The 70,974-nt window shown below is 48.9% G+C and overlaps 1 protein-coding gene and 1 pseudogene across 3 annotated transcripts; one reads left to right on the top strand and one right to left on the bottom strand.

The window, feature by feature from the left end:
- Nucleotides 1-2,671: 2,671 nt before the first annotated feature.
- On the top strand, nt 2,672-6,017 carry LOC117701813 (40S small subunit processome assembly factor 1-like; annotated as a pseudogene). The gene is made up of 5 exons (XR_013070262.1): nt 2,672-2,734; nt 3,271-3,366; nt 3,482-3,569; nt 4,364-4,422; nt 4,668-6,017. The product of XR_013070262.1 is annotated as a 40S small subunit processome assembly factor 1-like (transcript).
- A 4,508-nt stretch (nt 6,018-10,525) lies between these two features.
- LOC117701812 (tripartite motif-containing protein 67) lies at nt 10,526-56,812 on the bottom strand. 2 transcript variants are annotated; one of them, XM_034493238.2, is made up of 10 exons: nt 55,053-56,812; nt 30,556-30,651; nt 28,588-28,710; nt 27,151-27,261; nt 25,683-25,842; nt 22,805-22,950; nt 21,630-21,768; nt 20,401-20,704; nt 17,944-18,106; nt 10,526-17,144 (listed from the first exon to the last, which is right to left on the bottom strand). In XM_034493238.2, the coding sequence occupies exons 1-10, from the start codon at nt 56,067-56,069 to the stop codon at nt 17,079-17,081; spliced, it is 2,325 nt and encodes a 774-aa protein (XP_034349129.1). In that variant the 5' UTR covers nt 56,070-56,812; the 3' UTR covers nt 10,526-17,078. The 2 variants fall into 2 exon arrangements, with proteins under 2 accessions (XP_034349129.1, XP_034349130.1); XM_034493239.2 differs by having other exon boundaries at nt 25,689-25,842; nt 55,053-56,811.
- Nucleotides 56,813-70,974: the final 14,162 nt, after the last annotated feature.

Here is a 70,974-nt window from a genome sequence, read left to right on the forward strand (position 1 = left end):
GTGAGATCGGGAGGGTTTGGATGGAAGTACAGGAAAATGTGTGTGGGTGAATAGTTGTTAATGATGGGAAGGCCAACATTAAAGTTGCAAGTGAGTGACATTGAATAGAAAGTCTGGTGGATATGAACTATATTTATATTATCATTTCACAAAAACCTTCAAGGTTCGGGAAAGCGGTGCTCACATTACAGCAGGAAGAGAAGCATCGCTGTTGGGTTCTCTCAACAGACATCTGTGAACCCTGGAAGGAATGGAAAAGCAAGACTGACAACAGTAGCATGGCTACAGGGACACCCAGGGCAGCTTCAAGGACGCAGACTTAGAAGCCACAGCAAATGGGGAGTGTGGGGGATTTACCTGGTGTGCCTGGGCTTTCAAAGGATCCCCAGTTGCTAGCAACTGGCCCTTTAAGAATTCTTAGCTCTTGGAACTGCTTGACCCTATGACCTACAGTGTTGGCTGCCTCTTGGATTTCTGGCAGCTGGATGGGAAATTTAAAAATCAAAGCCGAGGTTTTGAAAGGGGACTGGGTTAGCCGTGTGAGAGGAGCCAGGTGGTACAGAACATTGTTGTAGGAGAAGCTGAGCTGAACAGATAGGCTACAACATTTGTTATAGTTTGGAGCTGTTAGTATTGGGAAAGCCGGGAGAAGGGTCTGTTAGGGAAGTGAGAGGGGTAATTGGGAGACATTTTTGAAGGGGCTGGGCTGGAAACTGGGAGAAACAGCTGGGAAATAAATTCAACTCAGAGCTCGCTCGCTCTCCCTCCCTCCTTTATACTTCTCTCTCTCCTATCTCTTAGAGGAGTTAGCGAGTAGAACCAGGCTATTAAGGGTGGGAAAAAGAAGAAGCCACAAAGTAGCAAAGACCAGGCAGAGTTGGTCTGATTCATGTTTTAGGATGCTGACCCTGGGTGGCAAATGAATTATAACCAACGAAGTGAGTGATGGGTTCCACTCAGCCGTCTGGGTTTGAGATGGGGCCTGGACTGGAGCTTAAGGAGCAAGTGAGAGAACCTGCCCTTCATCGGGAGTGCAGCTTCTTGAGAGGAAGGACATCTTGGGCTCTTAAACAGGGAGTGTGTCCATTCAGGTGGCACGTGGTTCCTAGGGCAGAGTCAGTGAGGTTGTCCCCATGCCCCTCGCCAGCTGCTTGATTTCCACTGTCACTACTCTAGGAATCAGAGTCCTCTTGATGACAGGGGCATGGCTGTGTGGGCCCTCAGGTGGATCTCTGAGTTCAGGGACAGCCTGGGCTACATAGAGAGATGAAAGATGGAGGAGCATCATCCTAAGCTCTGGTTTTGTTTCCAAGGCAGGGTCTCACTGTGTACCACTGATTATCTTGGAACTCATTATATAGGCCAACTAATCTGGAACTCCCAGAGATCCTCCTGCCTCTGCCTGCCACATGCTGGGATTAAAGGCGTGCAGTTACGCTGGCAATTTTGTCTCTTAAGTACAAGCCATACAGAAGAACATGATGTGGGGCAAGTCAGTGGGCCACAGGCAGGTTCACTGAGCCAGGAGCTCAGCTCCCATGTGGAGAAGCATTGTGACTGGATATCCTGCCTGTGCAGGGCAGGGATTGTGCCCTGAGAAAGCAGGAGAGCCACTTTGGCTGGCCCCATCATCCAGCAGGGAGCCCAGCATCTTTCCTAGAGGCTGCATGCAGTTTACAGCTCTTTTGTTGCTGTGACAGACCAAGGCCTGGGATTGGATGGTGGTGACTATTGTTGGCCAAATGCTTTTGTCTTTAACAGTAGTCTCCATAGGTCTCAAGCATCTGGTAAGTCTTCTGTTTTCTCTCTTAAATGCCAAATTCCCTTATGGGTGGGACCACTACTTGCCTCTGTGACTGGTCTGTTTCACAGTACGCTCACGTTCTTTGTGACATGATGGTATGTATGTGTGTCATGCTCTGCTCTTTTCTTTATTTTGTGTTAGCACTAAAGTGCTATGTGTATGAGGTGAGGCTAGCACTCTGCCACTGAGCTACACCCCAACCCAGGGTTTCCCCTTTAGAATATAAACCACATTTTAGGCTGGGCGGTGGTGGCACATGCCTTTAATCCCAGCACTTGGGAGGCAGAGGCAGGTGGATTTCTGAGTTCGAGGCCAGCCTGGTCTACAGAGTGAGTTCCAGGACAGCCAGGACTACACAGAGAAACCCTGTCTCGAAAAACCAAAAAAAAAAAAAAAAGAAAAAGAAAAAAGAAAAGAATATAAACCACATTTTAACCTGTTCATCTGTCAGCATACATCTGGGTTGCTCTTGTGCTCTTGTAGCTGTTGTGAGCATTGGTGTACAGATACCTTTGCAAGCCCCTGGCAGGGTGGAGCAACATAGTTGTATGCATACTTGGTCTCTCTGTTCTGAGGAGGTGACTCACTTTGTCCATTGCAGCTGCCCCATTTAGTATTTCTCAGCATCTTCGACAATACTTGATATTTTCTGTTTTGTTCTTTGAGGGAATGGGTGTTTTGTTTTTGATCTTTACTTTATACACATAGATAATAATTGTTGGGTTGTTTGTTTTGAGACAAGGTTTCATGGTGTAGCCCAGACTGGCCTCAAAGGAGTAGCCACTTCCCTGCCTCTTTTCCCCTGGGATTACAGGTGTGTGCTGCTGTACCTAGCTAATTGGTAGTTTCTAATGTGAATTTGTTTCTTTGCAGAATAAAACAAAGGTCCTTGAGAAAGATGTGGGTATTCAAGAGTTTAACCTAGAAAAGGTAAGCATTTGCGGTAGCTTTTAGTTCCTCCTTAAGGCTTCATAGAGTTGATTGTGAACTGACAGCTTTAATGCAGCTCTGCTTTCTGCAAAGTCCTGCCTCCAGGCCAGGGGAATGGCAGACCTAGTGTTGCAGTGGCCATGTGACTGAGTGCTAGTCATTTCCCAGCACCAGGGTGTCCACGGGACCCCAGGTTTCTAAGATGTCTGAGAAAAGGGCAGGAGGGAGTCAGCCCCTGAGACTGGGCACTGCTAACCGCCACTTCCGAAAACAGTTGCATCTGACCTGCTGTGGGCAGCATGGACCGGTAGAGAGCATCCAGTCAGAGTACAGGGTGCCACCTGAATCCCAGCTATGAGGGTGAACAAGGAGGCCGCACTGAGAGAGAGACAGAGAGAGAGAGAGAGACAGACAGACAGACACAGCAGTTCAAGAGCCTGGTGGTTTCCTCAGACACAGCAGCTCTGTGGGGCCAGTGTGGCTGAGTGGCTGTGTGGGAACAGCTGACACACTGCGTCTGACCTGTGCACCCACAGGCTCGGCTGGAAGTGCACCGCTTTGGGATCACAGGCTATGGCAAAGGAAAGGAAAGAGTCCTGGAACGGGAGCGGGCTGTCATGCTGGGCGCTAAGGTGAGAGGCTGCCGCTGTGGCCAGGCCTAGGGAAAGGGACAGCCCAGGGGCCCTGGGACTGCTCTTTTATTACTGCTGAATAGAAGCTGATGATGTCTTTATTCCTTCTTTTCAGCCTCCCAAAAATACTTACGTGAACTACAAGGTTTTTGCAGAAACAAATCAAAGAGAAGAAGACCGCAGCAGAAGAAGAAGAGAGAACGGTAGGTGTGGTCCGACTGCCTCAGGTCTGGCTGCCTGCTGGTGCTCCCTCACAGCTCGCCCAGCAGTCAGGACACCAGCATTGCCCCATAGGTGACCTCCCCACTCAGGTTATCTCAGCCAAGCTTCATCCGGCCAGCAGAGGCATCTGGCCTGGTCATGGGTAAGGCAAGGCTGACCTTGAGGCAGTGGCATTGGCATTGCCACAGTGTCTGTCAGTTGGTGCCGAGCTGTTGCCCCAAGGAAGCCCTGTCCTCCACAGGTCATGGCAGTGAGGGAAGCTACAACCAAGTCCTTGGGTTTTTGTGAAAGAGTCTCACTATGTAGCCCAGACTGGCTTAGAATTATCAGTCTCATGCCTCTGCCTTCTGAGTAGAGTCACCTGTATTCTCCACCAGACCCTGTCACGGGGTTGAAGGTGAAACTTTGTGGTTGATGCTTTTTTTTTTTAATGTATGTATTTTATGTATGTGAGTGCTATATTTGTATATAAATCTGCACGACAAAAGAGGGTATCAGACAAAAAAAAAAAAAGCATCACATCCCATGGGAATACAGTTATAGATGTTGTGAGCCACCATTTTGGTTGCTGGGAGTTGAACTCAGGACCTCTAGAAGAGCAGCCAGTGCTCTTAACTGGTAAGCCATCTCTCCAGCCCCTGGTTTATGTTTAATATACCAACTTGAAGATGTTTTAAATACATGGCATTCATATGGCTTTTTGTCACAAGCCCATTGCTATATTTTTGAGTATTCACTATCCATTACTGACATACTATCTTAAATTATAATGCAGGCACGGGAGACAGACATTTTCAGGAGAAAGAAGAGGAAAGGGAGAGCACAGGAGGACAGGTGAGTGGTGGCAGCACTGGGTCCCTCAGTGACAGAAGGACAGGTGAGTCCTGTAGAGAGGCCACAGAGGAGCTTGAGAACACTGCGGGGGTGAGCCAGGGGTCATTTCAGTGTGGTGACGTCTGTCAGGAATGGAGTGGAGAGAAAAGGTCACCCTGGATACAGTGTTCCACACCTTCCTGAAGTGGCTGTAGCCCTGCTTTTTGCTCTAACTGCTTGGCATCTTTCTCTCCCTTTCAACACAGGAGATCCAAGAAGTCGGCTCCCAGCATTTTGTCAAGTGGACGGGCTGGACAAGTTGGAAAATTCAGAAATGGGACACTGATTCTAAGCCCCACTGATATCAAGAAAATCAACTCTTCCAGGGTAGCTAAATGAAGTCTCTGTCAGCTCCAGAGAGAAGCAGGAACAGTGGCAGCGTGGGACACAGGACCCCTAACCCTGTGGCTACCCTTTCTTATTCCACAGGGTCTTTCTCATTTGAGCAGTGAGTCTGTGGGCAGGCAGCAACCCTGCTGAGGGCTGGGCTCCCCTCCCTCATGCTACACAGGTGAATGCATACACATACCTGTGCATACAGCCGGCAGCAACCCTGCTGAGGGCTGGGCTGTTCCCCGGACTTCCCTCCTATTGCAGGTTGCTGGTTGCTGGTGTCGGCACACTGGTCACACTCCACTTTTTTATAATTTTACTGACTCTTAGTGTCTGTGAATTATGCTGAAGTGTCTTTTGGCTCATGAAGACACGAAGCACACTTGTTATCCATTGGTTCTGTGGCAAAGCAATCTGTTGTCAGCCTGCCACATTGTAAATCCACTTTGTAAGAATTTCTAAAAATGCACCTCTGTAGTGTGAATGACTGGCTGTTAAGTAACACACAGGCAGTTCTAACTGGTTCTTCACACCTACTTGGAGCTGTAATCTAACAAGGCCATTTTATAGTGACGTTACCACTGCCTGGATGTCAGCATCTTCTCAGATGCATCTCCTGAGGTGCATTAAAGGAAAGTGTCCAGTGACAGGGACAATTCTGGCATTCCTCACCCTGGGAGTTCCTTGTCTGGCAAGCAATGCAGCACAGGCCTGAAAACTGTCAAGCTGTGATGGCTGTTAGGACATTGTCAGGACACTGAGAGCATCAAATACCTCACCAGATGGAATCCAATGTGCTGGGTAATTTTAAATGATTTTTTTCTTTCTTTCTTTTTTTTTTTTTTTTTTTTAAAGATTTATTTATTTTTTATTTCTATGAGTGCACTGCAGTGTAAGCCGCCGATCTGACGGCTGACTAAAACAGCGCCAGAGATCTGACGGTGACTGAACACTGAACACTTTGGAATTTGGCTCCAGCCCCTCCCAAACGGGGCATGCAAGTGAGGTACCACTAGGGTACCACGAACCTGACCAATCACCCCCTCCTGGGCGGGGTATGCTGATGTGTATGCTAATGAAGCACTGCAAATGGACCAATTGTGCACCTCCATGTGCTTATCTCCCCCCAGGGCTGGGGGTATATAAGCAGCCCGTTCTGGGCATTCGAGGTCTCTCCCAGAAATCTAAAAGAGTGCTTCTACAATAAAGGCTGTTGAGAAGGATCCTGTTTGTCGAGTCTTCCTTGCTGATCTAGCAGGGGGGGTGCAGGGGGAGGTGCGACACTGCAGCTGTCTTCAGTCTTCAGACACACCAGAAGAGGGCATCAGATCAGATTACCGATGGTTGTGAGCCACCATGTGGTTGCTGGGAATTGAACTCAGGACCTCTGCAAGAGCAGTCAGTGCTCTTAACTGCTGAGCCATCTCTCCAGCCTATGATTTTTTTTTTTTTTTAAGCTTATTTATTTGTAAGTAAGGGCACATGGGCCACAGTGTTTGTGTAGAAGTCACAGGGTCTGGTTCTCCCAGCCTTCCAGTCTCAGGAATTGAATTTGGGTGTCAGACTTGGCAGCAAGTACCTTCACCTGCTCACCCCCACCCCCACCAGCCCAACTTAGAAGATCTTAACAGGACAGCACTGGGGAGAGATCTCAGGGCACGAGAAGAGCTATGGAAGGTCTGCACCAGCAGACTCCATCTTCTCAAGGAGAGCCTGGTGGACAACGAGTACCACCACCATGAGACGGCCACCGCCAGGAGACATCCAGGCTTAGACAGCTGAGGACTGACAGCTTGGCCAGTGTCCCAGTATAAATAACTAGCTTTGGTTTTTTTAATATATTGTGTAAGTATTTGTGCTCAACCCTTAAGAAAGGCAGAGAAGCCTACTGTGTAAATACTTAAGGCTCAGTGTACTGACCACCAAGTATTCGAAAAACATTTCATAGGACAAAATGATCCACAAACAAACAGCTCTGTGTTCTGAGTAGAGGGTTAAGCGTGAGTCAGTGCCCTGGATGAAGATCCTGATGAGGCCCCCAGCAAAGTCAGCTGCAGCAGCGGCCCACAGCCCGAGGTAGCGCTTATCAGATATTCACAGTGCAGTTTATAACAGTGGGAAAATTACAGTTAGGAAATAGCAATGCAATAATTTTGTGGTTGGGGGTCATCACACCATGAGGATCTGTATTAAAGGGTCACAGCGTTAGGAACGTGGAGAAGTGCTGCTCTGTGGGAAAGCTGTCCTAACGGAAACAGGGTCCGGCCTGAGTTCTTGCTCTAGCCACACTACAGGCCCTGGCTTCAGTCACCTCCGGGTTTGGCCCATGCAGCTATGCAGGACACATGACACAGGCAGGGCTTGCTGAGAGGGAAGTGGCCTGCACAGGAAACTCCCTGTGACCAGGAAAGGACTACAGCCTGAGTCCTGACTGAGCCCCCAGAAAGTGGCCAGGCGCCCTTAGATAACGCTGTCTCAGCCATCACTGACTTGGATTGGCAAAGAAGCACTGATACTGAATTCTCAGACTGATGGGAAGCTGACATTACCCTGACTCCACCTGTCACACTCCCACAGCTAGAGCAGCACATGGCCCCAGTGCTTGCTGCAAGTCATGTGACTACCTCTAACTGCTATGACTTCTCCCTTCTGCTCTGCATAATCCACCTATCTCCTCAGCTTAGGTATTTTTTGGAATCCACACCACTCTTGTATCCTATTATACTACCCCATAATACTGGTCATACTCCACAGTTATGATTTGTATACGCTTGGCCCAGGGAGTGGCACTTGTAGAAGGTGTGGCCTTGTTGGAATAGGTGTGTCACTGTGGGTGTGGGCTATAAGACCCTCAGCCTAGCTGCCTGGAAGCCAGTATTCTGACAGCAGCCTTCAGATGAAGATGTAGAACTCTCAGCTGCCTGCCTGGATGTTGCCATGCTTCCATCTTGATGATAATGGGCTGAACCTGTAAGCCAGCCCCAATTAAATGCTGTCCTTTTATAAGAGTTGCCTTGGTCATGGTGTCTGTTCACAGCAGTAAAACCCTAACTAAGACAGAAAGCTTTTGTGCCCACCATAACCTTGAATAACAAACCCCTCCACAGTGCTCTTGTATCCTACACCATACCAACTCATGGCCATCTTTGCATGTTCGTGTATGTGCATACGTATGTTCACATTTGTGCACACGTGCACGTGTGGAGACTTGGAGGATAGCCACAGCTGCCATTCCCTAGGTGCTATCTACCTTGCTGTTTGGTTTTAAGTTTGTGTATAGGTGTTTCTACCTGCCACGGATGTCTGTGTACTACTTGCATGCTTGGTGTCCAGGGAGGGCAGAGGAGGGTGATGAAGCCCATGAAACTGGAAGCACAGATGGTTGTGAGCCACCATGTGGGTGCTGGGACTCCAAGTGACCAGTGCTCTTTCACTGCTGAGCTCTCTCCAGTTCCCCACCTTGCATTTTGAGATTGCCTCACAGTGGCCTGGAGCTGAGGAAGTAGGGTAGGCTGGCGAGCTAGTGAGCCCCGGGGCCCTACCTGTGTCTCTCCATCGTGAGCATTCAAGCTCTGGCCAGTTGCTTCTATTCCTTCTTCAGCTTGAAGATCAGTTTATTAAAAGGAAAACCAGTAGGACAGGCAAACTGAAAGTCTTGGCGGCTGCTGGAAGCAGGGCAGTGGATGAGGAGAGGGAGCCATGCCTTTTGAGTTAGGGTCCCAGAAAGCAGGCAGATTCAATAATAGAGGTCAGCAAACAGCCCCATGGGGCAGGGTAGCCGGTCCTTCAGAGGTAAGAAAGCCCAGAGGGTTTTAGCATGCTTAGGATTTTGACTGGTATCACACTTCTTGAGTTAGAACTCAGAAAAGCGGGCAGGTTAAACAAGCTCTCCAAGTGGCTGCCCCATCACGTTTTTAAATGTGAGTCTTAAGGACTAGAAGTATGGTTCTCATGCTTGCACAGTATGCACACTGCCTGAGCTATCACCACAGCCCCTTCCTGGTCACCTCTTATTAGTCAGAAGGCATGTAGCCATGACCAGTGTCCCCATGTGCAGGGCTAGTAGTCACTGTGACTATGTGGACACATGTAAGTAAGACATAGGCAGTCCTGACAGACACTGAGTTTGTTGGCCATTGCTCAGACAGTTCCAGCTTCAGTCAGAAAGTCAAGATTTATGTAGGGTTGGCCGTTGTGATTATCTTGGGGTGGTCTTTTTAATCCCCACCCCAAAGAGATTTTCCCTAAAACTAAACAGGTTTTACAGAAGCTACAATTTGCAAGTTTCTGGTTAAGATAGTTTGACTGTTGGCAAACAACTTGCTATCTATGTGGGCATTGGTGGTGGCCAGTTCTCAAAAGACTATGTGTGACCCTTTCCAGAAACAAGGAGGAGTGAGCAGGTTCACAGAGTAGAAACCAGTGGTTCCCATTTGCTGAGCTGTCTCAGCTCAGACAGTTTCCCTCCTCCTCCTCCTCCTCCTCCTCCTCCTCCTCCTCCTCCTCCTCCTCCTCCTCCTTCTTCTTCTTCTTCTTTTTTTTTTGTTTTTTTTTTGTTTGTTTGTTTGTTTTTTTGTTTTGTTTTTCGGGACAGGGTTTCTCTGTGTAGCCCTGGCTGTCCTGGAACTCACTCTGTAGACCAGGCTGGTCTCAAACTCAGAAATCTGCCTGCCTCTGCCTCCCAAGTGCTGGGATTAAAGGCCTGCGCCACTACTGCCCTGCCTGATTTCTTTTTTTAAATCTATTTTATAATAAGTCACATTTCATTTGAAAATGCATTGCTGTTTTGCCTGCATGCATATCTGTGTGAGGGTGTCAGAACCCCTGGAGCTGGAGTTAGAGACATCTGTGAGCTGCCATGTTTGGCTGGGATTTGAACCTGGGTCCTCTGGAAGAGCAGCCAGCATTCTTAACTGCTGAGCCATCTCTCCAGCCCCTCATTCTGTCTTCCTACTCTCACATAACCTAATATTTCCCAAGTAAGCTCAGTAATCATAATGTCAAAGCTTGCTATGTGTCTCTTCTCCATCATGCTCAGCTGCAAGTGTCTGAGCAGGTTTCACAGGGGCGGCAACTCTGGCCCGGTCTTCACAGACTCACTCAGTTATTAATTTGTGCTTCACCCTCGGGGTTCATGCTGGGCACTGAAGTCTCATGGTGAACATGAGGACCACAGAGACCGACATGTCAGCGGGCAGCTGGAATAACATGGGGAGTCAGGACAGAGCTGGACTGTCCAAACCTTGGAGAGCCGGGAAGAGCCACAGGGACCCGCAGTCTTCAGAGAGCCAGGGGTGGATGAGAAAGGCAGGGCTCTGTTATGCCTTTCTGTTTTGCTTTGGGTTTGGGTTTTTGTTTGTTTGTTTGTTTTGTTTTGTTTTGTTTTGTTTTGTTTTGTTTTGTTTTTGAGACCGAGTTTCTCACTCTGTAGCTAAAGATGGCCTGGGTTTTACTAGATAGCTCAGGCTGGCCTCAAACTCACAGTGAACCTCTTCCTCAGCCTCCTGAGTGATAAAATTACAGGAATAAGCCACTGTGCTCAGCTTTTTATTGGGTCTTAATAACTCCCTTGTTGGGTCCTGCTTCCTTCCAAGACCACTCCTGGGAAATAAGCTCCAACCTTCCCTCCCTTGAGAGCTTGCCTCCCCCAAAACACAACCTACAGCCACCCCACCCCACCTACTAAGCCTCATTCACTAGTCTTAGGAACAATTGGACAGAAGAGAGCTACTTAAAGGTGGTACAGGCCTTTAATCCCAGCACTCACGAGGCCAAGGCAGACAGATCTCCATTGAGTTCAAAGTCAGTCTAGTGTACATAGGGGATTCCAGACCATCAAGGGTTACACAGTGAGTCCCTGTCTCAAAAAAGTAAAAATTTAAAATATCACAGCACAAGGAAGGACATCCCGGGCAGATGTGATGCTCCAGGCCACACCGCTGAAGGACATGTGTTATCCCTGATGCTCATCTTGGAATGCTTTCTCAGAGCTGTTCTGGAGCCCAGGTCAGGTCTTCATGGATTTATCTCTTGTTTCCAAGACTGGGTGTCACCATCTAGAACAGGCTGGTCTTGAGCCTGCTCAAGTAATGATATTACAAGTGTACCACTGTACCTGGCATAACCCTATCAGGACTCTTAGATATCCCCAGTCTTCTTGATTTCTGTAAAAATGAGTCTGTGATGAGAGAGCTGCCTCAGGTGGTAGCGCTTGCCATGGAAGCATAAGGACCTCCGTGTGAGCCATGGAGCCTACACGGAGAACAGGGTGCACTGAGGATTCCAACAGTGTGTAGACAGAGACAGGTAGAGTCCTGGGGCTTGTGGCCCAGCCAGTCTAGCTGGATTTTCAAGAGCAAGACCCATTCAAACAAACAAACAAACAAACAAACCTGTCTCTTGGCCAGTGGTGGTGCATATCTTTGATCCCAGCTCTTGGGAGGCAGAGGCAGGCAGATCTCTGTGGGTTCCGGGCCAGCCTAGTCTACAGAGCAAGTTCCGAGACAGCCAATGCTATACAGAGAGACCCTGTCTTGGAAAAAAAATTTTTTAAAGGGACCCATCTCAAAAAAGAAAAGTGGACAGCATCAGAAGAACACTTGAGGTGACCTACAACTTCTACATATATGCACGTGCATGTGTACACACGCACACACAAACACACAAATATGCATTTTTAAATGGAACTATCATTTCACTGTGGAAAATGGTGCTTTGTAATTTGAAACTATATCTTTACTGTGAGTTTTTTTTGAGCTGACCAAGTAGTCTGCCAGGGCCAGCCTGTGGAAATTCAGAAGTGGCCCCTCACCAGAGACCACAGAGCACATCTGTCTTCCAGTTGTTGGCAGTGTCAAAAGAATTTATTTCAAATCTGTTTAAGAATGTGGTAAAACTCAAGTTTTCCAAAAAGTAATACAGGAAGTTCAACCAACCCCCAAGGACCAGAAAACACGGTGTTTGCAATTCAAAAAATACAAACGCTTGTGGATAGCTCTACAAAAATTAGAAAAAAATTACTTTCCTAATTACCACTGCCCACCCGCCCCTCCGCGTTTTCAGCGAGACATAAACAGCCACAGGACCAAGAGCTGCCATCAAATACCAACCACTGGGGAACAGAATCGATTCGGTAGGGAGAGTGGGGAGAGAAGGCAAGGAGAGGTCGGGAAAACGGGCCAAACAACAGTACACAGCTTTCTGTTTCTGTTAAATTCCTTCGCCAACATTGTACACACACCGTTCATGCTCAGTGCCGTGCAGTGCAAAGGCAGCGATTCTATATCATGCATTCACGTTTTCTGTTGCGTCTGCACCCCACTCTCCGCTGGCGCTGAGAAAGTGGGGTGCTTAGGAAGTCCAGTCTCCTGGGGCTTTGAGTTGGAAGGGCCACCACAGGCCACTCCTGTAGCTCCTGCAGCTTTCTCAGGGCCTGTGTAGCCTCTGCTCACAGCTGTGCCCAATGGTGCCCAGGGCCCCCCTCTAGCCCTCCGACTTTGGGACCTTTCACAGAGTTGAGCTGACGACTGAGCTCCCAGTGAGCATCACCACTCCAGGAAAACATGTCACCTAGATCTGGGTCCCAGCTCCTCCCACTGAGTTCAGCCCTGTTCATGGAGAAGGTAAGGCTCCCACCCTTCTTAACTTATGCCAGGAGATCCTGGCAGCAGTTGTCTAAAATTGACTTGTGACCAGCCATCCCCTCGAGGGCCTAGTTCAGCTGCGTGTGGTAACACTCTCAGGTGACTTCCAAAGCCATCCCCACTGTTGGAAAACAAAAGTCAAACGCCATAGCTAGGGGGATTCCTAGAGACCAGAGCTGAAGGAACAGGAGGCAAAGGGCTGGCTAACATGTGTTCTTGGCTCAGGGGAAACCACATGCAGATGACTTTAGCATTCAGGAGCAGGCTGCTGACAGGTTTGGACCATCCAAGGCCCTGGAACATTATTCTAACTAACCCAGGCTCTCCACTAATGAAGTGTACTTGCTGTGGTCACGAGGACTGTCTGAAATGCCAGGCAGAAATGTGAAAAATACTGCCCTGGTCACAGGAAGCTTGGGTGAAGATATCGTGCTGAGAGGACACTAACAATCACCCAGGCTAGACCTTATTGTTGAGACTGTTCTGTGATCCACGCAATACAGAAAGGAGGTAGGTTGGTATGACCAGTCCTCTTGCAGGTAGGGATACTGAGGCACAGAACAGTTAGGAGATTCATCCCACGCAGGCCATGAGCCAACACCAAAGCCAGCTTAAGAGGTAAGTGGTGAGAGATACTCTACACTCTGGTCTCTGGTCATACCTCAAGCCGCTTTCCCTCAGCTGTCAGGACCCCCTTCAGCCAGGAGCCCATACCAGACTGGCAGTTACAACCTGCTTTTCCTGGGGTACCAGAGTTCCCAGGAATAGTGTGGACTTTGAAAGTCTTTTAATGGTATATGTAAGAATTCTTTAACTCCTTGAGGGCCCCAAATCCATTAAAGATGTCCTTGTTCCTGACAGTAAACTTTGGCCAAGAAAAGGGAAGTTCTCCTTTGCAAGGATGGAGGTGGGGGTTGGCAGACATGTGAGCCCTGTGAAGACCTGTGAAGAATTCTTAGGTTGGGTTAACACTAGGCCAATGGCTTTGGGACAGACCTATGTGACGCAGGAAAGGGTACCCACCAACACTATGAATGTCAACATCCAATGAATCGGCACGATCCAGATCCAGGTCAGTCCCAAGGGGGTATCTGGATGCCTTGAGGTATTTGGGGTTGTCACACTAACTGGAGGTGCTCTTGGCATCTGGAAAGTGGAGACCAGGGGTGCTTAATGCTCTCCAGCACTCGGGCCCCAGAGAAAGCCCTGGGTTCATTCTCACAGTCCTGTGATGGTGTCCTTCTTTGAGATCCCCAAATGATTTATCCACCCCCTTCATCTCTGCAACAGGCCATAGGGACCGGTAACAGCCTAGTGAAAGGCAAACCCAGACCACCTGCATAGAGTGAATCATGTCTCAGTCAAGGAGCAAGCCTTTCACTCACAGAATGAAGGCTGACATGCTGCCTCTGGGGAAGGTACGGGCACGTGGTCACCGCACTCGGGTCCTGACCTGAGAGGGGTTAGGGCACCTTTAACAAAAGAAAGGGCTCGGTGAAGTGGGCAACCCCCCCACTCCCATCTCTCACAGGGCTTCCCATGTTTCAGGGCTCACTCTGCTATCAGCGTATTGCTTCCTGGCTCTGGATTCCTTTGGGCTACAGGGCAGCTAAGGACATTTTGGAACCACAGAGCACATAAAGATCTGAAGGTAACAGCCTGGATCACATAGAGTGTGAGACTGCCAAGGTTGGTACTATGTTCTCAGTCAGGACAGAGGAGGAAAAGCCTGCACTGAGGACGCGGCTGTCCTGGTGTGAGTTAAGAGGTGCTCTGTGGAGGGTGGGTACTTGTCAAGGACATTCATTCAGGAGGGATTGGCATTCACTGACCCACCCAGAGAATAGGCTCCAGAGCTGAGTTTCTTTCTTGCAGACATTTGACAGACTTACCCCGAGTTCCTCCACAGTGGCTCACCAAGGAAGGCCTTATACCGATATCATTTATATACAGCAGTGACACCTCAGTGCCAGCTGCTAAGGGCTCCATGTGATAGAACCCTATGATCCCTCCGCCACTCCACTCGGAATTCCAGGGCCTTGCCATTTGTCCTGATTGCCTCAAACCCCAAGCGTGAGGCACTACCCCACCCTGCTCTCCTCTTTGCATTCTTGTCCCTGAAAGGAGCCCTGTGCAGAAGGAAGGGGAGAGGCGGCAGGGGAGAGCTGTGCAGGGCTGGCACCAGCATATTGCTTCTGGGCTCTAGTGAGCAAAGGGAGACAGTTAGCCCTGCCCACTTACTCTGCTGGGGGGGGGGGGGGGAAGCTGGTCCTCTCTTGCTCAACTTCAGGGAACCTCTTTAAAAAGGTCACCTGAATTGGGTGTGGTGCTCACCTCTGTAATTCCAGTACTCAGGAGGCTGAGGCAGGAGGACGGCTGTGAGTTCAAGGCTAGCCTGAGCTGTATAGTGAATTCCAGGCCAGCCTGGGCTACAGTGTGAGACTTATGTCTCAAACAAAACAAGAAGAAAAAGGAGGAAGAGGGGATGGAGGAGGAAGAGGAGGAGGAGGAGGAAGAGGAGAGAAGGAGGGAGAAGGAAGAAAAGGAAGAGGAGGAGGACGGGGGAGGAGAGGGAAGAAAAGTGGTCTCCTGAAGAGCTGGTGGCTCAGTGGTAGAGCACTTTCCTGACATGTGCAAGGCCAAGGTTGGGTTCTCCAGCACCAAAAAAAAATAAAACAAAAGTCACCTGGGATTATGGCCACCTTCTTATCTCCCCAAAGCCACCCACAGGTGCAGGTCTGCTCAAGCGACTCCTGCTCCCCAGGAAGGTGACTGGCCCAGACTCTGAGAGATCCCCAGTGGCCAGCCATTCTGACCTGTTCTTACTCCAGGGTTTCGGGTTTCTCTCTTCCACAAGACAACCAAATACCTGGACCACCACCACCACCCCTGACTATGGCTACCCTTGGCTTCCTGGGTCCAGGAAGGCAGAGGCTCCTCCATGTTCTTCCCTTTGAAGTACCTGTCTCTCCCTTCCAGAGCTGTGGCTGTGAACAGCGCTGTAGGAAGGGGACAACCGAAGCTGCTGGGCAATGGAAGATACGGTGGCCGGGTCCTGTAGCTGCTCTGAGGACTCTAGATGGAGCAGTGAGCCGGAGACCATTTAGCAGGAAGAGAGTCTAGAGAGGCCCTGCGCCATGAAGATGGCTCCAGGGGCCAGTGTGGAGGCTGCGCAGTGCTGAACGGCTCCTGTTGACATCGGAGTATTTGAGGAAACAAGGGAGGGGCCACGAGAAAGAATTTTGAGGTAGGACTGGCGGGTCTGTGCAGCCCAGTAGTGGGTACTTGGGAACCGGTGCAGGGCCTGAGCACAGAGTCTGAGGAGGAAGCACAGTTGGGGTCGGCGTGCAGGTACATCAGATAAAAACAGCCCAGATGGCAGGCAAGTCATTTTTTCTGTGTAAAACGAAACGCCCGACGAAATGAATTTTTTCCAAGGGATTGAACAAGGTTGCTACCAGGCAGAGCTGGAGACTGCAGGAGACAGGAAGTGAGCACACAGGGCCTGAAGGCAGGATGACTCTGTGTGGGGCTCCCAGGCAAGGGCAGTGCTGTTGGGGAGAAGGAAGACTCAGCTGCTTCCCAGGGGACCCTGGCTCATGTGGAAAGAGAAGTTGTAGGGTGTCGCCATCTAGTTTCAGCCTTTCTCTGGGGCCTCATCTGTCTCATCGTGACAGAGCAGCCCCTGTTACCACCAGGGGGCGCTTCTCAGGTTCTTGATGCTTCAAAGAGGGCATTGGGTGAAGCCATAAGGGCTCACTGCGATGCAAGGTCTTCCTGTGCTCAAGGCCTAGCCTAGGAAGGCAGTGCAGATATATGTCCGTCAATTTCTGTGGAAGCAGATTCTAGAAAAAATAACCACTGTGCAAAGATGTGTCACTGTCTTGGATTCCAGTGTTTCCGTTCATAACTAAGAACTGGATGAATAAAATGTAATTGTGTGTGTGTGTGTGTGTGTGTGTGTGTGTGTGTGTGTGTGTGTGAGAGAGAGAGAGAGAGAGAGAGAGAGCAAGCGACAGCACATGGGTAATAATACAGACCCTAAGGAAGCTTTTCTGAAGGGTCCTAGCAGATTATTAATGATTAATGTCCCTTCCGAATTAGTTCGCAGTATATTGAAAACTGTACATCCCAGAAGCTCGAGGTCAGTTTCTCCCTGCAGAGGTAACAAGCTGCCAGTCTGGGACTCCAGAAGGAGCAGAGTCCTAGCAATTGGTTGGTTACACGCAGGCATGGAGTAACATCACAGCGCCTATCCATCCTGGGATACCAGTCTCGAAGTCTGCCTTCTTCTCTTCCTCCAGGGAAAAAAACAAAAAACAAACAAACAACAACAATAATAAAAAAACCTTAAGAGGAAAACAAAGTTTTCAAACATAAGCCGGAAACAAAAGATGTCCATCTGGAGCACGGTCTTGAGTGCACCCTAGGGGCCATAGCCCTGTAGCATGGAGGTGAAAGGCCACTCCTGACATAGGTGGCCACAGTATGGTCATGTGGCTCGCATCTCGTTCATTCTCAATTCCCCCTAGAAAGTATCTTCAGATGTCTGCTGGCTGCTGGCACCCAGGACTTTCTGTTATGCCCTGGTCCTCCGTGAGGTCCTCCATCGCGGCCAGCTAGGCAGCGGGAGCCACCAGGCTAGTTGCCTGATAGCTTTGGCCGTCCTAGGTTTGTTGGCACCTCCAGTCCTGTGTGCAGGGTGACCTGGAAAAGATGAAACCAGCAGGGGTTGGCTCGGTGGCAGAGAGCTTGCGCAGTATGCACGCCCCGCCCCCAACACAGGAGGAAGAGGCTTGAGACGGAGGAGATAGAGGCGCAGGAACAAAGGGCTGGAGAGCACGGAGGCAGCACCGCGAATAAGTGCGGGAGAACTCGAATAAGTGCGGGAGAACTCGTGCTGCAGATTTTCTTACTCATCTGTTCTCCCCACATTGCTAGGGCCCATGGCACCTTGTGCTTTCCTGCCTCATAACGGGAGCTACGGTGATGAGCAGCTGGGTTCCCTGCTTGGCTAGAGCCGCGGAGCCCAGCAGCAGAGAGGTTCTGCTTCTCGCAGTCTCTGCAGTCTCTGCCTGCTGCTGTCTCTTCCAACTCACACTGTGACCCTCAAATCTTCCTTTCAAGTAACCAACACTGGACTGTTGTGGGACCAGTTGCAGGGCAGTAGACGCATGACAGGTCCCTTGATAGCTCCAGGGACAGAAGGAATCTGTTAGAAGCAAAATCTGGCCCGTGTCAGGAGCGCCTGTGCCATCCATTCCCCTGGGACACTGAGATCTTGCTCTTTCTAGGAGCCCCGCGGAGCCCGTTTGCTCCAAGTGACCACGGGGGAAGTAAGTACGGTACTTAGGACCCCCAACCACAAACACACACGATGCCCAGAGGCTAGCAGGCAGACTGCCTATCTGATGAACGAGGTGGCCAGTTCTCATTACAGTACTCGTTGTTCAGGAAGCAGAGAAGTGGCCGGGTCTGGGCAGGGCAGCTGTGACTCTGTGGGTACCTGCACGTTTCGGTTGAGGCTGAGGGCAGGCATGAAGACCCCGTCCACGTGGCTGAAGGCCGTGGGACCCTGCTGTTGCCCGTTGATGAAGAAGGTCAGAGTGTGCTTGTTCAGGTCTAGCAGCACGCCCACAGTGGCCCCTTTGCATACACCGCCTTCGGTCCTGGGAAGATAAGCCAGGAAAACCTGTCACCACACCCAGATCATGGCGTGACAGTAACTCAGGACACCCCAGAGGATGTTGAGAACACCTTCATTCAAAACTAGCCTCCAAGTGTGTGTGCACATGTGTGCGTGTGTGTGTGTGTGTGTGTGCCACGAGAGTAGGCAGTCCTAAAGGGCCAAGGCTACTCATCCCCTTCTTATCACAGCATCTGAGACTTACACACCAGGGAATGGGATTATGGCTAAGTGGATGCCCCCTGAAACCACAGGGTACCGAGCAAGGGCACAGAAGAGACGTGGTCATCTTTCCATTTGTAGTCCTGTGATGATCCTGAGCCTGATGGAGCTGCAGATACCAAGGCCCAGAGACATTTGAAAGGACATGTCCCTTTAGTTCCCTTGCCCAGAACCATCCCAGGGAACTGACAGCGTGTGCTGGAGAGGCATGCAGAACTGGGAATCAGGTTCTCTGTCTCAGATAGCACTCCACGGGTGACCGCTCTAGTTTTTGGAATGCTTGACCAATGTCGGGACTGTGGCATTTCTGGGATGGTAAAAATCTGTCTTTGAGTGGGGAGGAGCCTTAAGTGAAGGACCTGGAAGACTGCCTTACACCTTCTGTGCCCTTCAGAGACTTTCCCTTCATTAACTAAGGGCTCCCTTGACATTACCTTGCTCAGCCTGGGAGGAAACTGAGTCCCTGCTTGGAATTTAGCCAGGGGCAGAGGTGAGAAGTGATCCTGACATAAATTTTTTAGTAGGACCTGGTGGGCGGACCAGAAGCATGCTGTTCCTGCCTTAGGGCCAGGTGAAAAAGCGTCCAACACACTGGGCAGTTGGTGCAATTCTAATGCCGGCCACCAGGTGGCAGTAGTAATAAGTCTGACCTGCCGGCTTTCTTATGAACCCGCCCCCTAGGATCAAGGTCAGTCTGGGAGCAGGGTCTGGCTTCTGAGGAAGCTTTTACACGCCCACCTCCTCCGAATTAGAGACACTGGAGGAGTGCAAACAGATGTAGCTCCTCCCTCTGCTGCCTTTTAGCCGTTGTGTTTCTTATGGTCCTTTATTGGGAAGCCAATGGGCTGGCTAGCAAGGGCTCCAGAGTATTTGGGGACTATGGCAGCTTCTGCCCTGGGTATTGAGGGGTTTCCACCATGGTGTCCTCCATTTGGGTCCCCTCTGAATCCCACAGTGCCTTTCATTCTCCCCATGTCTGAGTGAAGTCCTGCCTGTCTAACCCTGCCTCATAGCCTGCAACAGAAACAGGGCTTTTGTAAAACTTGAGAGCGCTCGGTATCCGCACATCCTACTGTAACAAGCACCCAGTGCATGCTTGAGGTTATTACTGCCGCCATCAGACTGTCTACGTACTGGGCTTGCTCAAACACACAGGCATGGAACTGGTAGGCCAGGGTGGTCTTGGACCCTTTGTGGGTAGAGGTGGAGAGAGGTCACCTGGTAGAAGTAAATCCATATCGCCTGGTCGGCCTGCATCATCTGGCTGACCTTATCACTTAGTCTGCAGTACCTGGCCAGATTATTTTACTTGGTTAACCTGCAGTGCCTGGTAAGTTCTATGGACCAGCTTGAGAGTCTAGCTGCTGCCCCTCCCATAATCCTTTGGAGCAGAGGACATTACCAGTGAGAAGACAGTGGTCAGGTAGGTCCTCAGGCAAGTTCCTGGCCAAACTAGACCTGGCTTTCCTGGGAGAGAAGCTGGGTTACTCATTGTAAAGAAAGCAGTCAGAGCTGCTTGGAAGAGCAACAAGAACAGAGGAGCTCTGGGGGCAGAACGAGCCTGCTGGGGAGCCCAGTGAGGTCAGCTCCTTGAGACTGGGGTTCTTTACTCTCTCCCTGGGGGCAGTGCCAGGGTCATTCCAGGCAAACCAGCAGCTGTGCCAATGACTTCTGCTCCCTCTGTGGGAAACAAGCATCCTATTAGCTCTGTGCAGTGACTCGGGCTTAGCTCGATGGTTGCAGGGAAAACTGGACCGAAACCAGTAAGAAAACCACAAATTAAGCTCTCAGCAGAAAGCCTCTGAGAGGCCAGTTGGGGCCCGGGGGGAGGGGAGTGGAGAGCTACCGCTCCGGAACTGCACCCCACCCCATCAAAGTACTTTCGGTTATGCCACAGGCAAATGGTTGACTTCTCCCAGTCTTTCTCTAACCTCCCTAGGCACTACAGAACAAAGTGCCTAGAAACCGCTCCTTTCCCAACATCTGGGGACAAGCAAAGGGTCTACAAGATGCTTGTCCCCACCCCTGAATCCGTGGAGGGCAGGGAGCACGCACCTGTTGGTGTGGGAGTTACAGTGCATGAACCAGCTGCGGTTGTTGTCCACGTACATGGCCCAGGCCTTGTCATCCTTGCCCAGCATCATGTCCTTGACCACACTGGCCCTGGCCACCCCGAAGGCTGGGTCCGGGTGGTTGTCATACCGGTCCACGTGCAGCTCCCAGTAGTGTACACCTTTGGAGAATGCAGCTGTGCCTAGCACCACCCGGTCATCGTAGCTGCTGCAGGTGGCTGTCTGGTTGTCATTAGATAAGATGATGTCCCGGTGGCCAGAGTTGGGGTCAAAAGTGAACCAGGCCACTGGAAAGGAAGAAGGTCAAAAGAGCAGGCTCAAGAATCTCTCCATTTCCTCCCCGCTTCTCCCCCCAACTTTCTCCCAACACAACCTAAATTTTTCTGTATAGCCAAGGAGACTGACAGACTTACTTCTATCAGAGTCGACTCATTGAGGCTGGTGGTCTATGTGGGATACACACGCACTCACACACTCACATGTACACAGTCACACTTTGTGCTGATTGGTGTTTGTCAACTTGACAGACATCTGGGAGGGGATCTAGATTCAGAAAATGCCTCTATAAGATTTGCCCATAGGCAAGTCTAGGAGGGAATTGTCCTGACTCATGATTGATTGGGGGGGGAGCAGTCCACTGTGGGCAGTGCCTCTCCTAGGCAGGTGGTGCTGAGTTCTATCAGAAAGCAGGCTGAGCAAGCAGTGAGGAGCAAGCCAGTGAGCAGCCCTCCATGGCCTCTGTTTCAGTTCCTGCCCTGACTTCTGTCGGTGATGTTGTGTGAGATAAGAGTTGTAAGATGAAATAAATCCTTTCCTCCCCAGGTTGATTTTGGTCATAGTCTTTGTCACAGCAATAGAAGCATTTCCCCACCCCCCCACCCACCCCCACCCCCGTTCTACAGTTTCCCTTCCATAGATCCAGGCTTGCTAAGGAGCACAGACAGACAGGCCGATTGGCCCCAGAGCCAGGTTCATTCCCTGGAGCTCTGACTCCTACTATCTCCTCCCCAAAAAAACAATCCTGGCACTGTTAGAAGTGACAGAGGAAGTGGCTATTCACACACCTAGTAAGCAGGAGATTGAAACACAAAGAGGAGACAAGAGGTGGCCAAGGACACAAATCTTAAGCACCATTGAATGGTGGTGCTAGCTTCTTCTCCCCCCCCCCCCCCCGCCCCTATCCCCAGGATGGCACTGCTGAGGAGTGCTCACCATCAGAGGTCTGCAGGACCACAGTCTTGCTGTAGGGCCCAACACCTGAGGAGTTGAAGGCTTTGACTCTGGCATTGTAGGTGCTGTTAAAGTGAAGCCCGTCAATGGTGCACAGCGTCTCCTTGCCAACGTACACTTCCTGAAAGAGCAAGGACAGTCACTCAGCCCCAGAGATTCCAGAAGTTCCCCTGAGGTACACATCAAGAGCAGAAGTGCCTTCACACCAACTGGAGGACCCGATGAGAGAAGTTCCAACCTGTGCTGCTTACCCTCCTGGGTCCTGGGCTTTGCACAGTCCTCTCGAATTGCTGGCCCCTCTGTCTCAGGGGTACCAGGAGGATGGGGCTGCAGGGGTGAAGCTATCCTAGGATGTTCCCTGAAAGTGCTCTGCCTCCACCATCAGATGGCCAGAAGCCAAGGGAACGCCTGCCATGCCTCCTGCCCCTGAGATCAGCACCTTCTGCTCTGTGACCCTGCCTCTGCTGGCTTCTGGTTCTCTAAGATAGTGAGCTTCCCTGCACTGGATCTTCATTTTCACTTTCTAGGGTTTTACTTCATTCCCCACTCACTTCCAGGCTCCCTCTGTCCTACTAAGTCCCAGTATGTATTGGCTTGTTCTAACAAGATGTTACTCTATAGCCCAGGCTGGCCTCAGACGCTTAGCCTCTCAGTGCTGGAATTCCAGGCAGGAGCCACCACACCTGTCTAGCGTCCCTTTTCGTGTGTCTTCTGGAACCAGCAGCTTGCCATGTTTTGGGAGAACCCAGAGACCACCTTCTACTGCAGAACCATGTGCTGCCAAGACAGGAAACCGGCCCAGCCACCCTGGTGTCAGAGCCAGAAAGCCAGATTTAAAAAAGAAACCCCAGCAAAGGATTGTGTGGGTTAAAGGTGACGTGAGAAAGCCCAGGAAAGAATTGTGTGGTAGGAAGGTGTGGTGTGGGCTAGCCTGTACAAAGAGTACACATGTAGGTGGTGCTCTCTCTGAGTTGCCAGCTCACACAGACTCTTCTCCCTCAGGCTGTGGCCACAACCACCGTTATCTCCCAAGGAAGTGCTATCTCCCAAGAGCCTAGGCTGGCAGACTCTTTTTGTCTTTGTAGTCAAGGTGCTCTCTTAGGACAGCAGCTCAGGCCTCTGTGGAAAGCAACCCTGACCGGCAACAGCTAGCTCACCCGGAACTGCCCTCCATCACCGTCATCTAGCTCCAGGATGTAGCCGTCAGCAGGGCTGTGGGTGAAGGGTGGAGTCCTCCAGGCCAGGGTGACGCTGTTGTTCCGGGTGCAGCACTTCTCCAGCTGCAGCAGGGGTACAGGTGGCACTGTGACAGGGATCACTCTGGTCAGCACACAGAAGCCCTCCTGCAGGCCCCAGGCCACCCCAAGCCATGCAAACCCTTGGGACCTGTGCCCCGAGGAAGTCCTCCTTTCCATCTTCCCACCAAGAGCCCTGAGGTTGGCCCCTGGGCCTTGTGGCACACCAAGTGACTTCAGCATGGTCCATACTGCCTGTGTACAGCCACTTGTGTGGGCTCAGATGGCAGATGGCAGGAAACCAAGTGAGAGTCAGCCTGTAACTCACACTTGATCTGGGAATGGAGGTGCTTGGCTCAGATTTATTGCCCCTCAAAGGCCAGTGTATATATAGTATTACTATAATGTTGTGGGTTCCTTCCCACCTTAGACCACTTATGTTCCTAGATGAAAGACACACACACACACACACACACACACACACACCCTTTATATTTTGATATGCCTTAAACAGCACAACAGCCGGGCAACTGCCTAAGCTCCATGCTGTTAGAATCTACCTCCTGCTGGTGATAACTCGGAGTTACTACTTACTAATTTCTATGTTTCGTCTTGGCTGCTCCTTACCCAGTTGAGCAGCCCTCTGGGCCCTGTTCTCTTGGCCGCCTTACATGGCGGCTCTGCTTCTCCCTTCTGTACGTTCTTATGCTTCCGTGGCCACTATCTTCTCTCCTCTGGCACAGGCTACTAAGGCATGGTGTCAACCTCTGCCATGAACACTCCTAAGGCATGGAGTCTCCTCTCTCCTCTTCCTCTGGGTCCCAAGACTGGGAACCCTAAATCATGCCTCTGTCTCTCCCCCACAGCTACTGGCTGCTGGCATCTTTATTTACCAATCAGAATTAACTGGGGGCAGGTTCCCAGAAGCTGCATGCAGACCCTCTCCCGCAAACAGTTTTGGGGGATCCTATTAGCATTAGAATATAAGCAGCTACATTTGCATGTTAAAGGCTTGTTCCTGCTACCTCACTACAGGGAGATGGTAAAGCCTTTAAGAGGTGGGGACTAATGGTCACATAGGTGGTGTGCACATGAAGGAGACGGTGAGACCCTGGCTGTTTCCTCTTTCTCCTTCCGTGAGGGGATGGGCTCTGCCATAACATCCTCACCAAAGCGGCAGGTCAATCACAGACTAACACCTCCAAAAATCTTTCATCTTGTATAAGTTGATCATCTCAGGTGTGACAGAAAGGTCACAGGAAGGGTGGAACAAAGTACACAGGGAGTTGGAACCTTGATGGTAGCTTTGCAAGGTCAGGGGACTAGACCATGGCACCAGGCATGACCTCAGAGGGCTGGGTAGCTAACCCATAGACTGAGGAATTGAATCCGGCATGCTCTGAGCTCACTAAAGCCAAACAGGAGAACCTATATACATCCCAGTTCTACGTAGGCTCAAGAGGGTCTAAACAGAGACATGAGCCACTCTGATCTGATTTAGAAGGAAAACCAACCAAACCTTGGTCTATAAACCTGCAAGTCTCATCTTCACTCAGAATGAACATATTGTCTCTTCAGGGCTAGCTGATGCCCAGGAAGGTGAGTCTGTGTCAAGAGCATATAACTGCTTCAGCCTATCCCTCCCTCTACTTGGCTGAAGGAGACCCTTGCCACTGCTTATTCCTCCCACACCCTAAAATTCAGACCTATACCCCCAAGATTCTTGCCTCAGAGCCCCCAATTTCCAGGACTACCTTCCTCAGCCAAAGCCCCTCCCCCCCACCCCCCAACCCCCAACCCCCCACCCCCGCCAGGCACCTGCTCCATAGGATTGTGTTTCATTTACACCTGGGCAGGTAGAATTTTCAAACCTTGCCCAGGTGCAACTTGAATGGGAGTGAGTCTCAGGATGGCCCTGAATTCAGCGACATGGTCATCCCCTCCCCCACTGCACTACCTGCCTTCCCTTCTGAATGAGCCCTGGGCATCTTGGGGAAGAGGGTGCCTAGGACAGGAGCTCAGGTCTGTCGGTTTGTCCATCCGTCCGTCCGTCCTAAGCTCTGGGATCAGCTAAGCTGTTGTTCGGGTATCACTGACCTTGGCTGTGGGTCCCTGTCAGCTCCCCGAACCCAGCTCCCACCGACCTCCACTTGTCCACCCTGCTTTTCCTGTTCTTGGAACAGAAGCTTGTTCCTGCCTTGGGGCCCTGGCAGCCCTGCCTTCTGCCACCTGCAAAGTTCTTCCCTGTAGCTTCTCTTGCCCTCTTCCCTTCATCATTTGCTTCCTTCCTCCTCCCTTCTGACCTCCCTCCTCCTCTTCCCTCTTCCCCTCTCCTCCTTCCTCTCCTCCCTGCCCTCCTCTTCTTCTCTCCTCCACCCCTCCTCCTCTCTCTCCCTCCTCTCCTCCCACCTTCTCTTCCCTCCTCCCATCCCCTCCTCTTTCTTTCTCTCCTTCCCCCTCCCCTCCCTCCTCCCCTACCTTTTCTTTTCTCCCTCCTCTTCCTCTCCATTACTTTTCTCCTTTCCCCTCTCTCCTTTTCTTCCTCCTCTTCCTCTTCTCCTCTTGCTCAGATTACAGGAGGATGCTACCCCTGTCCATTCTGCTTTCTTCCGTTGACCCTTGGTCTACAAAAGGCAGCTCGAGTTTAGCTGTCACTCACCTGTCCTGGTTAGGACGTAGGATCCTCATCCCTGCTTCTGCCATCCTGCGTGACTGGCCTCTGTCACCACCACCCAGTTGCCCTTAGCCTGTGTGGCCCTTGGGGAGGTAGCCCCACTAAATAGGTCCGATCATGGCTCACCCTTACATTTCATCTGGACAAAATCTAGCTGGTGGATGGCTTGCAGCAGTGGCTCGCTGTCCAGAGTCAGGTCAAATTCTGCAGATACTTTGGGCTCCAGGGCACCTTTGACCCACTGCTCCTGTGAGGTCTGCACGCGCTTGATCAGGGCATCTGAGATCTTAAAGGGAGCACAGACAGAAGGGTTGAGTCCACAGATGAAGAGCTGCCAGCCTTTGTGGGGAAGGGCTCAGCTTTGTCTATAGCTCAGTGAAGGGAAGAGGAGGTGGACTGAGCCTGGACCATCATCAAGCCATGACCAAGCTTAAGTGACCCCTGACCACTTAGACATGCTGTGTTGTCTCAGCCAGAGTTCACCCACACAGGCATGTTAGTGTGTGTGTGTGTGTGTGTGTGTGTGTGTGTGTGTGTGTGTTAGGGTTGGAAAGCTCTGTTATGAAGTCATGGTGTTTTTTCAGGTATACAAACATATCTGTCATACATCTGTCTGGCCGAGCTTCTCACTTTGCAAAGTGAGACACACTAGCAATTTGTTCTGGCATGTGAAGGAAGAACTTCCCATGTCCCCAAGTTCTGAGGCCCATGTCTTCCTGCTGTGTCTCCTCCCAGCTATTCTGCAGCTTCCTCTGCGAGTCCCTGCCTTGCCTATGGCTCTGCCTTCCCTTGCTGCAAAATCCTGCTTCCAAGACCTTCACAGATGTCCCCAAAGAGCCAGGATGCTATGCATCTTCTGCTTCTTTTTCTCTTTCTCCTCTTCTTTTTCTTCTTAGACTTACCTTTTCTCTTATGTGTATGGATGCTTTGCCTGCACACATGTCTGTGTGCCAAGTATGTGCCTAGTGCCCAAGGAGATTAGACAAGAGCATGGATCCTTAACTCAGACTGGAGTTAAGGATCACTGGGTATCACCATGTGGATGCTAGGACCCAAACCCGGACCTTCTGCAAGGGCAACAAGTATTCTTAAATGCTAAGCCATCTCTTCAGCCCTCATGTGCTTTTCTGGAGACTAAGTGATGGGGCCCATCACTTCTCCCACAGGTAGATAGACATATGTCATGTTTCTAGGAATGCATGTCCTCGAGTTAGCCTAAATGCTGGAGCAATGTCCCCAACAAGGCTGCACCCTCTCTGTGGGAGAGTGGATTCTGCCCCTCTCCTCTCTGTGCAGTCTTTCCAGCTCACTGACATGGACCGTTTTCCCACCACTGGGAAGAATACTGAAGCATGGCACTTAGTCCCCAGAGACTCTAAAAATGCCTGCCCACTTCTCCTTTATGTCTGATGCAGAATTAGGGTTTCTTCTAGGGAAGGTCAGAGCCATGATGACAGCCTAGGCATTCTGTCCTCACAGAGCAAAGGAGAAGCTAAAGGGGTTCAAGTCCTAACCAGGGAGGAACACAGCCTAGAGCACGAGCTGGTTCAGGGAGAGCAGACATGGTCTGTGATTGTCCCACAGGGATGCTCACCTGCAGGAACCCAGAGGGGTCATCCTCCTTGATCACCTCCAGGCAGTATTCCATCAGGCCCGTGGACTGGCGTAGCTTGAGAGTGCAGTGATTGATCTGGTCCCAAACCATCTGCAGTGGAGAGAGAGAGAGAGAGAGAGAGAGAGAGAGAGAGAGAGAGAGAGAGAAAGAGCCCACTTGTGAAAAAAAGCAGTCGGGTTATAGCTACAGGTTATAGCTACAGCTCTTGAGTGGGTGCCTGAGCTTGAAAGGGCAGTGTTGAGCCACCCCACCCTCAGCTGCCACTCTACTCTGCTCCTGCGTTTAATAGTCATCCCCTGGGGAATTACCAGGCCCACTTCCAGTACAGCAAAGCTTCCTGAGCTCTCTCAAGAATTTCTTCCCCTTCCCTTCCCCTCTCCCTCCGGCATAGCTGTCTTTAGACACCCCATAAGGGGGCATCATATCTCATTACAGATGGTTTTGAGCCACCATGTGGTTGCTGGGATTTGAACTCAGGACCTCTGCAAGAGCAGTCAGCGCTCTTAACTGCTGAGCCATCTCTCCAGCCCACAACCTTTTCTCTTTAAAGTGCTGCTTTATGAGCCAGGTGTGGTACTCAGGAAGGCTGGGATAAATATTGAGTTTCATAGTTTGCAGCCACCAAAGACTACATAGCAAGACCCTACCTCAGAAAAACAGATACATTAAAATAGTGTTTTCTGACATGGGGATGTAGCTCAGTTGGTAAAGTGCTTCTTCTAGCATGCCCGAAGCACCAAATAAACTGAAGCACAAACAGTAGGTATGTGCCTAGAATCCCAGCACTCAGGAGGTGGAAGCAGGAGTTTCAAGTTTCAGCTACATATCAAGTTTGAGCCAGCCTAGGCTACCTGTCTGAGGCCAGCCTGGGCTACCTGTTTGAAGCCAGCAAGGGCAACCCGAGACCGTCTCCAAAAGAAAAAAAAAAATAGTGTCTGCTAATTGAGTTAGATGCCTTTAGCACAGAGCTCCTTGGAACCACTTCAGAGCATTCTGAGCCTTTGCCCAAGCCAAGAACTTAATGCCAGATAAAAAACAGGACTCAATGTTCCTTGGCAGAAATGTGAAAATGTCCCTGTGGCAGTTCCTGGCCACACAGATTGCTGATTATGGGTGCATGAGATATCAGAGTCTGAAGACCTGAGCCAGGCCAGACTGTTTCTGTCACTGTCCCATGCATTAGGCAAGATGAGCAAAGATCCCCCAACCTCCCATCCTGCCAACAGACCCAGGAGTCCAGAGCAAATGGGAGAGGACAGGCTGATTTGTAGGCAGCAAAGGCAGCTGCAGGCTTTGGAGACTCCCCTGCCTCCTGAGTGTAACTGGACGGGCCAACTCACAGCTTAAGGCAGTGCAGTCCTCTGTTGGGTGCCAACAATATAATAGGGGTGGAGAAAGAGGTCGCCCGGTTCTCACCTTCAGCTTGTGCTCCCTCTCTTTGGTCACCTTGGTGAGCAGCTTGGCTTTCTGCCGAGTCAGGGCATCCACCAGGGCGTCACACTGAGCCACCAGGCAAGCTTCATAGTCCAGCCCGTTTTCCTAGGGAAGCAGAGGCTATGATGAGCAGGCGTCGGCCTCTGTGGTCCAGAGGAAACAGCGTGAATCATGACTGTGCAATAAAGAGGGCTTCATGAATCGTGGCACGTCTACATGGCGAGACATTCTGCAGTCTGTTCGTAAAACGCTTAACGCCATGGGAAAGAGATCATGAAAGATGAATAAAGAAGAAAAAACCTGGGTGAGGCCAGGCATGCCTGTCATCACAGCACCTGAGAACCTGAGGCAGGAGGATTGTGAGCTGAAGGCTAGCCCAGAGACCATGTCTCGAAAAAGGAGGGGGAGGAGAAAGAGGGAGAGAAAGAAAAACAACAGGACATAAGTTGTTCACAGAATGATCCCATATACAATGAGTGTGTGTATATGTGTGTGTACGTGCGTGTACGTGTGTGTGTGTGTGTGTGTGTGTGTGTGAGAGAGAGAGAGAGAGAGAGAGAGAGAGAGAGAGAGAGAGAGAGAGAAGCGTGGTCACCTCAGATGGAGGATGTTGGTGTGCTTCTCAGTTCTATCTTTCAGACTCTAAAATCTCTGTAACACACACTTTTGCATTTTGTAATTAGAAAAGGTAAATCAAACAAAGTAGTGTGAGTCTGTCTGTCCGTCACCTGCCTCTGTTTCTCTGTAACACACACTTTTGCATTTTGTAATCAGAAAAGGTAAATCAAACAAAGTAGTGTGAGTCTGTCTGTCTGTCTGTCTGTCTACCTGCCTCTGTTTCCAGGCCTCTAGAATCTGGGTAGATAATGGCTTCTGGCTATGAGCTAAATTGTGCCCTAGGATTGATTCTGAATCATAAGCCCCAGGACCACACAGTGTGGCTGTGTCTGAATCCGGAAGTTAAAATGAGGCCATCAGGGTGGCCCCAGTCCAACCTGACTGGTGTCCTTATAAGAAGAAAAAATCAGGACACAGACATGCACAGAGGGACAACCACACGAGGACACAGAGAACTGCCATCTGCCAGCCAAGCAGAGGCGCCTCGGGAGGAGCCAGCCAGCGACCTTGTGCCTGCAGCCTCTGAACTGAGTTCATTTCTGTTGCTGCCTCTGCTCCATCTCTGATCTCTTCGGGTGGCACTCAGAGAAAATGGATACATCTGTGTGCATGAAACTTAAGTGGTGTTTAAGCCTGTGACTTAAGACTGCCTGTGGGGATAGAGCAGGTGGGTATTACATGTCTATCATCTTAGCCCTTGAGAGGCTGAGGCAGGGGCATTGAGAATCTGAGGCCAGCTTGGGTTTCATAATGAGACCATATATACAATTTATATATATGTATATGTATGTATATGTATACACACACACACATACACACATCTATATGATGAGGAAAGGTACGAGAGGAATAGAATAAAGAAGAAAGGAATCAGGGCCCTCAGTCCTGTTCTCCAGCAAGGCCTAAATGCTCAGGGCCTCCCTCTGTGCAGGTGGATCCTCTATTTGTGCTCATGCTTGAACTCTCTCTCCCCCTTGCATACAGCTCACTGAAGCAAGACTCACTGATTTCTGTATGTTTGTCAGGCTCAGCATGGGGCATAGTATAGACATACAGAATACACATTTATTTAGGAAACGAGGTGTTTATATTTTTATTTGAATACACATCTATATTTTGATTTGAGTGCACAGGCGTGCCTAAGTACCAACAGCGTTACCTGAATGTAAACAGGCTGAGAGTGGCACCTTTAGCACCACAATTGTACCAACCAGACAGGTCAACCCTCTTAAAAAACTCATTGTGGATAATTGCTTGTCCTGAGACTTGCCCTCCTTCTCTCTGTGTTAGACAAACAGCCGCACTGTCTGTCTAGCATCAGACTTCACTGACCTGGATCTGCTGCAGTATGTTCTTGAGCTGAACCAGAAACTCCTTTGCCTCTTTGGCCTTATCTGAAACCCCATTTAAGGCCTGAGACAGCTGGGCCTGGAAAAGACACAAAGGAGACGTCAGTTAGTATGGAAGGCATGCCCCTGCATTAGTCAAGATAGCAAGACAGATCTGAGTTGTCCTCACTTAAAAAGTGGCCATGACTGACTCACAGGATAGACAATACGTGTTGCTTTCCTTTTGCTGTTGCTGTTGTTTACTTGAGGGACTGGGAGGAAAGCTGGGGACCTCATACATGCTAGGTAGATACTCTGTATCACTGAGCTGCGTGCCCTGACCAACAAGTATCTATTTCCCAGAAGACCTTGGTGAGTTACTCTAGTTTATTTCTATTGCCGTGGTAAAGTAACCCAACAATAAGCAGTTTATGGGAGAAAGCTTGCATTTGGCAATTTCATATTAACAGGTTACAGCTCAGAGAATAATAAATGCATGGATCCGTGCTCACTGGCTTCTGGCTAGCTTCTTCCTCTTTTATACAGTTCAGGACTACTTGTCTAGAAAATGATGCCGCCCCACAGTGGACTAGCTCTTCCCACATTACTTAGTTTGACAAAGCTACCACCACACACAGAGAGAGACACGCCCAGAAGCCAACACAAGGTAAGCAATCCCTCCTTGAAAGACTGTCTTCCAGGGTGATACTAGGTGTGACAAGTTGATTCTTAAAACTAACCAGCACGTGAGTGTTGCTCTGTCAGCTGATCCCAAAGAGACATTAAAGACTACTTGAACTAATTATTTGAAACTAACAACCGGCCCCTGCCGGTTGCTGCACTCTGAACAAAAAGGCAAACAGGCCCTTGTCTGGCCAATCTGCTCTCTTCCTGTCACAGATCCATCTCCTATCAGTAGTACTGTAAATTTTTCAGACTCCAGTCAGACTCCAGCCACTACCTACATCCCACACAGCCGCCTTTTCTGTCACTGAGGACAGGACAATCTCCCAAACCAGGCCCACATGTTTGATTTAACTCAAGCCATATTTTTTCAAAGTAAAAATGTTGAACGTGGAACAAAACTGAACCAGAAAGGCTAGGACCTCTCCCTCTTCACACCCCCTCCCTTCCTATGTCAAGCTGGGGAATCAAATCTATCCCTTCCCTTCCTCTGTTTCTTTGTAACTGCTCAACCTAGAAGGCTCACCATCCCTGCTTCCCTCTGAGGGTGCCTGGGATGCCCAGCTGAGTTTCTATACACAACTGTGATACATTAGTATCCACTCAGGAATGAGCCAATGAGTGTATTGTTAGGCAGTCCAGATCTGCACAGAGGATCAGTCTCCAGAAACTTCCTTAGAAATACAATTGTCCTCTGTTCCACCCTAGAGAGACCCAAGGGAAGCCCAAGATTCTGGACCTAACCCTTCAGCAGCTTCTGCTGCTGTCTCAGACTTAACAGTCCCTGCAGCCGTGGCCTCAAGAAACCTCTTATAAAGCAACTTTGGAAGCAAATCTAGAGACACAGGGTAATGCACAGAAAGCAGAAGCACCTAGGGACAAGAGCTCAAACCAAGGGAAGGTGTGGGCTGTGACCTTCTCAGAGAATTCTGGAAGCTGCCTTCAAGATATAAACCAAGCTGGGCATGGTGACCCATGCCTGTAATTCTAGTATTCAGTAGGATGAGACTGGAGGATCACAAGTTCAAGGCCAGCCTGGTCTTTATTGTGACACTCTGTCTCAGTAATAAATTCATTGAAACAAAACAAAGAAAAAAACAAACAAAACACCTGACCAGGGCTCTAGGCAGAACAACTTTGTTAAACATCCTAAACTAACCATCAATGAGATAAACGACTCTTTAGTTATTTAACTGAAACCAGCTACATCTGGCCTGGAAACTGCCACATTCTTCCTCACACTGTGTCCTTGTGAGCAGCCTTTCCAATGCCCAGTGTTCCTAAGACTAGTTACCCGTTGGGTCACTGCAAGGGTTTAGTGGTTAGGCAGCTGCAGGGAAGACTTTGAGGGAGACCAATTTTGAGTTTTGAGTGCGGATATTTTGGAGGGCCACCATAGGAACCAAGACCCAAGAAAGAGCTTTACACCTGTAAGCCTACCACTCAGGAAGCTGAGACAGGAGAATAGCTGTGAGTTCAATGCTAGCCTGGGTTACATAATGAGTTCCAGGCAGCCTGGGTTACAGAATAAAACACACTCTCAATCAACCAATCAACCAAATAAACAAATAGAGACAACCAGCTTTGCCCTCTGTCTGATTTGCCCATGTGTATATCAAAGGATCTGTTGCTACCTGACATGGCTTCTTTTCTCCCTGTTCTGGGTTCTGGGTCTGGTTCTCCCTCCAGCCTGGTTGAGGGGACTCAGATCTCGGCAGTCCTTACTGTCAAGCTATCCTCCCGTATTGGCTTTTCCTGTGACTAAATTGTTTGGTCTGGAGAGATGGAGACCCTGCTTGTCTCATCTAATAAATATTTGGTGAACAGATGGTTTAGTTTTGCTTGGACAGCAGGTCAGGGAAGCTTCCAAATTGTACAGAGACCCAGCAGCGAGGAGCTGACCTCTGTAGCAGCTTTCTGGCCAGCATTAGTACTAAGATGGCCCTGAGTTCCACTTTTGACAGTGTGAAGGCGCTTACCCAAGGGCCCTCACTTGCCCTCAGACTGCTGAAAACATTACCAAGCACATATGCCCTGACAGGTGCTGATACCTTTAAGCAGTGGTCCTCAGCCTTCCTGAACACTGCAACCTTCTAATACAGTCCTCATGTGGTGGTGACCCCCCCACCATAATTCTTCATTGCTGCTTCATAGCTGTAAGTATGCTATTGCTATGATTATAGTGTAAATATCAGATATGCCTGATATCTGATATGCTATGGGGAGCAGACAGAAGGCGGTTATCATCCTTTCAGCCATCTTGAGTCATATACCCTGATAAGAGATGTGATTACAATAGCCTACAACAGCTGAGCACACTCTGATAACATCTTGGTTTAGATACCTTGGGTGTGTGAGATTAAAGGTGTGTGAGATTAAAGGTGTGTGACTTAAAGGTGTGACTTAAAGATCAGATTTAGAGACAAGACCTAAGGGCATGACTTAAAGGTGTGACCTAAAGGCACGGCTTAGAAGTGAGACATATAAAAGGCGAGAGGCAGACAGGAGAGTTCAGCATAATTAGGACAGTACAACAGAGAACAATTTGGAGTAACAGAGAATCAGACACTTCAAGGAGTACAACTAGGAACTAGGAACTCAAGACTTGGGACTTGGACTAGGAAGAGAGACTGAAGAATAAACGGGATTGAATCACACTCTGTCTGGTCTCCATTCTTCGAGTCCATCCTCACTCTCTCTCTTGCTGAACCCTGACCCGCAGACCAGAGCGGTAGCTTGGGCCGGGAAACAGTGGCCGCCAATCGTGGAGTGAAAAGGGCCGCAACATTTTTGGCTGCCCAAAGAGAGGCTCCAGCTCAGGCCTCAACAATATGCTAGCCCTGTGAAAGTGTCACTTGACTCCAAAGGAGTTGAGATCCATGGTTTGAGAACTGCTGTTAAAACCGTCACCTCCAAAGGCCTTTGCCACATTTAACTGAAGCAAAAGAAACAGATTTTAAGTAAAATCCAACCACCTAGAAAAACTCCCAGAATGAAGATACACACCGCTACTCTGTTTTTTGGCTGCTGAGATGTGAGCTCAGGTCCTTGTGCTCCCACCATGAGCTTAGTCATCTCCCTAGTCACAATCTCGTCCCTCTTTTTCTTTCAGGAATTTGTCACAGTGACAAAAAGTCTGACATAGTCACACAGGAGAATCACATAAAGACTGAGTTACAGAACTACCGTCCATGGTATTGCTGGACCAGATCCTTCCTGGATCCTCGGGGGCATGGGGTGGAGGGGCAGGTGCCTATTGACACCTTGGTTTCAGCCTCCAGCCCCAGCAATGTGGAGGATGGATCTGTTGTTTTAAGCTACCTGGTGTGCAATGACTTATCAGGGCAATTCCAGCCAATGAACCCATTTAGTACAGTCTTTTCTTCTAGCACTAGCCCCTCATGAATATTCATGAGATAGAATCACAGCATATGTGTACTTTGTCCTCATAACACAAATGGACATGGAGCTTTCCAGAGGAGAGGCAGGCCAAGTGCCTGCACCTTTGACAGCATCCTGCCAACTCTTTCTGATTAATCCACACATTAACCTGAGGCACACAGAAGTTCAGAAACTTTCTTGAAGACACAGTTTCAAATGAACCAGATCTGGGTTTGATATTGTTTCTGTTACATTGTTCAGTGGCAGACCATGAGGTTGGAACAGCTCTCTCTAGGACAGCAGTTTTCAATTTGTGGGTCGTGACCCTTTTGGGGGGAATCAAATGACCCTTTCACAGAGGTCACTTAAAGCCATCAGAAAACATGGATGTTTACATTACTATCCATAACAGTAGCAAAATGAAGTAGCAACAACAGTAATTTCATGGTTGGAGTCACCACGACATGAGAACTAAACTCATGTACTAAAGGGTCACAGCATTAGGAAGGCTGACAACCACTGGTCTAGATATTCACTGAATGTGGCATGGCCCCCAAGTCAGCCCCAGGAAACAGGACAATTAGGGCAAGCCAACGTGCTTCTAATTCTCACAAGAGGGCACTTATGGCAGATGTCCAGTCTAAGCTCCACCACCAGAGGGTGCTGAGGTTAGACTGCTCTCCTGCAGCATCTGGGCAGGGAAGCAGTCTCCAGCACTCTCAGCCTTTATACTTGCAGTAATAATTGTGACAATGTCAGTGACGGTGGCGTGGTGACTTTTGTGGCTTTCCTTCCTGTTACTCGAGGCAGACATTGTGTTAAGTCATTAAAGTGCATTGTCTCTGGGCTGGGGAGATGTCTCAGAGCAAGCATGGGGCCCTGAGTTTGGGACCCCAGCACCTATGGAGCGAAAGGCATATTCCCCTTTTTTTTTTGGGGGGGGTTGGGGTTTGGTTTGGTTTGGTTGGTTGGTTTTTTTTTTTTTTTTTTTTTTTTTTTTTTTTTTTTGTCTTTTGGTTTTTTGAGACAGAGTTTCTCTGTGTAGCCCTGGCTGTCCTGGAACTCACTCTGTAGACCAGGCTGCCTCGAACTCAGAAATCTGCCTGCCTATGCCTCCCAAGTGCTGGGATTAAAGGCATGTGCCACCACTGCCCAGCGAAAGGCACGTTCCTGAAGCTCATTGGCCAGACAGCCCCATCAATAAGCTGCAGGCTCAGTGGTCTCAAAAATCAAAGTGCAGAGCCCTTGAGGAAGATACAGACAGGATGTGGACCTCTGGCTTCTCTACTCATCCCAATACATGTGTACTCACATGCACAAGTGCACGCAAGAAAAAGCACATTGTCTTGTTTAATACAAATGGCAAGTGACTGCACTCCAGCACACCATCTCTGTAACCTGCTTCCTCTGCCTGCCCCAGCCTCCTCTATCCATGGGGCATACCAGTACGCAAACTTACACCCAGTGTATTCTCTGGGTCAAGAAGACAGAAAAGTCACGTTATCATTTCCCAGCTGCCTCCTGTCCTCTGGTGAGATCAACTGATTGCTTCTGACACAGAAAAAAAAATCAAAGGCAGGCAGGAGAGAGGGAAGGAGGGAGGGAGGGAGGAGAAACAGAAAGGGGCAAGCAGGAGGTGGAGAGAAGGAGAGGGGTAAGGAGAGAGGAGAGAGAGAGGGGAAAGGGAAGAAGGGAAGGAGGAGGGAAGGGAAGGGGGAGAGAGGGTGGGCCATCAGTGAGTTCACATTGCACTGAACTGTGTGCACCTTGAAATATGTTCGACTGTTCCCTTGTCTTCTCACACCCTGTCCTGTGGTGACCCTCCCTTTGTGAGTCTCTCAGTTCCAGGAGTCAACGAGCTGTTAATAGTGTCTGCTCTGAAATAATAAGCTACGGTACTGACATTAGCATACATTCCAGGGTTACATCTTATTCACTATTCAATAAAGGTTCTCGTGGTCTCCTGAGTGCCTGCTGTCCTGCTGGGTACTGGAGTACAAAGGCACAGTATGGTGTGATCCTTGCTCACAGGATTCTTGAATTACGCTGTTATTTCTGTGTGTGCTGTATAAGGATGAGTCGGAGATGAAGAGAGCATGCCAGGCTCTGTTAGCTGCGTGGCATCATCGACAGGTGTGGATAATATGGGTCTAATTAAGATGGAATTCTATTTTTAAAGCCGGTTCTAGTGTTAGAATAAATGCTCACTGGAGACCTTGAGAATATTCAAATGGTGGGAAAGCCAAGTGAAAATGATCACAAGTCATGCTTGCAGACCAGAGAGTGGCTCAGGCCATATCCCACCAGCAACGAGAACAAGCCTGGAGGGGAAGTGTCAGGCGCAAACCCCATACCATAATCTCAACCTTAGCCATAGCTAGACCACATGCCAAGCAGAGGCAGGTGAGGTCCTCATCACCCCCAAACCAAAACAGCTTCTCTGGGACTAGGCAGGTTATAGTTTTAGTACCTTAAAATCAAGAGTGAGCTCTCTCTGGTTAGGCTAGCTCAAGTCTTGGTATCTCAAAACCAAACACCCACTTGGATCCGGTCTTGGAAACAGTAATAGAATTGCTTCTGTAACAATAATGACTAGTGAAACTTTGTTGCAGTTCATCTTCTGTGGTCAAATTACCTAAGTAAGTAAATAAGTAAATAGTACCTGCCTCTCTGCTTAGACAACTCCACCCTTCACAATCCACCTCCCCCTGCTCCACTGAACCCTGACTCCCCCCCCCCCCCCCCCCCCCCGCCCCTCTTCTCTTCTGTTTTACTCTGAGGACTGGCTCCATGTGTGTTCAGTAGTATGTGGAGTGCTACTGATCTTTCTTTTTTTTCCTCCTCCTTCTTCTTAATATTATTCTTACTTATTTATTCTTGGTTTTTTGAGACAGGGTTTCTCTGTGTAGCCCAGGCTGTCCTGGAACTGCTCTGTAGACCAGACTGTCCTCAAACTCAAGAGATCTCTCTGCCTGCCTCTGCCTCCCGAGTGCTTGGATTAAAGACATTCACCACCCTGTTTGTTTTTGCTACTATTCTTGGTTTCGTGTCCATACTGTGATGTGAGCCTCTTGGCCACTCGAGTGACTAGAGCTAACAACTATTTAAAATCAACCTCTCTGTGGCTGGTCTTTTTCTACTTTTTGGGTTCTTCTCTTTTCCACCCTTCACCCCCACCCCCAACGATAGATAGAAGAGAAACAAAAGGATAGAGAGGAAAGGGGGGCATTATCCTTAGCCGACTTCCTGCTGATTAGGGGCTTTGAGTGAGTTCCCCAGGGCAAGTTTGATCCTCACCATCAGGATATCTAAATTTTTCTTTGCACACAACTACTTAACAAACCACGACCAGCACCAAACAACAGCAACCAATCAAGAACCAAAAACCCACCACACCAACAAACAGGGCTCTAGCATTAAATACCCTCTGAAAAAGCTCCCAGAATTCTAAGCAACACACAGTCTCAGAAACTATCTGCCGCTGGCAAAGTCACACCCCAGCTAGAGCACAAGACAATCCATAGTCAGCTGCTGTGGACAGTCTGAAGTAGTTCCATATCTCACACCTGGGATTAAAACGAAAATACTTTCTTATAATAATTCTGTATTTTCTAAAGAGACCAAAATTCCCAAATTGATATACCTCTTCATCAATCTCTTAGGTCCCTCTTCGCATTTCCTTATTGAGCCCCCTTTTCTTAGGTCCCCCTCCTTCATTTCCTCATGAAGCCCCGTTTTCTTAGGTTCCCTCTCTGCCATTTCCTCATGGATCCCCCTTTTCTTAGGCCCCCCTCTGCCATTTCCTCATGGAGCCCCGTTTTCTTAGGTCCCCCTCTGCCATTTCCTCATGGAGCCCCCTTTTCTTAGGTCCCCCTCTGCCATTTCCTCATGGAGCCCCCTTTTCTTAGGTCCCCCTCTGCCATTTCCATATGGAGCCCCGTTTTCTTAGGTCCCCCTTCACCATTTCCCCATGGAGCCCTCTTTTCTTGCTTCTTTTCTCTCCCTAATTCTGCTCCATTAGCTTGGAAAGTGATTGAGACATTCAAAAGGGGTCTTCTACAAGGCCGAACAACATGATGAAAGCATGTAAGAATTCCTTCCACAAAGGCTCTGTCAGTTCTCCAGTGCTGTTTAAACTAATGATCTATCTTCCTTTGCCTCTCAAGCTGGATGCCCCTTCCCCGTGGCTCCTTGGTCTGTCTGCAGATGTTTATGTAAGTTCCAGGTGCTAAAAGGGTGGACGATAACTCATTTTCTCATTTTTTTAGACACAGTGTCATATTTTAAAATATCCCTCTAATTTGGACCAACATATCAGTACCAGGCCCCCTGCCAGTAGATGGCTTTGTAAGCTATAGGTATGGAGCCTGGCTGTGTGAATGGAGCTGTGTCATGACCAATGCCCAGCAGCGATGGTTACAGTAAGAGAACCAACTGGGCAAGCCAAAGTCTTCCTTCCAAATGGGCTGATGGGCTGCAGGAACCCTATGACACGTGTAATGTCAGATGGTGACATGCCGTCTGTACTGGCACAACTGTAATTTTAGAGTCTGGTATCCACTGCTGGGAAGAACAGCTTTTTTCCAGTGACAGTAAAGATCCTGACTTCCTGTTGTAAACATTCCGAGTGTATGTATGTCCGTATGTGTGTGTGTGTGTGTGTGTGTGTGTATGTATGTATGTATGTATGTATGTGTTGGGAGCCGCAGTGAGCATGTCAACATTCGCCATTCCAAGATGGCTCAGACATCCTGTCCTCCCACTAGTAAACAACTGACTGTGCAGGTGCAAAAGGCAGAAAGGCGCCAAAGTCACTGCCCATCCTGGGGCGTAATATGGGGTGATGAACAGCCAATCAGAAGCGAATACGTCACTCTAGGGTGTATTTAAGCTGTGCCTCTTCCTGTCTTTTCGTCTTTCCGCTTCTGCTGTTACAAATAAAGCCTCGTTTGTAGTAATACCCGATCACTGCCTCCATGTCCTTTTTCGAGGGCGAAGGGGACACGAGAGGCACGCAGAACATCTGGTGCCGAAAACCCGAGAATTTCAAGGTGCCGCGGAAGACCCCCCAAGTTTTGGGGCGGGTTAAAAGACTACAGGATCGAGGTACACCTCTGGAAGGTATGCCTGGGGTAGAAGCCTTCGTTGGGAGCGGATATTCACCCATTGCCTCCACTGCAGTAGTTGGCCTCTTGCTTGTGTTTTCGATGTTAGCTTATTTGTGTTGTGAGGATTCAGCCAGCAACACAGCTATTAGGGCAAGTCAAGAGGTTGCAAGAGAGGTCCGCTCCAGGCTATCAGAACCAGAGCGTGTTAGCAGGCATCAGGCCAAGGGCCTGGGGATCAGGCCAAAGTGCCTGGAGAAACAGATAAGGCCAGAGAGCCTGGAGAGACAGAGTACTCAAAAGGAACAAGGGCTACTGCAGAGCTTGTTAAGCTTAAGGACCCTTCACCGTTTGGTGGAGAGAGAGTGGAGTACGAAAGGACCCTCCTTTATGGCAGAATCTTTGGGGAACCAGAGCAAACAATGCCAGTGATAGAACAGATGATCTTTGAAAATGCCACAGCTGAATGCGGTTTGGGAGACACCCTTACTAACGCAGGACTAGCGACAGCTAATTTACAGATGGCTGCAGTCCTTCTCCAAGGTCAGGGACGAGATAGACCCGCACCATGACCGGGAAGGGGGGCTGTTTGTGCTTATTCCACAGGTGAAAACAATTCAATTTGGGCCCCTACGTGGCTGGTACAGATCGTGAAGAAGGAAGCCAGATTGCAAGATGACGACCCTGATTCTCCTGACACTGATGTTCAATTTGGCGATAAGTATACCACTATGGGACATAGTTAGATCTTGGCCTGTTCCCTTGCCAGTACATTCAAATGCTGCAGCGCTGCCATTGTTTACAGCTATTGAGTGTTACTTGGTTGCCCTGTCCTCAGGCACACCCTCCAGCAGCCTGAGTTATACAATGCTACAAGTTTTCCATTAAATTTTACACTTTGTTTTGTGGCAGCAAAACTTTACAGCATAAAGGCAATCTACTTGGTGTTGATTTTAGATAGAGAAAAGATACAACACGTGTCTTTTAAGGTTTACAGTTTAAATTTAAGGTTCAAAGTTAAAGCCAAAATGCACAATTTGGCCTAGCCAAGCCTCAGAGAGCAGGCAGAGGGAGGTTAAGCACATTTACATTTGAATTAAGACAATACAGACTGAGCTGCAGAAGCTCAGGTGGTAAAAGCTCCTTTTGTTCTGGGTCTTTACAACCGGGTCCTAGAAATGTGCTTACCGGAATTCGTCTCTTGTCTTCATTGTTTCTTGTGAGAAGAGGAATAAATCTAAGACCCAAAGACTTTACAACAGTCTGTGGGCTAAAAGTTATGATTACGCTGGAGAAATTAAAATTATGTCTACTTCTCTCCATGAGTATAACTGTACCTGCTGATAAAATATGGTTCAAATTGTTTTAATTCCTTTATATTTAAAGTTGTTAAAAATGAGATGCCTTGGATTCCTCTAATATATGTAACAATTATTAGAAGATAAAGTTGGCTTTTGTCCGATGTTCTCATTAGACTAGGGAAGATTGGTTATTAAATTAATCCAAAATAAAGTTCAAATTTAAGATTTATACAGCCTAACTTGCCTACTCCAGCTGCCATTTCAGTAAATGCTTATATAAAAGATGTTTTATATCATCCCTTTACATTTCTGGTAAAGGTGAAAGGTTTACAGTTAGTAAATTTATTCATAATTTTTAAGAGCCCATGAAGCGATATTTGTTAGAAATAATTGCTTCAAAAATGGTTAATTGTTTTACATTTTATATATATAAATATTGTTGTTGCTTTAATACAAAAAATTAAGAGGTTAAATCTTTTAGTGTATATTATTCATTGTGTGATACTTTACTAGTGGATTTCTTTAAAGAAGTTTTTTCTGCAAGCCATTGCTCCAATATAACGAGCTTTAAAAATTTTTAGAGTACTTGTTACTCCAAAAGAGGATTCAAAGACAGTGTCTTTCAATATTTGAGACCTCAGTTATATCCTAATCAGATGGGGCTGGAGAGATGGCTCAGCCGTTAAAGGCTAGACTTTTAAAATATAAAGGCTGAACTCCCAGCAACCACATGGTGGCTCACGACCATTTGTGGTGGGGATCTAACGCCATCTTCTGGCTTGTGAATGTACATACAAAAAGAAAATGGTTTACTTTTAATCTTGATTTGCTCTTAGTGATTTTTAAAAGTTGTTAAGAGACATTAATTGGCTAAAACCTCATCTTAAGCTTACCATAGGAGGATTTAAACCTCTGTTTGATGTTTTCAAAGGGATACAAGTCCTAAATTAAATCATATGTATATTTTCTTGAGTTTATCCTGCTTCAACACAATTAAATTATGTGTTGTAGCCACTGTTTAGAATGTTAAAAAGGGTGTATCTGCCTTTGTTTTGTTAAATGATATATTTCATGAAATACAAAATGTTTCAGCTACATGATCTAATATCTATCCATTTGAATAACATTAAAATTAATAAGGTGTTTAAGAATGCATCTACACAACCAGTGTTGGTGTGTGTGGACCCTCCATTTTTCTTTATGTTATCCAACTTTCAGAATAATTCTGATATCTTGGATTGTAAGAATGTTGCATGCCTTTTGGCACAATGCTGGAATGGATCACTAGACCTACCCATGGTTGGTCAAGTTACAGCAGCTACTGTTGTTAATAAAATCTCAGAAAAGACCTCTAAGGCTTTGACCATTTCACAGAAAGTGGATGCATAATTAGCATCAGACATCCTGTTGGTCAATCAGAGAGTTGATTTGCTCCAGGCCCATGTGGAGCAGCTCACGAATGTGGTTCAAATAAGCTGCGTGTCAGCAACCCCACATCCAGGTATTACACCTCTGAGATTTGTGAATGATACATTTATTCAAAGCCATAATCTTTCTGCTTATTTAAAAGGGAATTGGACTGGGGAGTTGGACCAGGTGCAACAGCAATTGCAGATCCGGATCTTGAGCCTTGATGGAGCGCAGATGGACCCTGTTTCCCTTGGCGATTTTACTTCTTGAATTTCTTCTGCTTTTTTCTTTCTTTAAGGAATGGGTGGGGATAGGCCTGTTAGATGCAGCCCTATGTTGTGGATTAGTGTTCATGATGGTTGGTCTGTAAGCTCAGAGCCCAACAAAAACGTGACAAGGTCGCTATCACCCAAACACTCGTAGCCTTGGAGCAAGCATCTCCCCCTGAAATTTGGCTATCTAGGCTAAGAAAGTAGCCGATGACTGAGACCCTCAGTCGATGCACCCCAAGGGTTCATCCCATTGCACTGGGTCGATGAGAGGTCTAAGTCCAGCCAGCCCTTGCCTGAATAACTGGTACCTGAATATCTAGAGGTGTTTGCGAGTGGGTACTCGACAGGGAATGTTCCACAAGTGTGGATAGATTTCCCGAAAGTATGCCTGATTGCACAATGGTTTGATGCCAAGAAACCTCCCCTGGTGGCGCCCCAGGGTGGAGGCTCCCTTTCCCTGTCAAAAGGCATCGAGATGGGTATGGGAAGTAAACCCATTACAATATCTCATTTTGCACAGGGGATCAGGCCTCTGCTTTCCCTCACTGAGTTGGTGCTGCGCTTGATAGGCAATAGGCTGTTCCATCTTAAATATATAGATGGGGGAGATGTTGGGAGCCACAGTGAGCATGTCAACATTCGCCATTCCAAGATGGCTCAGACATCCTGTCCTCCCACTAGTAAACAACTGACTGCGCAGGTGCAAAAGGCAGAAAGGCGCCAAAGTCACTGCCCATCCGGGGGCGTAATATGGGGTGATGAGTGAACAGCCAATCAGAAGTGAATACGTCACTCTAGGGTGTATTTAAGCTGTGCCTCTTCCTGTCTTTTCGTCTTTCCGCTTGCTTCTGCTGTTACAAGTAAAGCCTTGTCTGTGGTAATACCCGAATACTGCCTCATGTGTCTCTCTTTCGCGGGCGAAGGGGACACGAGAGGCGCACGCAACATGTATGTATGTTTTGTGACTGTCTCTGGGTTGCTGCTATGGGGTAGGAACTTCTAAGGGTGATGTTCAGAGGACTTCTTGCAAGCTTTGGTTCCATGCAAGCTCATGGCAAGTTTTGCTTCTCGGTTCATCTGTTTTCTTCAAAGGGAGTTTAAGGCAGACTGTAAGAGTCAATACAATTCAGGAGAGCATAACCACTCAGGAGCAGAGAGAAGACCACTTGTAGCTGAGAAAAAAATCGAAGAAAAGTCCTCTCTTTCTGGGTAAGAAGCAGAGATTGACCTGGGAGCACACCCTGAGAGGCTCCTTGCTGTGAGAAGCAGGCAGGACAACAGAGAACAACGCTTCAAGGTGGGAGGGGTTAACGCTTGACACAACCTGGGAAAGAGCCAGTCATCCACAGACGTTACCCAGACCATAACACAAAAGACAAGGAGAAACAGAACTATGAATCTGAGGAACACAAGTACTGGCAAATTATCTAATACACATGCCACTGGAATCCAACAGGGAGGAGAGAGGTGAAGGGACGGAAATATAAGAATATAGAAGAGTAATCAAATGACACAGTACAACTCGATAAGACATCAAAGCACAAGCCTAAGATGCTGAGGGCATCCCCAGCAGGGTGTGCCCTTTCTCCTGACACACTTGCCCACCTACAGCTCCATGGGTTGCAACAGCTCCTAAGTAGACTTCCTGCTTTCTTATTGTTCCCAGAGATCAGAATGACCTTCTTAGTAATAAACACCACATGGCTGGAAAGATGGCTCAGCAGTTAACAGCATTTGCTGTTCTTTCAAAGGACCCCAGTACTGTTACCAGCACTCTTGTCTAATGGCCTCCAACCATCTCTAACTCCTGCTTCAGGGAACCTGACACTCTCTTCTGGCATCCACCTGCATATACATACACATGCACATATACAGAGAGGAGAGAGAGAGAGAAAGAGAGAGAGAGAGAGAGAGAGAGAGAGAGAGAGAGAATAAAATAAATTTTTTTTTTGTTTTTTTTTTTTTTGTTTTTTTTTCGAGACAGGGTTTCTCTGTGTAGCCCTGGCTGTCCTGGAACTCACTCTGTAGACCAGGCTGGCCTCGAACTCAGAAATCCGCCTGCCTCTGCCTCCCAAGTGCTGGGATTAAAGGCGTGTGTCACCACCGCCCGGCTAAAATAAATATTTTAAATAAACAAATAAACATCACTACCCAACTTAGGCCCCTCCAATGGCTTCCATGAGCCCATCACCCTGTCCTTCACCGTCAGACCCACAACCTTACATCTTCAGACTCTTGCCTGTCTCTCTCTCTGCCCGTTACCTATTCACACACACTGCAGACTCTTCCTGCCTCCGGTTAGGTTCTTGCTTCCTGATTCCCGCTGCTTTCTAGTGTGCATAACTGTTGGGGGCCGACTTTTAGCAGAAAGTGGCTATCAGCTTTGCAGCCATCTTGAGCCATATACCCTGACATGAGACTTGTATTACAATAGCCTACAACAGCTGAACACACTCTGATAACATCTTGCTTTGGATACCCAGGACTTTCCTTGGGTGTGTGAGATTAAAGGTGTGTGAGATTAAAGGTGTGTGACTTAAGAATGTGACCTAGAGATCAGATTTAGAGACAAGACCTAAGGGCATGATTGAAGGTGTAACTTAGAGGCGTGGCTTAGAAGTGAGACATATAAAAGGCAGAGGCTGATGGCAGAGAGATATACTCTTTAGGGAGACTCTTTAGAGAGTACAGCTAGACTTGGGACTTGGACTAGGAAGAGAGACTGAAGAATAAACAGGATTGAATCACACTCTGTCTGGTCTCCATTCTTTGAGTCCGTCCTCACTCTTTCTCTTGCTGAACCCCTACCCTCGGACCAGAGCGGCAGCTTGGGCCGGGATACAGTGGCCGCCAAACGCGGGGCAGCCCAGGCCTCAACATTTTGCTTGGGCTGCGACATTTTTTTGGTGCCTGAACATGGGCTAGTGCAATCCTCAACATTTTTGGCGCCCGAACAGGGACTAGTGCAATTCCCAACACATAACTCCTTCTGTCTTCAAATCCCAGGTCCCACCTGAAATTCAGCATCCTTGGGATGACTTTTTTTCCTACCTTCTTCACCGAAGAAGCCCACTGAAGTGTTTGTGAATTATTTTATTCACACTTTAGGATATAACACATAGCCAGAATTGCCCAGCATTATTTACCCACTTGATTATCTGCTTATTTTGTTTTTGCTGTGGTAGATGTGTGTGTGTGTCTGTGTGAATGTATGTATGTGTCTGTGTGTGTATGTGTGTGTGTATCTGTAGGTGTGTGTCTCTGTGTGTGTATCTATGTGTGTGTGTCTCTGTGTGTGTCTGTGTGTATGTGTGAATGCATGTATGTGTTTATGTGTATGTATGTGTATCTGTAGGTGTGTGTCTCTGTGTGTGTATCTATGTGTGTATGTATCTATATGTGTGTGTGAATGTATGTATGTGTGTATATGAGTGAATGTATGCATGTGTGTGAATGTGTGTATGTGTGTACATATCTGTAGGTGTGTGTCTCTCTGTGTGTATCTATGTGTGTGTATCTATGTGTGTGTATATGTGTGCATGTGTGAATGTATGTATGTGTGTATGTGTGAATGTGTATGTGTGTGCATATCTGTAGGTATGTGTGTCTGTGTGTGTGCACACATGTGCATTTGTGTGCACACAGAGGTCAGAGGACAAACTTGACCTTCAGGCACCTTCCTCCCTCCTTCATTTGAGACAGAGTCTCCTATTGGTCTGGACCTTTGTCTGGATCTGACTGGCTAAGAGACCTGTCTGTCTCAGCCTCCTACTTCACAACTGCTATGATTACAAATATAAGCCACCAGACCAGCTTTTAATGTGGATCCTGCAGACTAAATTCAGGTTCTTGCCCTTGCAAAGTGAGCGAGTGCCTTACTGAATGAGCCACATCCTAGGCTGTGTGCCAAGGGAAGATGACAACTCCCCTGAAGCCTTAAGACACTGGAGGGCACAACTCTCTCATGGGCAGACTGTAGTGTAGCTGCTCCCGGGAGGCATAAACTCAGAGAAGGAAGTGAGATGCAGAGCTAGTCAGCTCTGCCTAAAACAGGAAGTGGCAGCAGCGGCTGACAGCTCTGTGCGTAAGCAGTACTCCAGATGGCAAGGATCTGCTGAGTGACAACCCGGCTTCCTTCTCTCGCGAGGAAACCTTCCTGGTTAATCACATTTCATTAAATCTCCTAGTTTTGTAGACATTACCTAACCAACTAGGATCAAAGACTGCAGGATTGGGTTAAGTCCAAGAATTTGCCTAGCACAGCCTTGACCTAATTTTTAAAGAGGTCATTGTTATTATTAACATGTATTATGAATAACTGAATGTGTTTATGTGTGACTGTGGGTGCCCCCAAGGAGGCCAGAAGAAGTTGTCAGATGTCCTTGAGTGACAGATGTTTGTGAGCCACTGAAGGGAAATGCTAAGAACCCAGTTCTGGTCCTCGGCCAGAGGAGGGGAGGGGGAAGCTCTTAATCTCTGAGCCCTGTCTCCTGCCCTTTGACCTATTTTTTTAAGCCATCCCCTTTGGCCTATTTTTTTATTTTAAAGCTGTGTACCACTTGGGCAGACTTTCAGACAACTGGTGTGCCGACTACCTCCTGTTTCCTGTTCTGCTGAATAAAGGTGAGAGTACCCATACCTGTCTCCACTCTTTACACTGGTTGTCAGCTAGCTCTTATTTCCCTCATCTGTTCAGGGACGTCAGACGTACCCATTTTCTCCACAGGTACGTCTACGTTGCTATTGCTGTAACCCGCAAAGATGTCGCTTTCTGTTGCGCTTTTATTGTGATTCAAAGTCTCCATTGAGGAATGATAGAGAACTGCTTTGTTCTTGAAGTTTCTGTTGTCACTGTGTGGTACTACAGGTCACACCCAGAGCCTCATACATGCTGGGCAAACACTACCACTGAGCTGCACCCTGGCCTTGCTTGATGGTGCATTGTTTGTTTGTCTTGTTTGTTTGTTTGTTTGTTTGCTTTTTGAGACAGGGTTTCTCTGTGTCCTAGAACTAGCTCTGTAGACCAGGCTGGCCTCAAACTCACAGAGATCGGCTTGTCTTTCTCTATCTTCCGGGTGCTGGGATTAAAGGCGTGTGCTTTAATCTGGCTTCTTCACGGGACATTTTTAAACAAACATTTTATGACTTGCTACTCAAGCTCGATAAACCCCTTCCCCTCAAGTTTCCTCGTCTGAAAGCGAAGAGGCTGCGGCTTGTGAGTTTGGAAAGAAAACACAGCTGACGAGAGGCAGCTCGGTTGGTAGAGCGCTTGTCTAGCACACACAAAAACCTGGGCTCAAGCTCAGCACCCCAAAGAGTAGGTGTGGTAGCCCAAACCTGTCATTCCAGCACTCAGAAGTGGACTCAGGAGGATCAGGAGTTCAAGGTCATCCTCAGCTATATACTGAGTTTGAGGTCAGCCTGGGACACACTGCTGTCAGTCCACAGTCTGTGTGGTAAAGTCTGTGTGCAGGTAGGGTTTCCAAGTGGGGCAGAAGTTTAAGCACCAATAGCAAACTGATTCCTTTTGATCCCCAGGAGGCAGCAGAAGGCAGTAAGGAGTGCTTCCCACCCTCTTCAGAACAGAGGCCCTGAACTCCCTACTGGCTCCCAGCACCCAGAGCCAGCTGGACACGGGTCAAAACTCCCAGAAGCCCAGGGGCCGAGGAGTCTGTTTCTAAAGGACATACTTACTTTCCATGTGACCTGCAGGGACAATCACAGATCAGACACTTTAGAGCCCCATTGAGGTTTCTGAAACATGAACCCTGACTGGGCCAGGCTTCAGTAGAGCCTTGCATATCCTTCAAGACAACCGTGCAGGGCTGCGGACTGCATTACCAATAGCCAGGTCAAAACGTGTTCTTCTGAAAAGGCCACACGCTCACTAGTTCCAGTTTCATAGGCCACCTGGCATCTACTGTCCCCACTCAAACCTTCCAACGCCAATGATCATAGGTCAAGGTCAACAAGTGTAGCTGTTTCTACAAAACCTGCTCCACACCCCATAATGCCTGAGGTGGTCCTCAGAGCCATTGTTCCATATCCCATAATGCCTGTGGTGGTCCCTAGAGATATTTCTCTATTTCCCATAATGCCTGGGGTGGTCCCCAGAGTCATTGCTTCATACCCCATAATGCCTGAGGTTGTCCCCAGAGCCATTGCTCCATATCCCATAATGCTTATGGTGGTCCCCCGAAAATGCTATTGCATTTTTATAGGCTCTCTTCTGTTTCTGCCACTGTGCCACACACTCCAGACTGGCTGGTCTGGGGGTCTCAAGTGATTCTCCTGCCTCTCTGTCTCCTCTTGCCCAGAGGAGTGCTGGGATCACACACAGCATGTGGTCTCCTGTTTATAATGTGAACCTACAGGCATTATCAACATGTAGGCAGTGAGGTAAGTAAGAGAATGTTCATGGACATGGAGGTAGTGGCAGCCATCTGTAATCTCAGCACTCAAGAGGCTGAGGCAGGAGGATTGACACGAGTGTGAAAAATCAGCCTGGGCTTGCGGGTTGTTTCTTGTCCTGGCAGGGCTAGCTGTCTCCTCCCTTGTATGTAAAACTCCTTTACTACATTGATCAGACCAGGTGTTGAGGACCCCAAGCCCTTGGAAGAGCCCCAAGGCCCCAGAGGATAAAGCCTAATGTTTCCTGAGTTTTGTAGATCACACTGTCCCTTGCTCAGTGGAGGCCAGGTCAGCGGGCATCAGAGATGTGTCCTCTACTGCAATTCTGTCCTGCGGCTAGCCAAGAACTCTTGGCCTGACCTCAGCAGCACTCTGTAAATTTACAATCTCAGCTCAGGAATCAACGTCTACCTTTGTCCTGCTCCTTTGAGACAAGTCTCACATACCAGGATGTCCTTGAACTTCTGATCTTCCATCTCCCCCTCCCACACCCTGAGATTATAGGCTTGCATTAATACGACCAGCTGTGTGGTGCTCAGGATGGAACCCAGGGGCTTGTGGGTGGTGAGTAAGAATTCTACCGACTGAAGTATAGATCCAGTCTGCTCTGTCTCTCTATCTCTGTCTATCTCTGTATCTGACTGTCTTTCTGTCTCTGTCTCCTATCTGTCTGTGTGTCTGTCTATCTATCTATCTATCTATCTATCTATCTATCTATCTATCTATCTCTCCGTCTATTTCTAACGCTATCTATCTCTATCTCCAGGATCTCCCTATGTAGCCCAGGCTGGCCCTACACCTGTCACATCCAATGTTTTCAGACAGGACTAACCACCCACATCCTACAGCTCAATGTCCTCCTTGAAGTAGGAATTTCAGATGCAGCTAGGAAGCACCGAGGCCTGTGATGACCTTTCACCTCTTGCAGAAGTGGGATGGTGGTGCAGGGTGAAGCTCTACTCCAATGGGTTGAAGGGTCATAGCCCTTGGTTGAATGCTCACATCAGAAGTTCGCTGAAAGGGTTAATCCACTTCCAGGAGAACCACATAAAAATGTGTTTCGACAAGACCCACAGGTTCCCATACTGTTTTTAAAAGGTGATAATCAGCAGGTCTCAGTGTCACCTAAAGTCTCCGTATTTGAGAATCACTAATCAGATGACAAGCTTCACGGTGCCACAGAAAAATTAGCACAGCTGCACAGAAGGAATCTCCGGCCTCAGAAACCTAGGCCATGCTTCTGGCGGCGGATTCTGTGATGTTTAGACGAGAACAGGAAAGAGCCTAGACTCTAAGGCTTACTGGGAAACCTACACCACAGTGGGAGTCTGGAGTGGAGGTCCTGGCTTATCTTTCAAAATCGGCTCACAGTTCACCTGGTGGTCTCAGGACCAACGTCAAAGCTAGATACTGTGTTCAGCTGTGATCCCTCTCAGTCCTGCTCCAGCCCCAAGTAAGATTCTCATTTGGAAGGGTGTCGTGTTTTCATACAGATATGTGCACATGTATACAGGAAGGCCAGAGGTCAACACTGAGAGTCTTCCTTGACTATGCTCCACATAGTCTGGAATTAACTGGTTTGTCTGGGCTAACTGGCCCATCCAGCACTAGGACTCTCCCATCGCTACCTTCCTAGTGCAGAGATTACAGATGTCTGCTGCTGTGTGTTTCCCTTTTTAAACCCAGGTGCTGAGGATCTGAATTCAAGTCCTCAAACCTCCACAAAGCCATGTCTCCAGCCTGTTGTTTTGTTTTGGACTGTTTGAGTGTTTGTATATACGGGTAGACGAAAAGGGGGTATATATGTACATGTGTGTGCATGCATTTGGAGGCCAGAGGACAACCTCTGGTTTCATTCTCAGGAGCCTTCCTCCCTGAGGCCAGCTGGTCAGGGAGCTCCAGGGATCTTCCTGTCTCCATCTCCCTTCTCCCCCCAACACTGGGATCACAGGTGTGGACCACCATGTCTGGTTTTTTATGTTGGGTGCTGGGAATCAAACCCAGGTCCTCATAGTCTCAAGTCAAGTACTTTGACCACTGAACCGTCTTTCCAGCCACTCTTGTTCCCCCAGTGAGATGCTTTGCACTCTAGTTTCCCTTGAAGTTGGAAAGGAGAACCTGCCTGCTCTGTCTCCGCCTCTCTCTCTCCCCCTTCCTTCCTCTCTCATTGTGTCTCTTCTGGATTCAGGAGGATACCCTAGCTCCCAAGGGCTGGAGCAATAGGTACAAGATTCAAACTCAAGATCCGCACAGTCGTATTCCCACAGGTGACGCTGCCATGACAACACTGCTGCCCATGGTGCAGGGCAGAGATTCATGTGTTTCTCTGGTGTTCTCATTACCAAGCAGAGTAATTGAGGTTGACAAGAGAAATATTTATTAAACTGCTGTTGCCACCAAGCCAGGAATGACCACTGATATTTTTCCTTGGACCTTGAAACCTTAGCCCATTATCAAACTTATTTTTCTATGCAAGATATTTCCTCTCTCTCATGAATTCAAATTCTCACCTCAGCTCTCTGGTTTGCAATCTTTAAGACTATGAATGTTTGGGTAACAGGACCCCGAATTAGTCTTGGCCTTTTAGACTATAAAACCATAACAGATCATGAAATCTGAATGGGACATTTCAAACCTAAACTTCTTAAAAAAAAAAAAAAAAAAAAAGGTGTATGTGAGTCTCACATGCGTGTGCATTGGTGCATGTGAATACGTGTGTGAATGCCATTGACCGAAAAGGCCAGAAGAGGGCTCTGGATTCCCAGGAGATGGAGACCGATGTAGGTGCTGGGAACCAAATTCTGATCCTCTGCAAGAACAACACAGTCTTACCCACTAAACCATCTCCAGTTCTTCTGCAAGAGCAACGGGTGCTCTTAACTGCTGAACGGTATCTCCATCTTTTTTTAATTTATAAAATGATGTCTACTCACTTAAGAGATGAAACAAGAAGTCAGCTGCACTGACTACCACGCAATATGCATGTGGTGTGTGAGACCCTAACTTGGGGCAAATGTTTCCAGTCATTAAAGTATAAACAATACCCCACAGAGAAAAGGAGATGGCTCCGTAGGTAAAGCACCTGCTACCCAAGCAAAATCTCCAGAACCTATACAGGCTGAGTACAGGATCACTACATGTCTGTGATCCCAGTGTGAGGCAGGCAGAGACAGGAGGATCCCAGGGACTCACTGACCAGCCATCTTGGCTCATCTGTGAACTCCAGATTCAGTAAAAGACCTTGTCTCAGAATGTAAGGTGGGGTTCTATAGAGGAGAGTTGGACACCAACTTTTGTCCTCTACAAGTGCATGTGCAGGTGTGTACCCAGACACATGTGCACACACACACACACACACACACACACACACACACACACATTCAATAAAATAAATGAAGCAAAAATTAAAAGGAAGCACACGAAGGCCAGCATGCTGGGAAATGGCTCGGTGAGTAAAGGCACTTGCTGCCAAGCCTGATGACATAACTAAGCTCGATCCAACAAACCCAGATACCGACACACTCACACCTTGGCACACGTGAGTATACACACACACATAACGAACAACAGCTGTAAGTTTAAAAAGCATACCAATTAAAGAAAACTGAAATAAAGTCAGAAAAATATATTCAGTCAACAGCTGCTACTTTCTCCAAGTCAACGAGGCTGAAAGAACAAGGTGCTGCCCCCCTGTAGCCTTCCACAGACCCATGGTTTAAACGTAAATACCATAGAACAGTAAATAACATTGGATGGCTTGAGTACCACACGGGGGCCTGTGCACAGTGGGTTATACTTAACCCCTTCCCACAAGAATCCAAGCTAGACGTTACTTACAGAGGGCTTAAAGTTAAAGTACCTTAAGCACGCACACACAGCCAGTAACTTGCAAGGCTGAGATGTGGAAACAAGGCTGTGGGACCCTAGAGCAGAGCTTCTCTGAGGGGGAACAGTTCATGGCAGGGGGATGGATTCTCAACTGTACTGCAGGATCGATAGTGTTGTTGGCCAAATCTCCAGACCTTGCAGAGCATCAGGGGGAGCTGGGTGAAAGTGTACATTGTCCCTGCTGAGAACCCCTGCTCTAGGACATTAAACATGTTTCCTTCTCTGATGTGGATTTCTAAAGGGTTCTCTATTTACCTTTTCCCCTATATTTTTCATATATATCTGTGTGTTGCAGCTCATGTCTGCAACCCCGGTGCTCAAGGAGGATGGTTGTGAGTTTGATGCCAGCCTGAATTACCCAGTAAGTAAAAGAGGATCTGGGCCGGGCGGTGGTGGCGCACGCCTTTAATCCCAGCATTTGGGAGGCAGAGGCAGGCGGATTTCTGAGTTCGAGGCCAGCCTGGTCTACAGAGTGAGTTCCAGGACAGCCAGGGCTACACAGAGAAACCCTGTCTCGAAAAAACCAATAAATAAATAAATAAATAAATAAATAAATGATCTTTAAAAAACCCTCTAAATATTCAATTATCATAGCTATACATGTTTATTGTAGCAGGTGAAAGTATATAAAGTAAACATAGATAAGGTACATCTCTATCTATAAGGTACCGGCTGCGCTGGGCTGTTTGCAGTTTGTATGATGAGGTACCTTTACTAAGCAGCTTTGCTTTCCCACGGCTCTACTGTGTGTAACTACAGGCAGTAATTCTTGTTGGACGGTCTGAGCACCTCCTACACCCTCCATGGTAGGTTTCTGAAGGAGGGGTGTGTGAAATGCACCATGAACAAGTGACTCTAACCTGCTCATTTAAGGAGGTACTGAGGCCTGCCACACAAGGATGCTGGACAGAATGTCAGGTGAGGAGCTGTGCCCTGACCTTGCCTTGAGGGCTGGCGAAGGGCCAGGCAGACCGTCATGGCTTTAGGAAAAGAAGAGAGCAAAGTACCAGGTCTAAGTTGCTAAGAGTAGCACTATCCCTGGCCAGTCCCCAGTGGGGAAGGCTATAGGCAGATGTGCTTGGTCTCTTAGTAAAAACCTGGTCTGCCACTCCTCCACAGCTTCAGTAACAGAGCTTCAGGCAAGAGAAGGACTCTAGGGGAAACCATGCTTCTTTCCTGGAAGGACCCCCCCCCCCCAATCTCTTCCATAGCCCAAGAGACATTGTATCCTTTCTACAGGCATAGAGGAATTCTGGGCATAGAACTAGCTGGAAACTAAGTGAAGGAGGAGACATTTCTTCTCTGGAAGCTAAAAAGGAAAAGCAGGTCTGTTCAGTGAAGTGAAGCTGGTGGAGGCTACGGTAGAAGAACAAGGCTCCAGGGTCCTTGAGCAGGGCTGCTGTCTCCCAGCCTTGGCAACGAATTCAAGGAAGACTTCAGATGGGTTCCTATGGCCAGCTAGTAACAGTTTCACTTCAAAACCTGTCTCTCCCTTACAAGAGGGAAGGGAGTTCTGACAGTGTGCCTTAGACTTTGGGTGAGAGCCCTGTTTCTGTGCTTCGGGAACCCTTTGCCTCAGAAAGGAAACTTAACAAGTCGTTTTCATAACCCACCAATCCAATACCCAGTGCAAGGTACGTGGTCCACTGAGTGTAGGTCAGATAGCGACTGCTGGGATCCTTGGATGGATGGATGGATGCATGCATGCGTGTATGTATGAACATACAGATCCATGAACATACTGGTGATAGACAGGTGTACGCATGCATATGCGAATAAATGCATTAGATGCATGAAGGGTTGGATGGAAGTATGGGTGGATAACTATACCCAATGTATGGATAGATGGATGCATGCATAGACTGATGGAAAGATGAACACGTGGGTGGATGGATGAACAGATGGATGGATGGATGGATGGATGGATGGATGGATGCATGTGATTCCTGTTTGGCACTCAGGCCCACCCTTTAGTAATTCTCCAAGAAGGGGTCCAGAGAATCTCTTGACTTCCACCCTGGTTGGCATCGCCGCACAGACAACGCTCACCTTGTGCTGTTTCCACGTTGCTCCCAGAGGCTTCACCTCGTGCTTGCCATGCCTGCCTTCCTCCAGACACATGTAGCACACCGGGCTGCGACAGCTCACGCAGTACATGCTGTAGTTCTCCATCTCGTGTTCGGGGCATGTGGGGAACTTTCGCGGCGCGCTGGCCCCGGCACCCCCTGGGCTCCTGCATCCTCCTGCGCTGGAGGCGGTGGAAGTGCCGGCTGAAGCAGGGGTAGCCTCTGGGGGTGCGGGCGGCGGCGGCGGCTGAACTAGCCGATGCTTAGCGAAGGGGCCCCGGGACGGGTGGCACTTGAGCTGGCAGGTGGCGCAATAGAGCACGTCGCATTGCTCGCAGAGAGTGGCTGCCGGCTCCGGTGGGGTGCGGTCGCACAACTGGCAGATGGCCACCGCCGGGGCTGCAGACGCCCCGGCAGCAACCCCACGGCCCTGCTGGTACCGCTGCACAATGCCCTCCAGCAGCCGGTTGCGCTGGAAGCCTCGCAGGCCGCGGTGATCCAGGGAGGCGCTGCGGTGGCACTGTGGGCAGGTGATGGAGCTGGAGGACGAGCAGAGCGAGGAGCAGGCGGCGCCTCGGGCCGCGGCGGCAGAAGAGCCCGGGGGCGCAGGCACCATGGGCAGCACGCGGACTCCATTGGGGGACTTGAGGCTGGGGGTGTAGGAGCCATAGCCGCTGTCAGTCTCGCTGTACAAGCTCAGCTTGTCCGCGTGGTCTCCGCCACCAGCCGCCCCGCCGCCCAGACCTCCGGCTGTGCTAGCTCCCGCACCTCCGCAGGTCGCGCCGGCGGCTGCGTCTTGATCCGGAGGGGGCGCGGCGGCGGCAGCGGCAGCGGCGGCACCCCGCGAAAGAAGGAGCGGCGGAGGCAGGTGCTGCTCGCCGTCAGGGGTCTGAACCGCGATGGTGCGGGCGCACGGCAAGCAGACATTGTGAGAGCAGGGCAGGATGATGGGTTCCCGGAACAGGGATCCGCACACTGGGCACTTCAGCTCCTCCTCCATCGCCGCGCCCGCGGCCGGAGCCGCTCGGGACCAGCCAAGAATGGTCAAGGCTCCGGAGACAAGCGCAGCTGGGCGGGCGATGTCAGCGCTCTCGAGTCAGGAGGCGGGGGTATTACGCGGGCATGCTATCTTCACCCGAGGGTGGCACGCCCCCTCTCTGTCCTCAGGCCACCGCCCTAAGACGCTTGGCCGCCAGAGAAAGGAGGGGTCTTCACCTCGTGAGAGCGAGGCTCCCTCACCAGAGGCGGCCGTATGAAGGTGGCCGGCAGCCCTCGCGGTGGCCTCCGAGGTTGTCCAGATGGTGAACAGGCAGCAGCCGCGCCGTCCAGGGTACCTCGTGCCTCCACTCCACGAAGGACTAGTGACCCGCTACTGTGAGCCAGCAAGGCTACTGAGCCCTGCTCTGCAGTGCCGCTGCCCCAGTCTTCCTTCTGCGAGCGCCCCGCCCCTACCCAGCTCTTGGCCAGTGGCCGAGCGACAGAGCCCAGGGCTGGTTCAGCACCACCAGACGGTGGACAGCGCCCGCGAGGGGATGGGCAAGGAGTCCGCGCCCGCCCCTCGTGCGCATCCCCTGCCAGGCTGCGGTGCCGCCGTGGCCACCTCGGCATCCCCCGGCCCGGAGACCGTCGCCGTCCCGCTGCTCGGGCCGCTGCTCTCGGAGCTGCCTCCTCGCAGGCCGGTATTGAGAGCAGCGTCCCTGGCTCCCCTCGCGGGCTCCGGTTCCTGCGGCGCCCCTGACCTTGGCCGCGCCACGCTGCAGCGGCGGGTGGAGGCGAGCACCCGCTGGCTCGGGAATCCCCTCCCGGCCCGGTCGCCTCCCGCGCCCGCCCGCCCGCCCGCCCGCCGCGCCGCGCGCCGCGCGCCCAGGAGTTGTAATTTCCAGAGCGAGAGTAACGGGGTGGGGGGGGGGCGGGGAGCCAGGCGTCAGCTCAGCGAATGAGGGCTCGCTTCTGGCGTCTGGCAGTCAGGGGCGGGTCGGAGGGCTTCTCGGGGAGGATCATTGTGGAGAGCTGCTCGGATTCGGATGGAGACAGCACGGTGAATTAGCACGGCGCCCCGCCCCGTTTGCCAGAGCATCCCTGGCCAGCTCCTGCCCTGCCCACTCCCCGCCACCATGAAAGCGTAAACAGCGGTCCTAAAAGGCCTGTCGCTTGGAAAAGGCCCCGCAGCACAGCGCGACAGTCGCTTTCTAAATCTATTCCCCCCCACCCCGCCCCACAAAAAGCTTTCAAGGCACAAAATGTCGGACAGCCTCTCGCCAAAGGGCGAGGTATGATTTACGCATGGTTCCACAAGCCTTTTTTTTTTTTTTTTTTTTTTTTTTTGGTCTCCTCGGTTCTACAGGAGCTGGTTGTGGACGATAAGGCCCGGAGCAGCGAGGACTTGGCGAGGACACCGTGAAGGTTGCCAAATACAACCTCCCCAGGCTGCTCGCGGGTGGGGAGAGGCGGGAGGCGGCGAGCAGGTGTTTGCTTTATGAATGGGAGCTTCCTGCAACGTCGCCGCCCGCGCTCCTGGCTGCTCCGCTCTTCCCGCCGTCTGCCGGGTTGTTCCGCGCCGGGTGGTGCCGGCTGCCCAGAGAAGAGAAGAGAAGAGAGTGATGCACTTGGAGCTAAGGGCGGGCCGGATAAGGGAAGAGCGGGCTGGGGAGGGAAGCGCGCGCGCAGAGCGAAATGCGCTCCGCGCGCGGCCCTCTCTTCCTCTGCGATTCACGCTGGCTTGGAACAGACAAGGAAATGGTCGATTTAAATGTGTCAGCCAGCGTGCTGACTCGTACTTGTAATTCTAACACTTGGGAGACCGAGGCAGAAGGATTGCTATGAGTTCGAGGCTAGCTTGGGCTACATAGTAATTTCCAAGCTAGTCTGGGTGTTACATACTAAGACTCTGCTGGACGAAAACAAACAAACAAACAAAAGCAGCAACCGTTGCTCAGACTCCTGCTGAAGGAATGCAGGGCCCAGCCACTGCCAGCATTTGGAAAGTCAACAGGAGGAGAGAATGAAGCCACAGACTAAGGAGGCAGCTGCCTTGGCCTGGCTTCATGCCTAAGGGAGAGAACCGCTGGTGGGAGGGATGTCGCCAGGAAGGCCATGGCAAAGCACCCCAATGAAGGACTCCCCGGGGTTCTGCAGCTCGCTTCCACCTGCCTAGTCTGGAAAAAAAAATACTATAACAATACGTATGTGTTCGTGCCAAATTGTCATGGTAAATGCTGTGGACTACTTTCTAAGCATCCCAGTTCAGTTGAACGGCGTACAGAAGTGTGGCTCCATGTTTAAGAGTAGGCTCCTGCTAAACCACAGACATCACAGGAGCCCTGCTTCAGGAGGTAGTGCTGTGCCGGGGGTGGGGGTGGGGGATGGAGGCAGCACTGTCCTAATCCACTCTCTGTAGATGAGTACTTCAGTCACCTGGTCCTGCCCACAATACATTGAAAAAGAAAATCTTTAGAAAGTCGCTGTTGATCCCAAGGTCTAGGAGAGCCAGTGCTCGGGTTACTGAAAGCTCTTCAAGAAGCTCAAAGTGGTGGCGCGCGCCTTTAATCCCAGCACTTGGGAGGCAGAGGCAGGTGGATTTCTGAGTTCGAGGCCAGCCTGGTCTACAGAGTGAGTTCCAGGACAGCCAGGGCTACACAGAGAAACCCTGTCTAAATCAATCAATCAATCAATCAATCAATCAATCAATCCTTCCTGCTGAACCCAGCTGCCCAGTTCAGTCCTGTCCCTGGGACCAACTGGAAGCCAGACCTCGTAAAAGCCTCATGATTCTATAGTAAGCACAGTAAGTGACTCCTGTTTCTCTTTGTCATTTTCAGACCAAGTCAGCCTCCTCAGGCTTGCTCAGGGCGGCCCTTCTAGCCAGAGTGTGTCTCTCTGCACGAGCAAGACACAGTGAGAACCACTCCTAGCTTGGCATACAGTAAGCAACGTACACACGACATCTCGGGATTTGGAACACTGCAAGGAGAAGACAGCCTGGGCCACAGAGGGGGACCCTGGCTCCACAAACACACACACCAACCACAACGCCAGCCACAAAGAAGCAAGCAAACCTCTTTTACATCCAAACAGAACACTCCGGCATCTCGCCATGTCCTCAGTCCCCACTGCTCGGTTCTGTAGCTCAAGTCAGCTCAGCTGTGTGAAAAGCTGGGACCCAGGCTCTGCCTAGCGAAGGACAGGCTTCCTGCCATTCAGCCTGTGATCACTGCTCCAGTCAGCTCTGCTGCTTCTCACACGTAAAAGTCCTGTCTGCTGCAGTGGTGCCATATGTATACCCAGAGTGCCATATGTATACCCAGAGTGCTATATGTATACATAGAGTGCCATATGTATACCCAGAGTGCCATATGTATACCCAGAGTGCCATATGTATACCCAGAGTGCCATATGTATACATAGAGTGCCATATGTATACCCAGAGTGCCATATGTATACCCAGAGTGCCATATGTATACCCAGAGTGCCATATGTATACATAGAGTGCCATATGTATACCCAGAGTGCCATATGTATACCCAGAGTGCCATATGTATACACAGAGTGCCATATGTATACCCAGAGTGCCATATGTATACATAGAGTGCCATATGTATACCCAGAGTGCCATATGTATACACAGAGTGCCATATGTATACATAGAGTGCCATATGTATACACAGAGTGCCATATGTATACCCAGAGTGCCATATGTATACACAGAGTGCCATATGTATACATAGAGTGCCATATGTATACACAGAGTGCCGTATGTATACACAGAGTGCCGTATGTATACCCAGAGTGCCATATGTATACCCAGAGTGCCATATGTATACACAGAGTGCCGTATGTATACCCAGAGTGCCATATGTATACACAGAGTGCCATATGTATACCCAGAGTGCCATATGTATACATAGAGTGCCATATGTATACCCAGAGTGCCATATGTATACATAGAGTGCCATATGTATACCCAGAGTGCCATATGTATACACAGAGTGCCATATGTATACCCAGAGTGCCATATGTATACACAGAGTGCCACATGTATACATAGAGTGCCATATGTATACCCAGAGTGCCATATGTATACACAGAGTGCCATATGTATACCCAGAGTGCCATATGTATACACAGAGTGCCATATGTATACACAGAGTGCCGTATGTATACACAGAGTGCCATATGTATACCCAGAGTGCCATATGTATACACAGAGTGCCATATGTATACACAGAGTGCCGTATGTATACACAGAGTGCCATATGTATACCCAGAGTGCCATATGTATACACAGAGTGCCATATGTATACATAGAGTACACTCTAGAGGCCTGTGAGAGGAGCCCTTGCTGAGCAAGCCTAGCTACTTGAGTTTGAGCCTTAGAACCCAGGGAAAGGTGGGCAGAGGGATCTAACGCTGCAAAGTTGTCTTCTTACTCTCACAAAAGTGCTTACACACACACACACACACAGATACACACATATACACACACATATACACATGTGCACACACATACACATGCACATATGCACACACACATGCATGCACATATATACACATGCATATATATATATACACACATACACACATGCACACATACATACATATATACATACATGCACATACATACACACACACACACAGAATTAAGAGTGTTTACTGCTTTTGCAGGGGACATGCGTTTAGTTCCCGGAATGCGGACTGAATTGCTCACAACTACTTAGAACTCCACAGAGCTGGACTTCTAGTCTCTCCATGCACTTACCCATACCCCTAAAAATTTTAAAGTGATTTATCCCACTTTGAAAATGACTTTCATCTCAAGGTTAGAGGCTCACACCTCTAATCCCAGGAATCAAGAGGCTGAGGGTGTAGGGTTGCTGTGAATTTGAAGCCAGTCTGGTCTACACAATGAACTCCAATCTATCTCAAACACCACCAACAACAATACTCTCACAAAGAACTCTCACCCAGTATTAGTGTTATAATCCATTCCCCAAGTCACTACTAGTTGATTTTTAAAAGATTTTGCTTTTATTTTATGTATATGAGTGATTTGCCTGCATGTCTACAGGTGCATGCACTCCCTGTGGGGGCCATAAAGGGCATCAGATGACCTGGAACTGAAGCTAGAGTTGGTTGTGAACCACTTAGTGGGAGCTGGGAACCGATCCTGGGTCCTCTGTAAGAGCAGCCAGTGCTCTTAGTCACTGAGCAATCTCTCCAGCCCAGCTCTGGCTGTCCTGTAACTCACTCTGTAGACCAGGCTAGGACCTTGAACAAAGAGATCTGCCTGCCTCTGCCTCCCAAGTGCTGGGATTAAAGGTGTGAACTACCACCACCTGTCTTTCTAGTGTGTTTTGAAACTCTGGGCTTTGTAGCAGCTAAGGCAAGTAACAATATTCACAACAGTATGAAACCATGTTCTCACACAGAACCCTATCTGTTTTCTACGACATGGGGAGCAGGCATCTTCATCCTTCCAAAGTGTTCAGATATGGGTATTTTTACACATTGATATTGACAAAGGAAGTGCTCAACAAATGACCCACACTTCTTTTCCCAGCTTTACCTGGGGCATTTCTTGGTGAATGGTTGTGCAAATCACATTAGTAATTAACATTGCACAACCCATAGCCACCGTAGCAGAGGAAAGTAGACTCTGATCACTTCAGATAACCTGGTTTTTCACTCTCAAGTGTCCCACTAACCCTCCAGAGACAGGTTCCTGTTACCTCCTCATAAAAATAGCACAGACAACTTAAATAATGCACTCCAGCCAACAGAGCAAAGTAGAGAGAGAGAGAAAGTGGTCCTACTATGTTGCCTTCAGAACCTTTTCAAATTTAAGTTGCAGTTGAATGGAACTTAAGGCTTCCTCCATAGAAATCGATGTGGTCTCAACTGTAGATTCTAAATTCTCAACCAAATTCTAAAACAAATTTTAAGTGAAAAGGTGTGGTTTTCACTATTTTGCATTTCAGTTTTACAGTTATTGTTTGGTTCTGTTGCAAAGTAGGGGGAGGGTTTCAGAGAAATTAGAGACCTATATAACCCAGAAATCTGTGGCTTACAGTGGTGTGTCTAAGCTCTTCATGAGTGCCTGTCTGTGCCTTGTAAGCCCCAACAGCTCCTCTGGATCAGAGCTACATCATCACTGGCTACGCAAAGAGCAGCCGACATCTTTCCCAGATAACAGACTCTAGTAAATACATTTACAGTCTAGTCACCTACCTCTAAACATTGTTGACTACTGCGTAAGAGTCTTATTTTAAGAGTTTAAAATTTCCAATTATGTGTATGCATGTGTGTCTGTGCCTGTGTGAATACGGTTGCTTGTAGATGCCAGCAACTGTACTCACTGGAGTCTCTTGGATCCCCTGGAGCTGGAGTTATAAGCAGTCGTGAGCTGCCTGATGTGGGTGCTGAGAACCAAACGCAAGTCCTCTACAAGAACAGATGCACTCTTTGTTATTGCTATTTGTTTTTTTGTTTGGCTGGTTTTTGTTGTTGTTGTTGAGACAATGTTTCTCTTTGTATCCCTGGATGTCCTGGAATTCACTCTGTAGACTAGGTTGGCCTCAAACTCACAGATAGTCACCTGCCTCTGCCTCCTGAATGCTGGGATTGGTGAGCAGACACAACTCTGAGCCATCCCTCCAGCCCCAAGAACCATATTTTAATTTTGTGCACACATGTACATATAGTGTGTGAGCTGTCGCATAATGTGCTCACAGGGACAGAGATTAACTCAAGTATCTTTTCCAGTTGTTCTTTACCATTTTTTTGGACGAGGTTGGTCACTGGCACCGGTTGGCCATTTAGTTCCATAGATCCTCCTGTCTCCACCTCCCCAGTGATGGGGTTACAAGCATGTCATCATGCCTAGATTTTTTTTTTTTTTAATGTGGGACTTGGGAATCAAACTGAGGTCCTCGTGCTTTGGGGGAAAATATTTTACCGATACAATCATCTCCTCAGACCACCCGTTACTAAGCTATGCCCCAGTCTGAGATCCTTATTCTTTGTGAGATCTGGAGATCCGGCTTCAGAACACCTGCGTCTCCTGCAGCATCTTCTACAAGGAGAGACTTTGAAACCAGATCCCAGGGGAAAGAAAGACATTTCCATTTTCCAGGCCCTTTATGTCTCCACAGAACATCTCTCTACTGCATAAAACTACCATTACTAACATCAGAGCATTGGCACAACCTGGGTTCTGAGTCCTCTCCCAACCTCAGATGTTGGCAGGGAGGGCTGCAGTAGCCTCTGTGTCTTCATGGTACTCCTTCATTTCTCTTGTTTGATCTTCACACAACACAACCTGGCCTAGGAGATGGTGAAGGGTGGGCCCCGACTCTGGGGTAAAGTTCTTGCCTGCCAACCTAATTGTAACTGACAACCAACCTAGGTAAGGTGACAGACAGTTTGAATCAAGGGTTGTCGCGCCCCGCTTGTCCAGCAAGGAAGACGCGACAAACCGGATTCTTCTCAACAGCCTTTATTGGAAGCGCTCTTTTAGGTTTCTGGGAGAGACTAACTGGAATGCTCAGAATGGGCTACTTATATACCCCCAGCCCTGGGCGTGGCAAAGCACATGGAGGTGTCCGATTGGTCAATTTGCAATGACTCATTAGCATACTCATTAGCATACCCCGCCCGGGCGGGGTGATTGGCCAGGTTCGTGGTACCCTAGTTGTACCTTATTTGCATGCCCCGTTTGGGAGGGGCTGGAGTCAAGTTCCTAAGTGCACTGCGCATGCGCAGTGCACTGCGCATGCGCAGTGCACTGATGGTTTTCCCTGAAAGCCTTGAGTCAGCCGCCATCTTGGAGTCACCTCAGCGGCTGACGGGCGAATGTCAGCCCGTCAGCCGCTTTTGAGGTTGCGGCGCTGCTTCTCTCGGCTGGCAGCCACAGCCGCTTTTAGTCTGTGGCGCCGAGAGAAAAAACGGGCAGCCGCCTTGAGTCCGCGGCTGCACCGTAAGAAAAAACAGGTAGCTGCTTTGAAGTGGCGGCAGTTCCGCCGCTTTTAGCAGCTTTGAATCGGCCCGCTTTTCAAGCTGACGTGACAGACCTGCGGTGCCTTCCAGCCGTCAGGTCTGTCAGGTCAGCTTCCTACATCTCCCCCTTTTTTGTTTTATTTGCAAACCCTGAGTCATAGAACGGGTACACGATAGTTGCCCTATGAGTATAGTTGTACAGTGAGGGAAAGCAGAGGCCTGATCCCCTGTGCAAGATGAGATATTGTAATGGGTTTCTTCTCTTGAATACTCCCCATACCCATCTCGATGCCTTTTGACGGGGAAAGGGAGCCTTCACCCTGGGGCGCCACCAGGAGAGGAGGTTTTTGGCATCAAACCTTTATGCAATCAGGCATACTTTCGGGAAATCTATCCATACTCGTGGAACATTCCCTGTCGAGTACCCACTCGCAAACACCTCAAACTGCCAGTAGAGTACTCCTTAAGGGCTCGTATCTATGAAACCCGCTCATATTTCCTTCAGGGTTGCTAGCCAAACATGGGGAGATTCACCATTCTCGAGGGCGGCTAAGGCTTGGTAGACTACGGTTTTGTGCCTGGCATGATCTCTCCTTAGTCTGCATAGAAGCCATATGCAAAAGACACAACCGGCCAACATCATGGCTCCCCAAACCAGGACTCCCGCCCACTCTTTAAAGAAGGAAAAGGCATTGGCCATCCAGGATGTGAGGTCACTGAGGGAGAGAGGCTGCAGTCTGGTCCCGTTCAGCTGGGCAACCTGGACAAACAATCTGGTCACCATCTCTTCTGCTTGCAACGACCAGTTGCCTCGCAGGTATTCTGACAGCATCCTAGATTGATTGATAGACTGAGAAAAGTTAGTTTGTAGGGGGGTGACACAGAGGCCTCTCATGGAGTACACACAGGAGGCCTGAATGACTTTGAATAGTTCCTCTACTTGGTTTTGGACTATATCAATGCGTTGGTTAGCCAGTAGTATTCCAGAGGTAAGATGGGCATTAATCTCTCTCTGGGTAGTCAGTGCAGTAGCTGTCTGCTCTACTATGGAATTGACTGTCTCTGCCGTCTGTACTTGAGAGGTCATAGCGACCGCAGCAGTTGTGGCCGCGGCAGCAGCTATTACAACAGCAGTTACTATCGCTGCTGTGATACCAAAATCACGCTTCTGGCGCAACAGGGTAAGTATTGGAAATTGTTCAGGATCAGCTTCGACAGGGACGGGTACAAAGGTTGGTAACTGCACCACCAGAGCTGTGGTACTTGTCCCATCCCAGCACTCAGATATCAAGCAGGCAACCCCAGAGGCATTGCAACTTAGCACTACCCCTGAGGAGTTAGTCAGAATGAAGAAAAAGGGGGGCTTCACACAAACGGGAGCCTCTGCATAAGAAAGATTCTGTAATTGCCCCTTAATCTTGATATCTGACAAACTCACATTGGGGTGCCTGATGGCAGTAATGTTAACCAATGAGAAATTGCCCCCTCTCAACCTAGAGAATGGGGTGAGAGAAGTAAAGGCTGACTTGTTATTAGAGAGTAGCCATTGATACCAGGGCCAGATGTTACCTAGCCTGGATGGAATCCTTAAGTTATTGGTATACTTTGCTTTAAACAACGGGGGGCTAAATTCAAACCCAGAAGATATCTGAGTGTGCCGGTGATCGGGACTCTGGCAAGGAGAGAAATCGGGGGGAAACTCTTGGTATGGTGGACAAATAGGCAGGATTTTACGCTTAGTGGACTTGGCTTGGGTGGAATTACCATTAGAGGGTATAACTAAATATTGCGACATAAGAAAGGTGGTGATATTGAGGGAGGCACTAGAATTAGTGCCTGTCTTTCCTGAACCCTGGCTAAGGCCGGAGCTCAGCTTTGATAGAGCTGCGTGTAATACTCCGGTGCTTGTTCCCCCTATATCTATGGGATCTAGCCAATTCACCAAATACCGGGATGCTAGAAAAATGCATGGAGCAACATTCCTATTAAAGGTGAAACATAAGGTGCCTGCCAAGGTGTAATTAGTGGCTGTATATCTTGCAGGGGCCTCCTGAGTGGGAATAGTGCAGGGCATATCTTGGTCACAAGAGGTGGAGAAAAAGGTGGGCAGAACTGGGGAATTGCTATGAATGGGCATGGGAACCGGCCAGGTTTTGGCTATTGCCCATAGTTGAATGGCTAATCCCTGGGTTACCATCAGCAGTAGACTCATCATCTGGATCATCACGTATGTCTTCCGCATCGTTCTGGTCCTGGGGTGGTTCAATACGTCTAGTGAGGCGTTCAGGGACCCAAATCGGATCTTCCTGGTCCTGTGGAAAAACACAGACAGCTCCCCTGGATCTGGAAATAACCGGATCCGGACCATGCCATGAGCCTGTTAAGACATCCTTCCATTTTACTTCTTGCTTAACAGTTGGGGTGGACAGTGAATGCCTGTCGGCCGCTGAGCGTCCGTCCGAATCCAATGTCAAAAAATTTAGAGTGAAGAGGGCTAAAGAAAGTTGATCTTTTGGGGAGTGCCCATGAGCTACTCCCCCTTTTTGTTTTATTAGCAGTTCCTTTAGTGTGCGATGGGCACGTTCCACAATACCCTGACCTTGAGGGTTGTAGGGTAAACCAGTGATATGTTTCACCTTCATGTGTTGACAAAATGTGGCGAAAGGCCTAGATGCATAGGCCGGTCCATTGTCCGTTTTAATGACATCGGGCTTTCCCCATGCCGCCCAAGCCGCAAGGCAATGGCTTATCACATTGCGGACTTTTTCCCCACTTAGGGGAGAGGCATAGACGATGCCTGAACATGTATCTATGGAAAGGTGGACATACTTAAGAGTCCCAAAGCGGGATATGTGGGTAACATCCATTTGCCACAGTTTGAGAGGCAACAAGCCTCTAGGGTTAATGCCGGTATGAGGCGGATGAAGAAACTGTGCACAATCTGGACAATTGGTTACAATATCTCTGGCTGCTGCTCGTGGCAAGCGAAACATATGGCGGAGTGTGGTGGATGGTACATGAAACTGCTTATGAAAAGCAGAGGCTTTAGTAATTGCATCCGTGTGGAAGACAAATTCCATGCGGGTGGCTGCATCCACCAGAGCATTGCGCTCTGTCATGGGACCTGGCAGCATAGTATGGGCTCTCATATGTTGGACGAAAAACTTATTTTCCCTTAGCCAAATAAGCTTCTGGATTTGCTGGAGAAGGTGGCAAACAGGACTATTTGACTTAATAGGTCCTGCAAGTTCCAAAGAAGCTACAGCATTAACTACGTACCTGGAGTCTGATACCAAATTAAATGGACCAGGGAAGGTTTGAAAGACTACCAACACAATTTGGCACTCCACGAGTTGTGGAGTTCCAGGGGTAAACTGAATTTGTACTGGGGGTTCAGAGCCAACAACGTAACTGCCAACTCCTGTTTTGGAGCCATCCGTGTATATATCCACTGCCTCAGGTATAGGTAATGAGGCTGTAACCTTTGGAAATATAATGGGGTGATTGGTAAAAAACTGCAGGATAGGGCTCTTGGGGAAATGATTATCAAAATCCCCATCAAAGCTACATCTGAGAATAGTCCAATCATCTATCACAGCACACAAAGTTTGTATCTGCTGACTAGTGTAAGGGGTAATAATCCTCATTGGAGGCACACCGAAGTGTGCCAAGCACGATTTAAGGCCCATTAAAGCTAACTGTGCGATGACCGTGGGATAGTGTTCCACAGTTTTACTAGGAGAAACATGAGGATGTATCCATAATAGGGGGCCCTCCTGCCATAGTACCGCAGTAGGTTGTCTTAGTGTCCGTAAAATACATAAAAGGATGGCATGCACATCACGGATGCGAGTAACTTGTGCCTTACTTAGAGCAGTTTCTACCCTTTGCAGGGCTAACCTAGCATCTGGTGTGAGGCTCCTGGGGGAGGTCAGGTGAGGATCCCCTTTCAAGATGTCAAACAAGGGAACCAACTCATGATTGGGGATCTTTAAATAGGGTCTAATCCAATTGATATCTCCTAACAATTGTTGAAAATCATTTAGCGTACGTAAATGATCTTTTCTGATATTTATTTTTTGAGGTCTAATGTCCCTGGGAGATATTACTGCTCCCAGGAATCGTCCTACCGTTTCTGTCTGTACCTTCTCTGGAGCCACATATAATTGTGCTTTCTTCAGTCGTTTAATCAATGCTGCATAAGCAGAATCCAACTGGTCTCTGGTGGGAGCGGCCAGTAAAATGTCATCCATGTAATGACAAACTCTAATCTCTGGGAAGGTCTGCCTAATTGGCAGCAAAGCTCGCCCTACATACAGCTGACACATAGTAGGACTATTGGCCATTCCTTGTGGTAGTACCCGCCATTGGTAGCGGGCATCAGGTTCTTCATTGTTTATTGCGGGGACAGTAAAAGCAAACCGCTCGCAATCGGCGGGGGCCAATGGTATAGAAAAGAAACAATCCTTAATGTCAATTATAAAGATAGGCCATTCCTTTGGTAGACTAGAAAGTAAAGGAAGGCCTCGTTGAATGGGGCCCATAGGTTGCATCTGGGCGTTGATGGCCCGCAAATCATGTAACAATCTCCATTTACCCGATTTCTTTCTTATTACAAAGATTGGAGTGTTCCAGGGGGATTGGGATGGTTCTATATGTCCTGCCTCTAATTGTTCTTGCACTAAGGCTCTTGCCACCTGTAACTTTTCTATAGGCAATGGCCACTGAGGGACCCACACTGGGTCCCCCGTTTTCCAAGTGATAGGTATACCTCCCTCAGTGGCCCCTAAGAAAAACCCAGCCCAGTCCTATCATGTTTGGGAAGTGTAGTTATCACATCTGGGCTGCCTTGCAGATTCTTTCCCAGTCCCTTGCCTGGCCTATAGCCCATGCCCTGCATCATATTTTGTGATTGAGCAGAGTAATCATTTGTGAGTTTCATGCCTAATTGTACTAGTACGTCTCTTCCCCACAAGGTGACCGGGAGGTCCAGAACATACGGAGTAAACCTTCCTGTTTTCCCTTCCTGGTTTTTCCACACTAGCTCCTTAGAGCTCATCATGGGGGAGGATTCATAGCCTAATCCCCGGATGTTTTGGGCAGACCTCTGGGTCGGCCATTTGGCAGGCCAGTCATGGGCAGATATGATGCTACGATCTGCCCCAGTGTCCAACAGTCCCAAAAAAGATCGGCCTTCTACCCATAGTGTCATCATAGGACGATCTTGTAATTCTAAAGAAAGATAGGCAAAGCGAGACCCGGTAGACCCGAGCCCACTATTACCTCTAGTCTTGTTATGGGATGGAAAATAGCTATGCAAACTGGGCAGTAGTAACAACTGAGCTATCCTATCTCCTGGGGAAATAGCCGTAATTCCTTTTGGAGAGGAGGCCAATATTTTGACCTTCCCCGTATAGTCTGCATCTACGACTCCTGGAACGATCTGTAATCCCCTCAGAGCTGAGGATGATCGTCCTAAAAGTAAGCTTACAGTGTCTTTGGGCAATGGTCCTGAAAAATCAGACTCTATAGGCTGCACTCCCATTTGCGGTGTCAGCACGATTCTAATGGTGGCACTGAGGTCCAGTCCTGCAGAACCCGGAGTGGCCCTCCTTGGTTCCGAGGGGCTTGCAGAGATGGACTCTGAATGGCCCCATATATTTGCGGGCCCTGGGGTCGTGGGCCCTTCTGCCCGTTTTTTGGACAAACACCACCATAGTTGTTACGTAGGGGACGTCCGTTAATATCTCTGAAGGAGCGACATTCTTTTGCCCAATGATTCCCCTTCTTACATCTGGGACAAGGCCCAGGGCCCTGTCCGTGTTGTCCCGCACTGTTACTCCTCTGGGGGCACTGTCTTTTGAAGTGTCCAGACTTCCCACAAATAAAGCAGGTTTTGGCTCTCTCTATTCCTTTTGTAGCTTGTAGGACAGCAGCTGCTAATCCTGCATTGGACAAAGGGCCTCCTATTTCCCTGCATGCCTTCATCCATGCCTGCAATCCTTTAGCCTTCCATGGAGTGATAGCATTCCTACATTCCTTCGTACACTGCTCATAGACAAGCTGTTCTATCAATGGCATGGCTGTATCTGGGTCACCAAAAATCCTCTCTGCTGCCTCTATCATTCTTGCCACGAAGTCAGAAAATGGCTCTGTGGGCCCCTGGATGACCTTTGTTAGGTTTCCTGATACCTCTCCTCTGTTGGGCAGGGACCTCCATGCCTTTATGGCCATGGCGTTAATCTGGTTGTAAACTGGTATGGGATAACCTGTCTGATTTGCGGCCCATTGACCCTGACCCATTAACATGTCAAAGGACCAGGCATCTTGGCCATCAATTTGGTTGGCCCGAGCCTGGCTTTGAGCGTACTCAATATACAGGGCCTTCCAGTTCAAATACTGACCCATAGTTAAGCAGGCTTTGACTGTGCTCATCCAATCGGATGGGGTCATAGCACGCAAGGTTAGTCTTTCCAACAATGCCTGAGTAAAAGATGCATTAACTCCATACGCCTGGACGGACTCAGCCAAGGCCTTTAGTTGCTTAAACTCTAAAGGCTCATAAAATCTCTGCCGATTATCATCCTCAAAAATAGGAAAGGCCCCCGCTGCCTCCTTCCACGTCTGAGGGAAAAAAGAAGATCCCTTTTTCCCATCTTTTCTCCCCTCTTCCTGTTTCTTTCTTGAAAGAGTCATTGATCTCATTTCGGCTAGGAACTCCTTCAGCTCCTCGTCCCTTTTGTCTAACTTATCCTCTTCCTGTTTATCCTTGGCCTTACTGATGTTTCCCCGACCAAAATCACATCTTTTTTGTCTATACTTAGCGGCTCCCCTTTCCAGCTCTGCTTCTTCCTCAGAAGCTAACCCGGACTCATCTGAAGTTTCTAATTCTTTCAAAGAGGGGTAAATCCCTC

Source organism: Arvicanthis niloticus, unplaced genomic scaffold (genome assembly GCF_011762505.2).
Source record: "Arvicanthis niloticus isolate mArvNil1 unplaced genomic scaffold, mArvNil1.pat.X pat_scaffold_237_arrow_ctg1, whole genome shotgun sequence".
Taxonomy (NCBI): Eukaryota; Metazoa; Chordata; class Mammalia; order Rodentia; family Muridae; genus Arvicanthis; species Arvicanthis niloticus.

Coding starts and splice junctions, on each gene's coding strand:
- LOC117701812 (XM_034493238.2), bottom strand. CDS start 56,069: ATGGAGGAGGAGCTGAAGTGCCCAGTGTGCGGATCCCTGTTCCGGGAA. Junction 25,843..27,150: donor ACCCCTCTGGGTTCCTGCAG/GTGAGCATCCCT, acceptor GCTCCCTTTAAG/ATCTCAGATGCCCTGATCAA. Junction 17,145..17,943: donor GCCTCAACCGAAACGTGCAG/GTACCCACAGAG, acceptor CATCTTTTCCAG/GTCACCCTGCACACAGGACT.